This window comes from Lemur catta, chromosome 12, assembly GCF_020740605.2.
Source record: "Lemur catta isolate mLemCat1 chromosome 12, mLemCat1.pri, whole genome shotgun sequence".
Taxonomy (NCBI): domain Eukaryota; kingdom Metazoa; phylum Chordata; class Mammalia; order Primates; family Lemuridae; genus Lemur; species Lemur catta.
In genome coordinates this window covers 33,423,096-33,484,995 of record NC_059139.1, presented here as the reverse complement: position 1 = coordinate 33,484,995, position 61,900 = coordinate 33,423,096, and the positions used below count along the sequence as shown (strand labels likewise).

General features: G+C 40.8%; 1 protein-coding gene across 1 annotated transcript; it reads right to left on the bottom strand.

Moving 5' to 3' along the window:
• Window positions 1–35,927: 35,927 nt before the first annotated feature.
• Window positions 35,928–44,784, bottom strand: GZMK (granzyme K). Its single transcript, XM_045565643.1, has 5 exons — window positions 44,664–44,784; window positions 44,234–44,381; window positions 39,211–39,361; window positions 38,169–38,438; window positions 35,928–36,287 (listed from the first exon to the last, which is right to left on the bottom strand). The coding sequence occupies exons 1-5, from the start codon at window positions 44,725–44,727 to the stop codon at window positions 36,114–36,116; spliced, it is 807 nt and encodes a 268-aa protein (XP_045421599.1). The 5' UTR covers window positions 44,728–44,784; the 3' UTR covers window positions 35,928–36,113.
• Window positions 44,785–61,900: the final 17,116 nt, after the last annotated feature.

Here is a 61,900-nt window from a genome sequence, read left to right as displayed (position 1 = left end):
GTTCTTATTTGACAAATTCTTACTTTACACAATATAATATAAATCTGTTTGAATCTTCTTTGTGAAAAGCTAGGTTTTAAGCATCTTATTTTGTTCATGCAATTTATGCTAAGGGAACAGGGAAATAACAGGTACTGGTTATTAATAAAATGTACTGATTAAGTAAATATCATATCCATGGGGTAAACATTGTTCTGCCTTTCAAATAATGACTAGGGAAACCATTACTTTGAGCCATAGGAAATAGCTATTTTTTAAAGTTAAACAGTCAAATGGTAGTAATTTCCTATGGATCAACATGCTATGTAATAACATGAGACCATATCAATGATAGTAAGTAAAACAGCTGTAATCACAGGGGACATTCACATGATAGACTTTGTAAAATACGCTTATGAAAAAGGTCTGGAACAACATACACCAAACTACTAACAGTGATTATAGGGGCTAATAATATTATGAATGTTGTATTTTTTTTTTACTATTCCTATTTAAAAAAATGTCAATAATGTTGCTAATTATAGTGAAAAAATATTTTAAAATAATATTAGAAAATGGTCATTTTAATCTTATTCTGTAGGATCTGGGCTTTGCTTATAGAGGTGAATATTATAATAGAACATAACATTGAATATGATTGCCTGCTTTCTTTTCCATCCCTACCTAATTTTGATTTTGGACTTGATAGTCATTTTCACCTCCCTGAATCAACCTTGAGAATGAGAGAGGCTGAGAATTACTTACAAGTCCCAGTGAGCAGCTGTCAACACCCAGTTTTCTTTGATCAAAGCCCCTGCACAGATTTGCAGCTCTTTGATTAGAGCCATGTAGCATCTTGCATGAGGTAGCACTTCATTTCCTCCTACAATTTCTTCACGGGATTCTGGAAAAACTGAAAGAGTGATCCAGAGCGAAATCCAATCTTATCAAGTCACGCTTTGCCCCGAGAAAGTTTGGCTGTAATGAATAGATTCAGCAGGAGTTCATGCACGTGCACTCTGCACAAGGGAGCAGTCCAGATGGCGCAGGTTTGGCGCTTTCTTCTGCAGCATTCTCATCTATAATCGTGTTCCCTGCAACACTTATATGCTAGATAGTGTTTTCTCATGATAAGTTTAGTACACAGTTTTTGGTAAGTTTTATTATAAGTAAACATTCATATTATGTTAGACTTTTAAATTATTTTTTTCTGCTACATGTCTAAATTAATTTCTCCTCTCTCTCCAAATTGTTAGGGTAGAAATACTTCTCTTTTTGAACAATAGTTCTCAAACTTTTGTGTCATAAAAATAACCTGGATGCTTACTTGAAGTGCAGATTCCCTAGACTCATCCCCAGAGAATCTGGTTCAGAACCTGGAAACCTGCATTTGAAACAAGCACTTCAGGTGATTCTGATGCAGGTGGTCCCCAGAGAAGTTGTGGGATTTATAAGTTTGTGACCAAGCCTAGGAAAGCAGTGATTTATCCTATTTTTGCCCCTTTGTGCAGGTATTACTAGCAGAGGGTGAGTCATTTGTTACGGGATACGGATAGACAGGAGGACAAAGTGATCAAAGGCTAGGGGGCTGGAGTGGAGGTGGGTAGGTCAGGACTGCAGCATTCTTGGCAGGACACTCATGACTTAGTTTTGGTCCCCAAACTTAACCGTTCTGTTCCTCAGTTTACCTGGGGGCTAATTCTCTACCCTCTGATTCAGAGGACAAGATATTGAGAGCCTCCTTGGACTATCGTAGATGAAAAAATTCCTTATTAATGAAATATGTACTGTGTAAGTAAAGGCACCCTTGCCTCTTAACACCTGAAAAAGAAAAAAATGTCCTTTGGTCAATCGGTCTATAAACCAATAGTCTTGGTTTTATGAGCCCCACATTAGTCCCGCTCCCTGAGCCATCTGGATCTGCATTGAATACAATGGTCCACCTTATAAATATTTCAGTTGTAGGTTTTTAATGGCTTTTACTTATTTTCATAATTTTTCCTTTTTTGTCATTATTTATGCAGAAAGTGAGGCAAGGCAGGTTTGCTAAAAAAAAAGGGATGAGGCCATAAAATATATGTTGCAGCTAAAGAACAAATATTGATGAATATCCCCAACAGGGAAAAACAAATAGTAAATTCATTACCTGCCCTTCAACTTCCACTTCTAATTCCAGGCTGAAATCACAACAGGATCTCTTTCCTAAGCAATTTATATATTCATTTAATTTTCATGCAGTTATTCCACAACTATTTTTGAGTAACTACTGTTAAAATGGATGCAAAGATAAATGAAACCCTGTTCTTGCCATGGAAGAGCTTTAGTAGTAGAAAAATCTCAAGAACAAAGCTGAGGACAGATACACAAATGATAACAATGGTCAACAGTGTGCTAAGTGCCTTGTGAGGGTATAACGAGAAGCTGTAGGAGTTCAGAGACACGAACTCCTACAACTTTCACGAAAGTGAAAAAGTTGTCAAAGAACAGCAATTTTCTTTTTAATGTTCTTAAATTACCACAATCTCACAACTTCACATTTACCCTTTAACGCAGGAGATATCTTGATCACGAATATTTGCATACCGTTTGGGGAGATTCACAGACTTCTTGATGCTTACCCATGACCTTGAATGAACTCGTGGATCCCATGTTAAGAACCCAGCTCTGAAGGTATGATTGAACTACATCACAGAGTGTGGTTAAGAACATGAACATGAACTCTGGGCTCAGATGCCAACTCTGCTACTTACTTACCTACTAGCTGGTAAACCCTAGTACATTTACTTAAACTCTTGGTGTCTTGGTTTCCTCATATGTAAAATGGGGCTGTTAATGATGATACTTAAGAAGATTAAATGAATTAATATATGTAAAGCACTTAGAATACTGCTGTTTTTAATGTTAAAATTTCCTGTGTTGGCAAATATATATAGGTATATAGTTTATTGGCTTATTTTACACTGATGTTACTGTTTTCTTCACCACTCCCACACCTGGAAACAGATATACAAACAATTTCTGAAACCAAAAGTTTTAAGATCTGAGAACTCTGACCATTCAGTTATATTTCTATGACTGGGAGGTCTGGTTAATAATTAATCTATACACCCCCAATTTAATGGTGTTGTCTGTTTTTCACTTAAAGCTTTTGCTCTGTAGATCTGGCCTGAATTTATGAGAGCCACCAGATATAGATGATGCTTTTGTATTTTTGTTGTAGACACATAGGGTACATTTTCTCCTTAAAAAGACAATGAATCTTTTAGGTAGCAAAGACAGACAATAATATTAAAAATGATTGGAAATTAAGTTATGATTCCATTTCATAACTTAATGTTAAATATAAATTACATGGTGTTAAATGTAAATTAAACCAATATAGAATTCTACTTTCTCATGAGCAAAACTGAAAAGCATATGAAAATGTGTCTTATCTCTAGGAACTAGAAGGAGGAATATGCAGTAGGGAGAGAGAAAGGAAAAAAAATATGTCTTCTGTTATCCACATATGGAGACCTTTTAGTTTCAGGTGTTGATGTTAGTAATATATAATGAAACACAAAGGGTGTGGGTTTTTCTTTCTCTGCTGTGCTGCTGAAGATTTTGGTGTTTTATTACTGGGAAACATACGTTATTTTATCCATGGTGTGGTTACTTGTTTCACAAGTGAGATCATTTCCTTAGGGGTTAGATAACTCCTGCATTAAAGGGTAAATGTGAAGTTGTGAGATTGTGGTAATTTAAGAACACTAAAAAGACAATTGCTGTTCTTTGACAACTTTTTCACTTTCAAATAAGAGTTTATTTAAAAGCTGAGAATTCAAGTGTATATCAGAATTTGTTTTGAAATATCATCTTTAAACCTATTCTATTGGAGAAAGGATAGATGTTTGATGCATTTATTATTGAAACTGGTAGTCACCAAGGAAAACTGGAGTTAAATTCTTAAATCACAACATTCAACTATGAAAGCACTAAATGGGGATACAGATGCATATTTATCAGATGTAGAAATGAGAAAGGTACTTTGAAATATGACATCAAAAGCAGAAATTATAAAGGAAAAAGACTGATAGATTTGATTATAAAAATGTTAAAACCTCTGTACCTTAAAACAGCAAACATAAAATTGCAACATTTTCAGTATAGGTGACACAAATGGATATTTTTACAAAGCAGTAAGAAAAGATGAACACCCAAAAAGAAAAATGATCAGAAGATTTCAATAAGTAATTTACAAAAGAAGAAATTAAAATGGCTGCTATATTTCTAGTCTATGGAGGAATGCTTAAGCACATAGCACAAGCTTGTCATAATAAAAATACTATTTAAAATATTTAGATACTATTTTTGCCTGTCAAATTACTAGTGGTTAAAAACCGAAATAATACACTGTTGTTGGAAATTCTCATGTGTTAATAGTATTTCAAACTGCTACTGCTATTGTCTTTCTGGAAGGCAATACATTTAAAGGGTTATTAAATTTTGCAGAGTCTTTGACCCAACAAGTCATGTCTATGAATTTTAAAAAATTGTGGGGATGCAGAAAAATGTAGCTATGAGAACTTCGATTACATTATTGTTCTTAATGAGATAAAAATTGAAAATAATCCAAATGCCCCCAAACAAGGAATTAGCTAAGTGTATTAGTTTCCTATCACTGCTATAACAAATCACTACAAACTTCATGGTTTAAAATGATAAAATTTATTATTTTACAGTTCAGTAGGTCAGGAGTCTGACACGGGTCTCACTGGGCTAAAATAAAGGTGTTGGCGTTCCTTTCTGGGGCTCTACGGGAATCCATTTCCTTGCCTTTTCTAGCTTCCAGAGGCTGCCCTCTTTCCTTGGCTTGGGGACATGCGATGAACTCATCTGTAAAAGGTGCCTCACAAGATGAGTTTCCTTTTTGAAAGGATCTGCCCCTGCCACCCCTCACTGACTCTAGACTGCTGACCTGAGTCAGATCTCAGCATAGCCTGAGTGGAGAACTATGGTCATTGCTCTGGGAGAAAGTAGCTATGGGCCAAAGGAATCGCAGGACTTAGTGTGCTTGTACCAGCCCAGACTGAGAGAACACATGTGGGGCTGCATCTTGAAGGTGCTAGACTTGGGGACCAGGGTGCTCCCACCTCCTTCAGCCACTCATTCCTGTGGTCATAGCCCGGACCTTGATGCTGCCAGTATTTGCATCCTGAATCGCAATTGCATGTATCCTTCCATATCACGTCTTATGATCTCCAGCTCACTCTCTTTACTCATCGTTTCACTCTCAACTACTGATCGTTTGATCCCACCAGGACTTCCAAACCAATTATCTTACCTCCTTTTCACTCTTTCTCACCCTCTTTCCTATTTACACAGCTTGAACTTCACTGTCCAATGTGTGGAGAGGGAATCTCATAGTGTGGCTGTCATTCAGGCTGTCCTTGCCATTCTGGTGCTGACACAATGGGCCATGACAAAGTGGCCATGCAGCAGGGATGGAGGCTTTGAGGGAGGGATTGATCTATTGTCATGATATTTACACAGTGCAGCCTCAGACCAAGGGGCCTATCCGCATGGGCACCTCCTCACCAAAGCAATCCAGCAGACTGGTGCTCACCTCTCAGTAAGGTACGATGTCAGTTAGACTCTACAGGGGCAACAGTTCATAAGGTTCACCTTTCCTGCCAGCAGCACATCTAGCAGCACAATGATCGATCTATTGACATAGCCTCAGACTAAGGGACATATTTTATCACCAAGGAAGTGAAACAAGGGATGTATGACAATTGGTTCCCATACAATCCATTATCCAAAAATAGCCAGCCTAATGGAAAGGCCGAATGGGCTAACAAAGGCTCAAAAAAGGTGGCAGCTGAGGAAAAACTTCTGGTGGGTTTAAGATACTAAAGCAATGGCCAATATTTTGTGTTGTGTCTCCCAAAACTAGCATACACGATTCTACAGGGATCAAGAAACAGGAATGGTCCCTTTCACTAAAATACCCTGTGACTCTTTTGTACAATTTGTCCTTTCCATCTCAGTAAGAGATTCTGACAGGTTCAGAGGTTCTGGTTCAAGATGGGAGAACGTGGGGAACTGCTTCTCCCTGGGACAAAGTAAGACAGCAGCAACTCTATTGAACGGGAAGCCGGGCGTAATGTGGGCAATTTAGGTTCCTCATGTCAGTGGACCAGCAGGCAGAGAGCAGACTGTACAGGGATGGGGTGATTATAATTGACCCTGTTTACCAAAAGGAAAGCAAAGGATAGCTAGGGTTGCCACACAATGTGAACGGGAAGGAGTGTGTATGGAACTCAAGGGATTCACTGGGTGTTACCTGGAGGTTTGTGCCCAAGGAGAATGGTGAATGAGCAGTTGCAGCAATCGTGACCTGACAAAGGCAAGGCAATGAAAGGCTTAGATTACTTCGGGGTGACAGTCTAGGTCACTGTACCAGGAGAGAAACCAAGAGCAGCCAAACTGCTAGTTAAAGTTGAGAAGATTCTGGAATGGGAGTGGAGAAGGGAGATGACATAGTTTAATGTGGGACTGACTGCAGTAGAAGAAACTGTAGCTTTTTTTGGTCTTTTGCCTTAAACTTTTCAAAGAGATTGTGGCTGGCCACCAACCTGGAGGGGACTCTGACTGCATGTGTAATGTCACCCCTGTGGGGAAGAAGTGAGGGAATCTTATTGTCACAAAAATGGAGGCACCATATTATATTACAGAGGCCAGTTGTAATGGGTGGGCACTAACAAACCTGTGTCACATACTTTTTAAGTATACTTCAGACGAGCCCTGCCTCACCTGTCCTAGGCCACTGATTCCTTCCCAGCACTACTGCAGCAGCCAACTGCATGGGCTACAACCAACATCACATGGACACCACCCAAAGTTACCTTAACTTATGCCTGAACTTCCCTATGGCCACTGGGATGTGAGGTGCCAAAAGTCTTCCTAATTCCCACACACAACTCAGAAATGGAGATGGAGCAGTAAATGCCCTGTGGGGTCGACCAGTAAGAGACAGAAGCCAGTGCCTGCCGCGGGTGGGCTCACCTGAGATATGGTAGCTCCACTAGAACTCAGAAGGTGGTCACAGGAGATTAAGCATCCGCTGCACCACACACCAGAGGTGGCCATCACGGCAGTGCACCTGTAGAGACTTCTTCCCTGCCCCTCCCCTCTTTCCCCCCCTGATTCTCTGGGATCACACTACTTAATAAAATACTAGCATCTGAGCTTACACCTCAGGCTCTGCTTTTTGGAGACAATCGCTAAATAAAAATGGTTACACAACATTCTTATTTTGTTTATGTTATACACATGCACATATACACGTAAACATGCAGAAAGAAGAATACTAGAGTCTTCTTTAGTAGAAGAGACAGAGTCTTGCTCTGTTGCCCCTGACAGAGTGCAGTGGTGTCATCATAGCTCACTGAAACCTCAAACTCTTGGGCTCAAGTGATCCTCCTGCCTCAGCCTCCCGAGTAGCTGGGACTACAGGAATGTGCCACTACATCCAGCTAATTTTTTCTATTTTTAGGTAGAGATGGGGTCTTGCTCTTGCTCAGGCTGGTCTTGAACTCCTGAGCTCAAGCAATCCTCCGGCCTCCGCCTCCCAGAGTGCTAGGATTATAGGTGTGAGCCACTATGCTCGGCCTACTAGAACATATTTGAGTACCAAATGTTAACAAGTTATCTTTAGTTGGTGATTGTAGATGATGGTTTATTTTCTTCCTTTTCTTTAATTATAACTTTAACATTTTTATAGTGAATATAAGGGACAAAAGTTATTAATAAAATAATAGAAGTTATTTTTAAGAAATATAACAGTATGATCTATAATATAATTTATTTTGCCATTCTTTCTTTTAGAATGTATGTACCCCAGATTACATTAACAAATATAATTTTTACATGTTGTTTTGGTTACTGAGCATTCCTTTTAATGACTAAAACTTTTTTTCTAGCTAGTAGAACTTTCTATATCTGAACTTTTTAGTATCTGAAACATTTCACATAAGATATTTAATCTGAACACTTTATGTACCTGTTAAGCCAAGGTTTATAATGGAGATAATATTTATATAATTCCTGCAATTGCACATTCATTTATTCTTCCCATATTTCTTGAAAACTTTCTGTGTTAGACCATGTTTTGAGCACCGAAAATGCAAAGAAGAAGTTTAGACATGTACTCAAGAACTCACCATCCAGAGGAAGAGCTCTCCTGATGTTACTTATCTTCTCTCATAGTTCACCTGTCCCTTTGCCTATTCATCCATCCATTGGTCCATTGAGCCATCCACCCTGACTCCCTCAGTCTTTGGGGAAGGTCTTTGTGTTCCAGGCACTGCAGTAGGTATGAAAAGTGGATGTTGCCTTATCAAAGTGGTAGGATAAATATGCCGCTTCTTGGACACCTGAAGCTGATGTGGAATAATTTTCCTAACATATGGAGTTGATATAGAATATGATTTTAATAACTGCATTCACTCAATATGTATTCGATTAGGTTCTTCCTCTATGCTGGGGACTGTGCTAGATGAATAGGTTGAGCCAGGGCCTCAGGACCTGGATTATACAGGGAACTATAACTAGGTCAGTGTTTCAGGCCCTCAGTGTGGGAAGAAGTGGGAAATGAGTTACAGAGGTAGGAACACTGTGGAGAACTTTCAGCCCATGATAAGCAACGTTTATAGATTATCACGGGACAATGGGAGCCAGTTTTAAGCAGGCACAGGATTCTGTCTTCCTTCAAGAGAGGCCACCCTGGCACCAACGTGAAGGCATTGGTGGTGCCTGAGTGTCTGTAAATAAGAGGACGAAGGGGCAGCAATCTGTTGGAAGGAGGGAATTTGAAAATTGTCTTAGAGCAGTGTTTTCATAACAACACCCAGTTTTAACCTAGAGTGAATGCTTATTAAGGATGAGGTGCTTAAGGGGAGGGGATGGCAGAAACTCATGTTCAGCGGTGAGGCTGAAAGCTTCCAGTGATGGCAGAGGGAGTAGTAGGCTAAAGACAGGGAGGTTAGTTAGGAAATTATTGTCCAGGTCTGAATTAACAGAGGCCGCTGGGATGGAAGGGAAGGGACAGATAAGAGAGGTTACAATTAGTTTATTCCGGCATAATGAGTTTCCACAAAGAGACCAGAGGGATTTAGAGGCAGGGCGTCCAGGGCCCAGGAAGAGCGGGACTGGCCTGGAGCTGGCGATGGGCTCCTGTTCTTCTCCTGCCCTGTGGCGCGGCATGGGGACAGCCCCACCTCTGCCTTTGGTGAAGAAGGACAAGTGTGGGGACAGGATTTCCCCAAAGTGGGGTGGGTGGGAGAAGGGTAATTGCAACTTGTTTGACATTCTGACCTGTGTGTGAACTTAGAATGGACTTTGTCATGAGAACAGACTTTATGGCGTTCCCACCCCATCTTTCTGGTTGCAGTTCGGTCAGTTAGATGTGGTGTAGGGCTCGCGGTTTCTGTGTGGTGGGTTTTTGAGGTAATGAAGCTGCCAGATCATTCTGCCTCCCCCTGCTCCCCAGATCATACCTCCATCTCTCATGTCACCCGAATAGACCACTCACCACTTCTCATTGTTTCTGCATCTGCTGCGACCGCTGGGACCGTCCCCTCATTTCTTTTCATTTTTAAAAAAACACTGTATTGAGATATAATTCTCATACCATACAATTCACCCACTTATAATGTACAGTTCAATGACTTTGGGTATATTACAGTATTAATTTTTAAAAATTGTTGTAAATATATATAACATTAAATTTCCATTTTAACCATTTTAATTGTACAATTCAGTGACATTAATTATGCTCACAATACTGTGCAACCATTACTATTATGTATTTCTAAAACTTTTTCATCACCTTAAACAGAAACTTTGTAACCCATTCCTCTCTCCCCTCCAGTCCCTGGTAACCTCTAATCTACTCCTGTCTCGTATGAATTTGCTTATTCTAGATATTTCATATAAGTGGAATCATACAATATTTGTCCTTTCATCTGGCTTATTTCACTTAGCACAATGTCTTCATTGTTGTAGCTATCAGAACTTCATTGTTTCTCAGAGCTAAATGATATTCATTGTTTATTCATTTATCTGTTCATGGACATTTGGGTTGTTTCCACCTTTCGCTGTAGTGAATAATGCCGTGTAAGAATCTGTTCAAGTCCCAGCTTCCAATTCCTTTGGGTGTGAGTGAAAGAGCTGAGTCATATGGTAATTCTGTTTAGCTGTTTGATGAAACTCCTCATTTCTTGACAATTTTTGACCTAGCTTATTGGTACTTTCTCCACAACTACTTCTGTTTTAATTCTTGGTGATTTCAATTTCCTTGCAGCACCCTGGCCTCCCAATTCCTTGACCTATTCTCCTTCATTTCACCATTTGCCCCTCACACTACCTCATCCATCTCCTAGTCCCTCCTGTGGTCATCGCTGAGACATGTCATCGGCATTAGCTGCATCTTCTTCATCATCTCATTTCAGTCCTCTCTCTAGTACCCTGTAGTACAAATCCTTCAACCCTACTGGGGCCTCCAATCTGTCCATCCTTCCATCTTTTCACTCTCCTTCATGCTCTTCATGTCTTCACTTCCTCGCATTCACCAAGCTTAAATTCCATAGTCACTTAGTTTTAATCACCTCTGTGCATTCACTTTCTCCTCTAGTGTCCCTTTAACACTTGGTCATATTTGCTTGGTGAAACTACCACTCCAGTTAAAATGAACTCTTCACCCTGTTACTCATTGTAGACATATAAGCAAAGCCATGCAAGTCATTGGTCTTATCTGAGTTCATGACCATGAACCTCAAATGGGCCTTTAATGCTTCCTAGCAGTCAGTATTACCTTTCATTAGTTCTTTCACTTTCCTGTTCTCCCAAATGACTATTTCATGCTTTCTCCTCTCTCCACAAGCCTCCCATCCCCACTCCCTACTCTCACTTTGAGCTAATGACCTTGATTCTGTCACACTGAGGAAACTGGCATAATCAGAAGGGGACTTCCACAGAGTCCCCCCAGCACATCCACCTGCTGACCAGCATCTACAAATGCACACTCCACTTCCTTTCTAAAACTGTAGACAGACTCTCACCCTCAGGACGTAGGTGAAGATACCTTGTGGCTGGGGTAGGAGAAGAAGAAAAAAACTCACAACTTTTGATTCCTGGGGGAAAGGTAGAAAAAGGTCCTCTGCTGCTAGGGGTGGGATAGGATCACTGAGATGGCCCCACACCTGAGACCAAAGCACATGATACAGGCCTAAGACTGAGGCTGAACCAGGATTAAAGAAAATGTTTCCTCAGCATTCACCCTAGGCTAGCAGGAACTACACAACAAGTAACAGTAGTTTACTAGTAGTGGAGGGCACAACAACATGGAGAGAGACTCTCTTTGATGTGCAGGCTCATAGGGAAAGCCTAAGGCTGAAGTGGAACAGGGAAGTGAGAAAAATTCTCTGGTAACCCAAACCCAACCATAAGTACAAGGTCATGCTAGACAAATTGAAAGCCTGTGGTATACTGAGGATAACTGCAGCAACAATAAATGCAAGCTGAGATTAACTCTTGACTAGATTGACTCAATTCCTCACAGTAGAGGCCTAGAGAAAGAAGAGTTATTCATATATCCAGACATGAAACTATTTACCTCAGTGACTGTTGGTCTGCAGATTATAAGATATACAAAGAGACAAAGAAGAACAGTACACAGTCAAGAGACCAACAATCAACAGAATCAGACTCAGATATGACTCAGATGTTAGAATTCTCAGAAAAAGAATTTAAGTAGTTTTGATTAATATGTTAAAGTCTCTAGTGGAGAAGCTAGACAGCATATGTGAACATATGAATGGTATTGGCAGAAAGATGGAAACTGTAAGAGACCAAATGGAAATATTGGAGATGAAATACGTGGTGGAAGACTAGTAACTTTGATATGCTCATTAGTAGACTTGACTCAGCTGAGGAAATAGGGTACTTGAAGACAGATCAGTACAAATTGACCAAACTAAAGCATGAAGAGAAAAAAGAATGAAAACCAAACCAACCAACCAACCAACCAACCAACCAAACAAACAAACAAAAACAAACTCAGAGCAGACCATCCAACAGCTGTGGGACAAAATCAAACTAATAGTCATGTAATTGAAATCCCAACAAGAAAACAGAGACAAGGGGGCTGAAAAAATATTTGAAGAGATGATTAATAGAGTGAACCTTTTATCCCTAGTGAAGAAATAATAAAAGGCTTTGCACTTTTCTTTATTAGCCTGATTCTTTGTTTCACTAATCTGAACTACTTGGACAAACTTAGCTCTCTAATTCAGTTTCTAGAACAGAGTATATTCATTCATTCAATTTAAAATACCTATGAAGTATCTACTATGGGCTGTATCTGGGAGTTACTTCCCTAATGGATGTTATGGTCTAAATAGAGACCAGAGTCATTAGTTTCTAGAGCTATGGTCAATGAAAAGACCAGGACTTTGGAAATAAGATAGCCCTGGCTCTGAATTCTGGCCCCATCATTTCACATCTTTGTCATATCTGAGCACAGTAGTACCTAGTTTATGGAGCTGTTGGGAGGATTACAGTAAAGTAGTTCTGACTGTGAAATACTTGGCCTGAGATGATCCCAGCCATTTCCACCCAAGTTTCTCAGGTGATTATGAAGGAGTTATCAGGGTACATAAGTGATGCCTGGCACATAGTTGGCACTCAGCAAATATCAGTGCACCTCCTGTACCCTAACTCAACCTGGAATCACCCCCAAGTCACAATCTTTTCCAGATGTATCCCAGAGTGTGAAGCTCTGATTTCCTCTTTATTATGACTGGAGTGGGGAATGAATGGAGTCAGAAGAGAAAAGGTCTCTTCCAATTGGGTCAGAGCCTGGGGGCTATGGCTGCCTGAGTCTTGTTTCCCAGGGATTACAGGGCACTATGGCTTCCTCCCCAGCTTCTCCCAGCACCTGGAGACCAGGGGTTTAGCCCAAGGCAACACATATGGCAGTCCCCACTCAGCCAGAGGGGATAGTGCTCGCTTTTCATTTCTCTGAGACTTGTCTTTATTCTGCCCCCAAACAACCAGAACTAGGCATCTGTTTCATTTTTTGTGAAAATACATACTTTAGATTATGGTGTAAAACAGTGGTCCCCAACCTTCTTGGCACCAGAGACTGTTTTCATGGAAGACAATTTTTCCATGGACTGGGGTTGGGGGATGGTTTGGGGATGATTCAAGTGCATTACATTTACTGGGCACTTTATTTCTATTATTATTACATTATAATATATAATTAAATAACTATACAACTCACTATAGGTTGGGGACCCCTGGTGTAAGACTTTTATAAATCTACCTTTCAAAAAAGTTCTTGACAATTAACTGGTGATGGTGGCTGGGTAATGGATATGTAGAAGTTCCTGTATTATTCTGTATACTTTTGAACGTTAAAAAACAGAGTCCTGATGGCTTACCTGCTGTCTATATTAATTGTACCACTGTCAGGAGAGTGATCTTGTAATATATTCTTGCGATTCACATGGAGAAAGATTATTGGATCTTGACCGGTTTACCAGATATTCCACTGTAAAAAAATTTGACTAATTACTATGAGTTACAATGTAAAAAGATCTTTAAAGTCCAGTTTAATGTATTTTAAATGTTTATTCTCTTTTTATTTGGAATTTTTTGGGTTATTTTATTGATAGTCTGTGGAATAGCTGATTTTGGGGGGCTGAATGAATTTGAATAACTATATAGGTACATTTGACTTTTTATGGTGTTTACAGAAAGTAATTTATAGGCAGTGTCTGCGGTTATGCCCTGAACCACTTGAAAGCACAGCTGTTGGGCAGGGAGCAGTGTCTCCCCAGCTATTTGAGTTAGACACCCCACATCTCACTACAACAAATATTCAGAGGCTGGAAACCACATCTTCTGTTCTGAGAAAAGAGAATATAGAGCTAATTACTGGGGGGATCCCGTGAGCATCTGGCAATTTGGGTTATAGGTTTTCTTTGTCCACCAGACCACTTTATTAGATTAGATTTAATTACTTCTCAAGGAAGGTATTTAAGGACAAATGGATAATGAGGACTATTTATTTTCTTAATTGACGTCTATAGAGGGATATAGTGGAGCCCCAGGGTGCCCTTGGCAGCAGGATGTCGGGTGCAGTGCAGGTGAAAGAGTGTGTGTGCATGAGTGCTGTAAGCTGACTGCCTGTGAAAGCGAAGGCTTGATTAAGATGTCTTTAGTTAAAATAAAAACTGTAAACTGAGAAAATAATAATGAGGTAGTCCATGAGAAGATATTAATGTAGGAAAATCTCCAGAGTGGCAGCATTTTTTTAAGAGTAAAGATGGAACAGCATTTATCCTACAGCCTGGCTGTAGGGAAGAACTTCTCTTCTTTAATAATAACTAATATATACATGGAAGCCTGCCACTGTGATTACCTCTTATAATTTTCCAATTGTCCATTTTATATACGGGGAAACTGGTTATTAGGGAAGTTGTGTAATTTGAGACAGTTAATGAATTGTGACCTGGAATGCAAATCCGGGCTGACTCCAGAGCCCATGCTCTTAACCACTGTGCAACAGTGAAGTCTGTGCAGTGATGAGGTCCGTGCAAGAGTATCTATGCAATAGATAGTGGTGCCTGTGCAAGAGTTTCTGTATAATAATGACATCTTTGCAACAGTGATGTCTGTGCAAAGTATGCATAATAGTGAGGTCTGTGCAACAGTGGTGTATGTGCAATAATGTCCGTGCAGCAGCAATATCTGAAACCATCCCCCTAAAATGAGGGAGCTTGTCAACTTGTCAGCTTGTTTTTACAGTGGATAGAGAGTCACATTCTAGCTGTGACTCTTGTGGTGCCCTGTGGACTGCCCCACTCTAATCCATTTATTTTCCTTTGCATGTTCAGTTTCTGCCTCTCAGGTAGGAGGATGTTTAGACATGAAGTAACTCTGGGGAATGCCTTGCAAAAGTAACTTGCAGAACGTAGTTTTGGGCAAATGTATATTGAGCTACATTTTCTTTTCTAAGTCTTCTTATTTTTTGTTTTAAAATATTAATTAAGGGGGTACAAGTGTTTTTGTTACATGGATACCTTGTCTGATCTACATTTTCTTAGTGACTTTGTTTTGGGCAAAATGTGGAATCTTTGAGGAAGTGTAGAGGGGATGCTGGAGCCCAGGGGAGATCCTTGGACTCAGGGGATGGCGGAAAACTATTTGAGGTGACTGGCCGGGCAGCTGCCTGGGGTCTGTGAGCTGCTTGACTTTCTGCCACTTGGAAAAACTGCCCAGTAGTCTGGCATTTAGGGGAGTTTCCCATAGAGTGACTGAAATCTAGGGTCTAGTTACAGTTGAGAGTCAGCACACTGGCCAGGCCAACCATGAAGCTACTGGCTGTAGCTTCAGACGTGACTGCAACAGTAGACGTCTGATGTAATGGAGACACCTAGTGTTTATTTTGAGGATGACGGCTAACTTTAGTCCTTTGAATTCCAATGTCAGGTGTGTGGATGTGTGGTGTGCTGGTGAGGATAGCAAGGGTGGGGAGATGTAATTTCAATGGCCTGGTGGTGGGAGCAGTGAGGCTGAGGCAGGGCTGTTCTAGAATGTCATAGCTGGAAGGGTACCTAGAGATCACGTTCTAGACGTACGCTGGTTCATGTTAGAACTGGGATGAGGACCCAGGTGATTGGACTGTCTTGCCTGGCGCTGCCAGGACACTTCCTGATTAAGTTCATGGCATCGTCCCAGGTGTTAGGGGATGGGGTGCAATTCCAATGTCTTGCCCTCCAGGAGACCATGGTCACGTAACATGGCTAGACTAGTGTTTTTCAAATGTCTGTTTTTAGAGTGGAAACTTTTTTCCCCTTGTGAAATCTTCTGTGGGAAAACTAAAATATAAATGAGAGGAAAACCAGAGCTGCTCTGACTGAGTCAGTGTGCGTGTGTGGATGTGTGTGTGGGTCCCATGGCCATGCCACCCCAGTCTCCTCATGGCTCCGTCACCTTCTTGGACTCCAGGGAGCAGGTGGAAAATTTGTGGTCTATCCTCAGGCTTCTTAATTGATGGAGTCTGGGCTCCCATGTGGGAAGGGACTTCAAGGCACAGGGACGGGAGTGTGCAGAGCGAGGGGCCGATGGCATGCCTGGCATTTCCCAGGCTCGCGGGGTAGAGCCGGGTTTGGTGGTGATGACATGTCCTCCCAGCACAACATCTGTTTCTTCAGAGACAGGGAGCAGGGCATGACAAGAAGTGGGGGTGTTTGAGTAACTAATGGTTGGTGGCACAGCTTTTTCCAGGCTTGCTGGGCTTTTCTTATAGGATTTCATTTATTCATTCATTTTTGAGATATTTAGTAAGTTCCTATTATGAGAAAGACGCTGAACTAACATTCTGTGGGGGGTGGGGTTCTAAGGTAAATCGGACAGAGACCTTGTGTTAAAGGAAGTTAGAGGCTAATGAAGGAGATGAGGTAGAAATGTCAATATCTAAGGACAAGGTAGAAAGTGGTCAATGCTAAAGTTGGGTATTGCGAAAGCACTATGGAAACCTGGAGGAGGAAGAAGCTACTTCTAGCCATGGGGATTAGGTAAGGGGCATGGAGGAGAGGCTTTGATGTGCGGATTGAATGACTGTGGACTTGAACATGCAGAGACTGGAGAGAGAGGGCAGAGGCCCTCCTGATGGAGGGAGGCGCGTGCACAGATGCGGGAGGTGGGGACGTGTGGGGCTGTTAACTGAAGAAATAACGAGGTTCATAATTTGGAAAGGAGAGCTTTATTTCTCATAAAGGGTTGTGGTCTGTGGGTGGCCATTCCAACAGGCTGGAAAGCCAAGCCCTGGTCAGAAGCCAGTAACACGTGCTTTGAGGCAGGGACAACGGACTAGGAATTTATGCTAAGTAGGATGGCCAAATATACGCATTTAACAGGCTATAGGAGAAGTCATGAATATTTATGAAAGGAGAAACATGTGCTTGCATAATCAAGCTTTATGCCCTTTTATGGGGTCCATGTTCAGAAATGGCCGCCCTCTTATGTCAAAGAAGTGAAGCAAGGACATGAAAATCCTCTCTGTGCATGCTCTGTAGGCTGGTTAAAACCGCTTCGTGGGCTGGCGGGGTCGCTCACAGCTGTAATACTATCCCTCTGGGAAGCTGAGGCAGGAGGATCGCTTGAGGTCAGGAGTTGGTGATCAACCTGAGCAAGAGTGAGACCCCATCTCTACCAAATATAGAAAAAATTGGCCAAGCATGGTGGTGCGCACCTGTAGTCCCAGCTACTCAGGAGGCTGAGGCATGAGAATCGCTTGAGCCCAGGAGTTTGAGGTTGCTGTGAGCTATGATGATGCCACTGCACTCTAGCCCAAGAGACAGAGTGAGACCCTGTATCAAAAAAAAAAAAAAATTGATCATGAACCATATTAACATAAATAGTGGTAACCACAGTTTACACTTTTATAGAGCTTACTATATACCAAGTTCTGTTCCTAGCATTGCATATATTAGCTCAATTTAATCCTTATAACAATCCTGTAGGGTGGGTACTATTATCATCCCAGTTTTAGAGGATGAAATTGAGATACAGAGAGGGTAGGTAAATGGTCTAAAGTCAAACATGGACAAAGGGGTGCATCCAGATTCAAAAGCAGACTCTAGAAGGCCTGTGATGCACAGGTGTGTGCATGTGTGTGTGTGTTTGTGTGTGGGAGTGCATGCATACATGCGTGTGCATGTGTGTGCAACTGTGTATTTATGTGCACGTGAATATGTATGTATGCATGTGCCTATGCATGTGTGTTAACATTAATCTGTGCCCTGGATGGAGAACATCCACACTCAAGGGGAAGTTAACATTTGAAGGATTCTGGAGTTCTCACACTCAGAAGTGGCTGCGATGAGTGCTTCAAACATCATTACCTAAATCTGTACCAGAGTGCTGGTTAGGTAACGTAAAGGATGATAGGAATATGTTTTCACTGATGAAACAGGTCATGTTGAGATATAGCTACACATCACTTAACCATGGGTATACATTCTGAGAAATGCATCCTTAGGTGATTTCATTGTTGTGTGAATATCATAGAATGTACTTACACAAACCAAGATGCTATAGCCCACTATATACCTAGGTTATATGGTATAGCCTGTTCCTCTGAGGCTACAAACCTGTACAGCATGTTACATACTGAATACTGTAGGCAATTGTAACACAACATAAGTGTTTGTGTATATAAACATGTCTAACATAGAAAAGTATAGTAAAACTATGGTACTACAGGATAATCTTATGGGACCACCATTATATATATGCCGTTTGTTGTAGGTCAAAACATCATTATGTGTTGCATGACTGTATATGATTGTTTAGAAGGATTGTACAGATATCTCAACCCTTGCCTGAACAGGATATAAGAGTCAGGGGAGCCTATCACCTTTAGGATAGAGCTGTAGGGTAGCAAATGTGTGGTCCTATGTTGTACCACTTAACGGCATGAGTTTGTCCTAATATTGCTGTCAGAAAAAAAAATTGTTGTATTTGCCTAAGAGGGAAGCTTTCATGCAATATGCTTGTTTGAGTTTCTAAAGGACAGCTAGGGATTTCCTGAGCCTCTAGAAAACACTGATTATTTTTGTTCCTGTTTGATGAAAAAGATTTGTCATAGTAGCAGAATTCTGTTTGGCAGAAAGTGTGGGGAAGAAGACATGCGGCTCCCACACACCTCAAAACTAGAGGTTGAAGCTTTTTACCAGTTGGAAGCTGATGTATGTGGAATGGATTTATTGGCTCAGGTCAGCCTGCAACATTTTCCCATCTTCAGTCTAGGGCTCATCCTCCAATTTCCCTCTTCTTTTTATGGGCTCCTCCATTCCCAGGACGGTTGACAGTGGGAATGTCCACTCCTTTCAGGGAAAACCCCGCCCCCTAGCCATTGTGGGTGGTCTTACCTTTAGACCCCAAAGAGCACTCCTATTAGCTTATAAGAGTCCTTTATCAGTTCATTTTTCCAAGGCTGGATAATTTGTTCTTAAATAACACCACAAATAAGGCAACAGTGCCGAGTTTCCTCCAGACTGGTCCAGTTCCAGTTCCAGCTATGATGAGGATTCACATCTTGACTCTTGGTTTCCTGTGAGCGACTCACATGAGAACATATATCTCTTTCTAAAACAAAGAAATGAATTTCAGGCACTAAATCCTTGCTTAGAAAAATATACTTTTCTAAAGTAGAGGCTGGCAACTGGCTACACATAGATTACATTCTGATCACTGTTGTGTTTAGTTTAGTCTTCATGGTATGGACTAATATATTGTTTTAAATAATCTAAATTTGTTTTCATCATTTTAAAATAGAGAAATTACATATAAAAATCTTGATGTTTACCTTTTCCTAAAAAATAAGAATATCTGACATTAGGCCTGCAATCCCATTCATCAACAATCATTAGGAGCTAAGTAGCAGCTGCTACCTTTAGATGGAACAATTTACCCTCCAGTTTACCACAGTCCCCACCACTCCCTGTTGTCCCTTAATAAGAAGATCAAGCTCTAATTACCATTTATTATTGTGCTTGTACTATTGTTTTCCTTATAGTAGAATTAAAAGTATCGTGAAATGTATATTGTACTCATGTCTCTACTACAAATGAAATCTTGAGACAAGTTGGAACCAAACAAAATCTTGAGAAATCCATCTATACTCAAAATATCCAGGTTTCAATCCAAATCACTCATTATACCAATAACTAGAAAGATCTCAAACTGAATGAAAAAAGACAAAAATGCCAATGCTGAGATGATAGAGATGTTAGAATTATCTGACAAAAATTTTAAAATAGCCATCATAAAATGCTTTTAAGCAATTACAAAAATGCTTGAAACCAATGAATAAATAGAAAGTCTCACCAAAGAAATAGAAGATATAAAGAAGAACCAAGTGGAAAATTTCAGCTGAGAGACACAATAAACAAAATAAATATGTCAATGGATGGGGTTACCAGAAGAATGGAGGAGACAGGAAGAATTGGTGAACTGGAATATAAAACAACAGAAATTCCATAATCTGAAAAACAGAAAATAAGTGAAAAGAAAAAATGAACAGAGCTTCAGGAACCTGTGAAACTATAACAAGATCTAATATTTATGTTACCAGAGTCTTGGAAGGAGAGTAGAAAGAGGGTGGGCCTGAAAAACTACTCAAAGAAATAATGGCTGAAAAGTTCCTAAATTTGGCAAAAGACATAAATCTATATATTCAAGAAGCTTAGAAATTCTCAAACAGGGTAAAACTGAGAAATTCCCAAACAGGATAAACCCAGAGAAATCCACACTAAGATACATTATAGTCAAACTTCTAAAACTGAAGACAAAGGAATATCTTGAAAACAGTGAGAGAGAAATAATACCTTATCTTTAGGGGAGAAATAATTCAGATTACAGATGGTTTCTCATCAGAAACCATGGAGGCCAGAAGGAAGGATGCAACATATTTCAAGTGCCGAAAGGAAAAACTATTAGCCCAGACTCCTTTATTCGTAAAAATCTGTTTCAGAAATGAAGAGAAAATCAAGACATTTTCATTTTCAGATGAAGGAAAACTAAGAGTGTTTGCTGTCAGCAGACCTACCCTATAAGATTGACTAACGGAAGTTCTCTAAACGGAAAGGAAATGATAAAAGAAGGAATCTTGGAACATCAGGAAGAAAGAATGAACATAGTGAGTCAAAATATGGATAAATACAATAGACTTTGCTTCTCTTGGTCTTCTAAATTGTGAGCTTGGATACTCAACAAATATTACATGGCTATTGTCATAAGTTAGAGCTATAGCCGGTAGATCTGGGAAAACAATCTATAGGTCCTGTTGTTATTCCCCTGCTCCCTAAAAACATGGGGGGTAAAGCAGATCGATTAATAATACGACTGGAGTTTGTGGTCCTGTTTAGGGTCAAGACGTCATCAAACTGCCCACGGTAGAGGGATAGCCAGTCTGGGAGAGTTCGCCACCACTATGCTGGTTGGCACCAGAGCCAAATCCTCCCCTTGGTTATAGCTGCTGCTTCTGTGGCCTGTCACATGAATGTGCTATTTCAGCCAAAGCCCATCAATTTCAGGCCCACATCCTTTATATGTGGGTCTCCCACTTGTGATAAGATTAAATTTAGAGCCTTAGTTTAAGGCTTTCCTTCCAGCCTTAATACCTCTATTTTCTTATTTTTCAGTCTCTTATTCTATCATCTTCATTTTCAGAGCAGCAGTAACATAAATAAACTTCATAGCAAACTGTTTCTGGAGCTTTCAATTGCTGACAGGTCCAAATGGACCACTAATTGACTGAGAGAAATGTAGTAGTCCTTTCTTTTTGGGGATATGATTGCAGCAGTGCCTGGGGAAACTGGAATTGACAAGCTGTTGACTGAAATGTGCTTTGGCTGGATAAAAAGAGTAATTATTATTTTTTAAAATTTTACTGTGGTAAGAACAGTTAACATGAAATCTACCCTTTTAACAAATTGTTTGGTGCACAATACATTGTCGTTAACTATAGGTATGTGTTGTACAGCAGATCTTTAGAGCTTATTCATTTTGCTTGACTGAAACTTTTATGCTTGTTGATTAGTAAATATCCATTTAGCCCTCCCCCTGGCCCCTGGCAACTACCATTCCACTTTTTGATTCTATGACTTTGACTATTTTAGATACCTCGATAAAGACAGTAATTCTTAACAACCAAGTACAAGAGAAGATTCATTTCTGAGGCAACCCAGGGGGAAGTGTGCAGTAGTTTGCCATTGATGCTGTCTAGTCTGCGTGAGTTTTATCTAGGGAAAACTGTGACTCTGGCCTTTTGGAACAGAGATCTTACACGATCTGTCTTATACCAACTTTACACTCTCCTCTCTCATCACTTTGTTCTCCCACCATGTGCTCCAGTCACATGGAATTACTGAGTGTTCCCTTCTCTTTCGTGCCTCTGTGCCTTCATTCATGCTATTCATGACTTCCCCTCTTATCTACCTGGAAAACTCCTGCTTATTTTTTAAACTAGTTCAAATATCTCTTCCTCTCTGGAGGCTTCCTTAAATCCACCCCACCCTCATCTCCACCACATCCCAGTGACATGCTTTCTCCTCGGTCTTCTAGAGCTCTTTGTACAGATCTCTGTTACAGTGTGTTTCACTTTGTATCATCTCTTCCACTGGACTGTGAAAGTGTGATCTTGGTACCTTCAGGGACTGATTCAGTGTTGGGCATGTGGTAGGATCTGAATAAATTCTCATTGAGTTCACAAATAAGTGAATGAGGATACACCCCATGTCATAGTGATAAAACATTGCTTGACATATGATGCTAGAAAAGAGGGATTAAACTAGTGCAATGCCAGGCTTCTACTTCTCGGAAGTTGGGGAAGATATACTTTTCCCTATTCCTTCTGGAGTACATATACTTTTCCCTATTCTTTCACGGGATATTACATAAAAAACAAACATAAAAAAGACTCCGAAAGTTGGAGAGAAGAAGGCAGACTGGATAGGATCTTGGGACCTGAGGAACTCAGTGGTGAGTCTTTCAGGTTTTCTTTCTGCCTCCTATAGCCCAGACTTACTGCAGCAGAAACTGGCAACTTGGAAACAGGAATGTGTACTGACAAAAAAAAAAAAAAAAAAAGCCCCAACAAAAGCCTGCTCTCTTTAAATCAAAGGGCTGGGAAAGGAGTAGCCCAGCAAGACAGAAAACTTTTAGACACGAACCACTCTATTCCAGGCAAACACCACAAAAAAACTGTGCACCTCACTCCCATCAATGCCATCAAAACCCAAGTGGGGATCCTTGACTTCCATCCAGTCTGTAATGAGTCTTCCCAAGCCGCCTTCTAGGGGCTGGGATCTTCATTCCCACTGAGTGGTAGTGAGCTGCCTGCCCCCGCTTGGTGTCAGTGGAGCAGCGATGAGGCACTCCTAACCCTCCCAGTCTGGAGGTACCTGTGGAGGCTGAGTGGGAGCCAGACTTGCCCTCTGCCCAGCAGGAATGAAGAACCTCCTCCCCATGGGTTTCGAGGGAGGCTTAGCGAGAAACCTGGACTTCAGCTTCCACCTGGCAGTAATGAGGTGGCGGAGCAGTGTCAGAGAAAGGCAGCTAAAACAGAGGTTGAAAGCAGATTTGCTACACAGCAACTTTTTGGTTTGCATTGGAAAGAGGTGCTTCCTGTTAAAAGCCTGGATTCATCTGTTTATTCAGTAAATGTTTATTGAGTGTCTACCGTGTCCCAGGGCAGTGTGGGGTGTTGAGGATAGAGCAAAGAGCAGGACAGACACAGACATGGTCTCTGCCCATGAAGAACTTACATCCCAGCAGGCAAGACAGACTTCACAGAAATGAATATATTATAGCACAATGAGACAATTAAAGTGATACAGAGTTCAGTGAGAGAACCACATTGTCATTAAACCTTTGGTGATGTCTACCACATTCATATGGAGAAACACATACTTAGGAGACAGATTCTATTCTGTCTTCCATGCTGGTTACCACCACTAACCCCTTGGTCAAAAAATTGTCCAAGAAAGGGAACCCAAGATTCTATGTTTCACTGAGAGTATCCTTTAAAAAATGCATTTTCATAATGGATTAAGCAAGAAGAAGGTTTGGGATTCATAGTACATTAGGCCACTTTCTTTATAGATAAATGAGTCTCTGAGTGTACAAAATATTCACCAACTTATAGGATTTGCACTAGTCTTCTCAGCATTTTCCAATTTTCATTCATGTAACTAACTCGTCTGCTTATAGATGTTACACATGAATGATTGAGTTCGTTACTCAGCAAACGTGATTGAGCATCTGCTGTTTTCTCTGACTCTGTACCAGGCTTTAGGGACACAAAGGTGAGAAAGACACAAAGCATTGAAAATTGAGGCAGGAAGAATTTTTCCTCAACTCTCTATGCTCTCTATGTGTGAAATAAACCAAAAAAAAAAAAAAAAAACCCACAAAAAACAAAAAACACCAAAAAACCAGAAAAGTCACCCTATCTATTGCAGCATTATTTGGGATTGAAAATGACTGGAAATAACCTGATGTCCATCAGTAGCAGACTGGTTGAATAAATTATTGATACATCCATAAAATATGAACGTCTCTGTATACAGTCATCCCCTGGTATCCTCAGGGGATCGGTTCCAGGCCCCCCAAACCCCCCCCGTAATCAGCCCTGCAGAACCTGCATATACAAAAAGTTGGGGTTCACATCCTCAAATGCTATATCTTTGATCCATGTTTGCTTGGAAAAAAGTCCACATATAAGTGGGCCCACACAGTTCAAACCTGTGTTGTTCAAGGGTCAACTGTACTGGTGTGGAATTATCTTTAGAATATAGTGTTAACAAAAGAGAAAAGAAAAAAGTAAGATGGTAAAGTACGAGGGCTATCCGGAAAGTCTCCAGCCATGAAAACATTCTTGTTATATTAACAATGGTTGGATACTTTCTGGACAGCCCTTGTATGCTAGCATATAAGAGAGAAATAGAAGGATAAATGAAAGCAAATGTTAAAATTTTTAAAAAGAAAGATAAATTAAAAATGTTTTAAGATAATAAAATATAGTTACCTAGTAGAAATGGAGGGAACAAGACCATGATCAAAGCTATACTTCTCTGAATATTTCTTATTTGTAGATTTGATTTGAAACTTAAGTGACACAGGAATTTGTCTATAAATCCTTAGTGGGATATACCCTAAATGAAAATCAATCCTTGCAAAACAAACAAACAAATAAACCTCCACCAAACAATAAAACATCCTTAAACTCTTTTCAGTATTCATGTTTTTTGCTGGTAGTTGGTATTGTCATTATGAGATCATTATGTGTGTATTTTGTGAAAAAACAATGAATAATTATGCTTTTGTCCTTAAGAAATGGGATTTCGGCCTGGCACAGTGGCTCACACCTGTAATCCTAGCACTCTGGGAGGCTGAGGAAGGAGGACTGCTTGAGGTCAGGAGTTCGAGACCACTCTGAGCAAGAGTGAGACCCCATCTCTACTAAAAACAGAAAAATTAGCCAAGCATGTTAGTGCACACCTGTAGTCCCAGCTACTTGGGAGGCTGAGGCAGGAGGATCACTTGAGCCCAAACAAACAAACCAACCAACAAAAAAACTCCTGTGATTTCAACATAAGAGAAAGGAGATATAAATGCAAGAATAAAATTAAGTAAATAGTCTGTGGACCTGATTTCAAAAAGGAATGATCACTATGAACTTATGTGTTTTTTTTAAATACAAACGACTCCTTCAAATGAAAGCAAATAAATAAAAAACCAGAACTCTTTTCTAGCTGTGCCCACTGAAAAGTCTTAGAAACAATGACTGCTCCAACAACAAGGAGCGCTCTGATGAATTAGTGAATGGATCTAGGCAGTGATCAATAGTTGCTAATGTTGTACCAAGAAAGATGGATAGTTATTATGTGCTTCTAACAGAAATACAAACCACACCTGCCCCAAAATTGAACCTTAATCTGATCAAGCCTCTAGAACTCACTACCAATTTTTAGAAGATGGAATGGAGGGAATAACATTTTAATTGACACCATGGAGTTACAATAATCAAAATCCGCTCTGAGAAATTCTGCAGGAAAAATGGTCCCATTTCTTCAACAACTAAATTACAAGGACAAAAAAGTGATGGCAGAAAAACCTATATATTAGAAGAGATTTAAGGGGCATATTAATCAATTTCAATATGTGGGCTATATTTTGATACTAAATTGAATAAATTACTTGCTTAAAAAATGAGACAATTGGGGAAATTTGGATGTTGAATATTGTTTGCTATAAAAGAATTAATGTTAATTAAGAAGATTTTAAAAATCTACAATAATGCTATCATGGGTATGCTTTCAAAAAGAGTCCTTGTCTTTTAGAGCTACATAATGAAATATTTATAGGTGACATAGTAGGATGGTGGAGATCTGGTTCAAAATAATCCAGAGCTGGGGGTACTGACTAGGGTAGAGATGAAACGAGATTGGCCATGAATTGAAAATTGTTGAAGCTAGGTGATGGGTTCCTGGGGACTTATTAGGGTTGTCTCTCTACTTTTGCATCTGTTTAAAAATTTTCATAATAAAATGTTAATTCCCAAAACAGGAATTCCTAAAAGAGGCAGGCTATTTAATATAAGGTTTACACTCTGATTTCACTTAGGCTTGGCCTGACTATGTTTAGGACCTGTCATCTGGTTCCCGTTTCCTTAGACACCAACAAATATTATTACAAAAAGAAAAATGACTTTGCTGAGATACTTTTTCCATATGCTCCCCTAATGTAAGAAAAACGGGGGGCTGCCAAACCTGTGAAACCGAGACTGGGGTGAGAAGCCTCGTGTGGTTGCTGACTTGCTCTTTAGGGTTCTGCATCTTCCATTTGGTCTCTGATACCGATACGCAGCAGCCGTCTGTGGCTGTGGCTTGGAAGTGATGTGGCGGATGAAAAGGAGGGACCTCCCCAGAGGGCAGGGCTATGTCAATTGCTCAGAAACGAGGAGCAGAAAATATTGCCTCCATCTAGCAGCATGATAATTGAGAAACACTTTTGAGTCCAGGATCGTGGGTGTTGAGGGCTATTAGGAACCTTATATCTTGTCTAGTGCAAATCACTTATGTGCAGATGAAGAAATGGGAGCCTGGAGAAATAAAGTGACTTGGTCAAGGATGCACAGCTAATGGCAGAATGAGGACGAAAACCCATATTTCACTGATTTCCAGAGTTCAGTGCTCTTTCTTCCATGTTGCATCTGGGGTGGTGGTACCTTGATTTGTTTCTTTAGTTTCAGTGTGAACTCTCTATAATCTATGCTATGAATTCTCTGGAACAAAGCGCTACTGAAATGTGGAGTTTTCTGTTCTTGCGGTACACCAGGAGAGGGGCTGTTGAGGCGTGTGTTGGTGGGCGGGGTGTGGGTTGGCATAATTGGCTGAAAGAATCTTCTTGGGGAAATTGTGATTCATGCTTGATAGTGAAGAAAGGTGCGAGAGTGTGTGCTTGCCAGACACCAGAAAGGAGACTGTAGGACAAGCAGGCTCTAGGGTCAGATTACCTGAGTTTGAATCCATGCCCCACCGCTGTGTGACCTCAGATAAGTGATCAATCTCTCTGCACCTCATCTATAAAATGAGGATAATAACAGCACCTGCAACCTGGTCTCATTGTGAAGATTTCATGGGTTAACATAATTAAAATTCTTATGCCAATATCTGACACAGTGCAGCAGATGTGGTCTGTGACTTCAGAGGCAAAACTGGATGCAAGTGGCAGTCACAGGGCATGACCGACTGGACTTACATATGATGCCACTAAATATCTTGGAAATTTCAAATAGGCTGTCCTTGCTGAATCTGCTTGTAGGGGATGATTTCAGGATATTAAAAATCTCCTTCTTTACAGAGCTGATTAGGTGCCTGAAAGTCTCAACCCCAGATCGACTATGTTACAATCAAATGTGTTATCTAGAAGCAGCAAATGTAATCACGTAAGTCATTACATCTCATTGCCAATTCACTTATCATCTGAAAGAGCTAGTCATGTTGCCAAGCCCTTCTGGTAGGAAGGAAACACAGTCAAGGGCTGGTTAGTGACTTCAAAGCAGTTGTAGCAGACATCATTGGTGCCCATATATCCCCTTGACATTCACCTCTACACGGCGAAAGCTGCCTATTAAAAAATCCTATAACTTTGTCTGAGGGGGCTTTCCCACCAGCTGTGGGAGTACATTCTGCCATGAGCGAGGCAAGCTGGAAGTGCTGGAAAGCTAATGCCCCTGGAGTTGGTCTCACACAATAGTGTTGGGGTGTTGGTGGGTAAATATCCCAGCTTCTCAGTCCCTTGGTTGGAATAGCTCTGAGATGTGTCCACACTGTCCCAGAGTTCCCAGTGTTCCCAGTGGGACTGAGCTCCAGTTGCCCACAGAGGTAAATGGCGTGGAAATGTACCCATTATTGCCTTTCTGTTCTCTGTCTCCTCACTTCCCTATTCTTCTATCAGTGTCCTGGTGTTGCCTTGTAGCTAGACTACTTGCACTCAAACCTGTGCCTCAGGATCTGCTTTTGGGGGAGCCCAAACCAAGATAGCAGCCTTCAAGTGTTCGGTTGGGGTCTCCCCTGAATCTTGTTCTTTCTGCCTCTCTCTCTTCCCACATCTCCAACCACAGTTCCAACCCCCTAAACTTAGGGATTTGTTTTCTGGTATTATTTTTCTGTTTAGGGGACTATTTAGAATACTACTGCAGTACGGGGCAGACATCCTCTTGGCCTCAAATATTTCGATGGCATTCTTCCTGGGGCAAGCAAGGAATTGGGTATGCAGAACTAATTATTACCAGTGTCATATAGTATGACACTTGGGAAAGGGAAAAATTGTCAAAATACCATTTCTCTGCATAGCTCAAGCATTCAATCCCCTTCGACAAGCAATTTCTAAACAAAATCAGGGAACTCAAGTTGGGGCTAGAGGGGACTTGTCCGACATCTCTTGTATGAATACCACCATCAACAGGATTTGAGGTTACAGCCATCCTCAGACTTACTGATCCTCATGGTATTATGACCACTTCAAGTTCATTAAACTCCTTTGAAAGTACAGTTTTATGTGGAATTGAAAAAATATTAACATTTTTAAGTCCTTTACATATAAATGAACTGAACAGAGCAATAATTTTATGAAAATTAATGAGATAATTTACAGCTTAAAGTTCAATATTGCTATAAGCTAACTAAGCTACTATAATATTTTGACAATGAGGATAAGGCTAAAACAAGTAACTCTGAAAGTAACCTCTTTTGGACCAGTCATACTAATTATTTTTATAACTTTTTTTTTCTCCTTAGAAAGCAATGGCAATGCTTACCAAGTCTTACGTAAAGGATGACTCAGTGAAACTTTCAAATAAATAATAATCCTTAATGTTTTCATAGTGCTTTTTTTTCACCATGGGCTCCAAGCATTATCAAAGAATCATGGGACTTTCTAGGTCACCTACTTTATGCCCAAGATGATCCCCTTACCCATTGCTTTTATGAAGTAGTTTTAAAGGTGATTTCAAGTTTATTATATATATTCTTAAATGGTTCCAGAAGTAGAGATTTATTAATTCTTTATGCATTTATTCAATCATTCATCAATATAATAAGTTCCTCCATCCATCCATCCATCTTTCTACTCACCCATTTATCCATTTACAAATATTTATTAAGCAGTCACTGCATGTGAGGTCCTGTGCTAAACTGTGGCTATACAGTGGTGATCAAAGCAGATACAGGTCCCTGCTCCTGTGGAGCTAACAGTCTAGTGAATTCTACAGCATAAATTCTACTAACATTTCTGTAATTATGCCATTTTTATCTAAAATGTTTTTCAAAATATGCTTTTCCTAATCAAGACTCAGACAGTTAACTTGAAGTATAATACTTCTAGCTACACAGATTTGAAAGTGAGAGCTCTTGGAAAGAGAACAGAAGCCTTGTTCAAATACAGCTGAGTCCAAAAAACCCAAACCTGTGTACATGCCTGTGGTTAGATCACGCCATGAGGTGGGAGGCTCCACAGCACCGGCCCCCTGTTTGGCAAGGCTGGTTGACGGCCCAGGGAAACCAACACATTGGCTCGCTTCTGGGCTAATGTTGATGTTGAGTTGCGAGAACAGAGGCTGCAGGTAAGGCAGAGTTTGGAGTGGGTATATCCTAGAGTCTCCATGTCAAGTTATAGGGGTCACGAACTCTTCTTCTGATCCCCCAGTCCCCAAATCTTCTCAAAGATAAAATGAATAACCATTCTTGATTCGTGGAAAAAGCTGAATCACCTATTGTTGAGGGAAACAGTTCCTCCTGAGACATTTCTGCTGCTCACATTGCTTAGCCTTGGATGTCTTTAGGGAAGACCCCTTCTATGGAGGTGGGAGGGAGAGCTGAGCTCTTAAAAGAGTAAATATGCTCACCTTTACCGATATGGTTTTACTATAGCAATTGCTGTAGCTCTTGTATTCTTTTATCTGGTCAGAGGTGGGTAGCACAAATCTGGATTTCCAGATCTTTCCTTTCCTTTTGGAAATTGTTGAATCAAGTCTCTTCTGTATAGACCCAGCTTGTAGAGCAAATTATTTGTCCTCTAGGAATTCTAAATGACTCTTGCTTGAATGAGCTTTCTGTCCCATGTATATGTCTCCATTATAATAATTTTTGTGCATGTCTCCATTGTAACCAATTTTGGAGCATAGTACATTGTTTTTCTGCATGTCTGTGTTTATTTGCATGTAAACATGGATATGGCTAGACTATGAGTTCCTACAGGGCAGGAATTATGTCTTTTCTTCTTGGTCCTTCCAGTGACCAGACCAGCTCAGTGCCTGGCAAATAAAAGTGCTTGACAAGTGTTTCTTGAGTGAGGGAGTGAATGAAAGAATGAATGAATCTATATGTCTGGATGCTAAATAGTGGGGATTCTGCAGTCTATTGGGATTGGTTGTTAACGTGTTCACCCTTTGTGCTGTTGACTGTTCTGACCACATGTGGGACTGCTTTGATTTTCTACAACATCGCTAATATTCATGATATTACTGTATCCAACTGTCTTCCAATGGAGTTGCTTTTGTAGTTTGAATGGAAAAACTACTATATTATTTCAAATGATTGTGAAATAATAAAACAAATAATAACCTCAAATGCCAGAAAATATTATTTTCATGAAACTTTTCAAAAAACAGTTCTACAAGATCCACTTACAAAATACACACAAAAGGAGAAAATAGTGTTACAGGCTACTGAGTGCCATATATTATTTTTAGAATAGGAACAAAAATGTTTGCCATACAGCAGAATGTGGTTAAGATAAAAATATCTTCTCAGGTAGGCCAGGGCATTTTCTCCATGTTAAGCCATAAATGGAGCCATGAGGGGGAGACGGTTTATTAATTATAACATTTAAATGTTACTTTTTCTCAATTCTTGCATGAATAAGGCAAATTGGAAAGCTAAAGCCATTTAGGATTTGGGAGGGTCTGGGCATAATGGCATAAAATTACATGATTGTTCATTGTTTGGAGCATGCATCAGGGGCAGAAATTTTAGATTTCCAATTTTACTATTAGGATTAGGTGGGGATGTGTATAACAGTAAGCTCCAAATAAAAGTGGATTAAATATTTTTGTTTTATTTTTATTTTTACTTTATATAAAAGAAGTCCTCAAGTAAAGAGTGCAGGATTGGCATGGACGCTTGTTTGTCATCACCTCCTTCTTTCTGGTTCACTGTCACTAGCACTTGGCTTCTATTTGAGTTTGACTCGTGGTTCAGCATTGTTGCTGGAGCTCTAGCCATCACATCTCAATCCAGGCAGTAGGAAGAAGGAAGAGGCAAAGGGCACCTCTTCCTGCTGAATCAGCTCTCTTAAAGGAACTCCCTAGAAACCCCCAGCCTTTGACTTTCACTTGCTTCTCACTGACCACTACTTGCAGTGAGAGAGGGAAGAAGATGCCATCTTTTGGCTGTGTACATTTGTGGCCCCAAATAAAATCAGAGTTTTGTTACCAAGGAAAAAGAGGAGATGGCTGTTGAGTAGCAAACCAATAGTCTCAGCTACTGAGCAAACCAAATAAAATACAGCTAAAAAACCATAATATTTCTTGGAGTTGTTAGCTAATCAGAGCACAAATAAGCATATGTATGTATAGATGCTCCAAATACAAGCGCGTTTCATGTCTGTGGCCAAAGCAGGGATGTCAGGAGTCCTCTAGGGGAAAATAAGGCTCTTAAAAAGCCTCATGGGGTTAATATTCATTATGTTGGTGAACTTACCAACATAATGAAGTTCAAGGTTTGATCTTCATTACTACAGGGATTGAAACTTGAGTTTGTTTCATTACATCAAAAGTGGATTTGTCTCTCAAAAAATAAATTGAATGATCACAACATAGAGGTAAAATATCATAGATGTAGAAAAGCAAAATGTTTATTAATTTGCAATGAGAAATAACTGTTACATGGAGCAAAATTTTCACAGAAGGTTGCTTGAGGAACACGGAATCAGAAAAAGACCAGATGAGTCAGCTGAGCATTTAATGGAATCAGGCTAAAATAAAGACGAGCTTGCCCTGGGACAAGAACGCAGGTCTGGGGCTAGCCCGCCTCCCTTCTCTGCAGTACTTGCTGGTCCATGGCCTGTGTTGACTCCCTTTTCCTAGATCCGTGGTTGTTAGACATTTATGGTTACAAGTAAAAAAAGCACTTGATCCTTTCATGCTAGAGCACAAGAAGTGACTAGAGTTTCAGTTGATTGATATGAATCAGCAGAAAGAGTGAAGAAATCACTGTTTGTCAACAGGAAGTCAGTATGTGAAAGCAGGGTTGAGTCATTCAAGACACATCCAACTGTTCAGCTGGGATGTGCTTGGTACTCAAATTACTACTAAGACAGCGTAGGAATGACTTTTCAGGTGTGTCTCAGTCATCTTGTGAAATCGTAGGCCTTTCGAGACATCTAGGTGCATTGCCCTTGGGCAGGTCGAGCACGCTGTTCCTTCTCCCTCACCACACGTGTGTCTGTCTTAGCCAGCCTGCGCTGCTATAATAAAATACTGCAGTCTGGGTGGCCTAAACAATAGAGATGTATTTCTCACAATTCTGGAGGCTGGGAAGTCCAAAATCAAGGTGCTGCCAAATTGTTTTCTGGAGCAGGCCCACTTTCTGGCTTGTAGATGGTTGCCTTCTCACTGTGTCCTCACATGGCAGAAAGAGAGATAGAACTCTCTGGTGTCTCTCCTTATAAGGACACTGATATTATTGGATCAGGGCCCTGCCTTTTATGACCGTATTTAACTTGAATTACCTTCCTTATAGGACCCACCTCCAGATATCGTCACACTGATGGGTAGGGATACAACAAATGAATTTGGAGCAGACACAGTTCAGTCCACAGCAGTGTTCTTTCCCAAAATGAGAGTTTAGTCAAAGAGGAAGCGTTTCCTTGATTGACCAAGAGTGTCCTCCTTTAACCAGTAGCTTTCTAGAACAATTAAACTCAAGGCACCATTCTGCATATCACTTTAGAGTGAGTTGGGATTTATTATGTGCAAAAGGTCAGAAGGTAGGACTGATTCTGCTACCTGGTCCTAAGGCTGGTTTAATCGCCTGTCTGAATCAATATTGATTTATTTCATTCCTTAAATTTAGACTTAATTGTTCTTAGTGCTGTCACTTTCTATTAAAACAGGGTGAACATAAAATAAAGCATGAAGCCTTCTTTTACATGCACAGAGAAGGCAAATGTTCTCTGTCTACAGCCACAAAGAAGGGAGAAAATGGGATGTTTCAGGATGCCAACAGCAAATCATTTTCCCCTAAAACCTTTGAGCAGTTTTAAAACCTGGGTATTTGCTTCTATTTGACTCTCAACTTTATTTTGAGGCCACAGATAGAATCAAATAAGCTCTGAAGGACAAAACTTCCCAAATCAAAATACTATATTCTGTTAGCCTATGTTTGAGAGATATTGGTATATTTAACGAAATACTACTTCCCTGAAAGGGTGAGGGATGCGTTTCGACTGTGGGCTTCATCATCAGCTGCTTGTCAAAATAAACTGTTTATCTTCCAATTTTAAAGCTGCCAGCTCTGCCGTAGTTGTTGAAAGAAGCTTCCTCTCTGGCAATCCGAGCTGGTCTGACTGTTGGGTGTTAACAGCATGGACTCTAAAATAAAAACACAACCTCAGGTTTCAGTGACAACTTTTCAGGCTAACTCATTGACTGGAATCAAGGGCAATCTCAATAGTCCTTTTGGTTAAAGAGACTTAATAAAGATGTGTTTCATGGATTTGAAATTTAGGAAAAATAGACACAGAGTTATTTTTTAAATGGTGAGTGCAGAGAATCTACAATTTTCCCCTTTCTTTTCTTATAAAATATAGTCTGGTACATAATCAGTACATTTTTAATGAATCAAAACGACATAAAATGGAATATTTAAAGAACCTTCTTTTACTACCTTTTACTACTTTACTCTCAATAATTTTAGTTTTTTTTTTTTTTTTTTTGAGACAGGGTCTCCTTCTTTCGCCTGGGCTACACTGCAGTGGTGTCAGCATAGCTCACTGAAACCTCAAACTCTTGAGCTCAAGAGATCTTCCTGCCTCAGCCTCCCAAGTAGCTGGGACTACAGGCACTCACCATCACATCTGGCTAATTTTACTACTGTTTTTGTAGAGTCAGGGTCTCACTCTGCCTCAGGCTGGTCTCAAACTCCTGGCCTCAAGCGATCCTCCCACGTAGGCTTCCCAAAGCACTAGGATTACAGGTGTGAGCGATCGTGCCCAGCCTACTTTCCTTTTTTAATCCAGTGCTGTCATCTCTCTAAGTATTCATAGTGCAGGATAGTGCTGGTTAATGGTTTATAAGAACCATGACAAAAAATAAACAAATAAACATACAAACAAAAGCATCTATTTCTATATGTGTGTAAGAGAACTTGATGATGTCACCTGGAAACAAGCACTATTTATCTCCAGAAATCCAAATTAAATATAGAGGCTGAGATTAATCTTTCGGCTTCTGACAGTGGGAGGAGGAGAAGCCGCCTCATTCCCCACCACGCTTCTCCACCCAAATTAGAAATTGTTACTAATCGCTGGATGACTACAGTTCAAGATAGCTGAGATCCCCCAGTGATCTTATGAAACTACACTTTGGTCTTAAGTCATCAGTTCACACCGAAAGATTTATACAAAACAATCCGTTAACACTCATTGTTGTCTTTCTTGTAAGATGTTATTAAGGATGCTCATTATGAATGGCTTTCAGATTTGCTCCTTTATTATTTAAAAGATTGCTTTTAGACACTGCAGATTTTCAGGCCCACCTTGGGCCTATTCTACCTGCATTTCTGGGCAAGAGGTCAAGGCAATCTGCATTACAAATAATCTCAGGCGATCCTGGTGCAGTTGGATCCTGGTGCAGATGGTGGGGATATGGGAAACATGGCACGGCGTCCTTCTCAGGAGGACTGTGTAAGAAAATTCTCTTTAGTTTCCGTTCCAGCACCAGCGGTCCTACGTATGGGCAAACAACTTCTTTGTATTTCCTGGATACCATAATTCATATAACTGACTGTGCTGATTTTTTTTTTTTTCATCAGCCAAAGCATACAGCCAAATGTGAATCCTCCTAGCAAATGTACGGAAAGAACCTTACGGCACTATGAGTGTCATGTGAACACTCCTGCCTTCATCGTCTCTTCCTTACTCTCATTTCCCCTTTGCCCCAATACCTTCACCAATTTATTTTTAATTCTGTATTTTGTTTTATTGCAGGTATTTTTTTGTATGTTGCTCTAAATCCTTTCTGGAATAAAATGTGACATGAATAATAAATACTGTCCAAATATTTGTATAAATCTTGAAGATTCTTGAGTTGGGGTGTTTATATTTACTGTTTATTATTTTAAAAATACAACTTAGGATAGCCAAACTCACAGATGCTTAGAGTAGAATGGTGGTTGCCAGGGGCTGAGGTGGGGAAAATGGGGAGTTGCTATTCAACTGGTATAAAGTTTCAATTATACAAGATGAAAAAGTTCTAGAGATCTGCTGTACATGATCGTGCCTGTAGATAACATATTGTACACTTAAAAATTAAAAGGGCAGATCTCATGTTCAATGTTCTTACAACAATTGAAAAAATCCCTGACAACTTAGGATGATCCAGCAGAAGTCACAACATAGACCTGGTTGAAGGTGGTACTATTACTGTCTTGTTCCATGACCTTCTTGCCCTTTGGTAGTGTGGGCAGAATGGGGGCAGATATTACTTCACGTCCATAAAAAACAAACACATAGTCTTCTAAATTTTATTTAGAATGAAATCAGCATGGTAAAAATACATCAGTGATACATGTGACAGAGAACTTGACTCCTTAGCAGAATGAGTCTCGAGGGAGCAGAAATGGAGCCCAGCCATGCTCTGCTTTACCTGCATCAAGCTACATCTGAAGATAAAGTTGACCTATGAGCATATTAGGAAAAAAAGAAGCAAGTAACTGGTAGAACCAGGAAAATCATTCGTAATCTGAATTTGCATGAGATGGGGCAAGCTTGCTTTTGATCCAAGTCTGGTACTTCTTGGTTAACAGGGTGTAGATTCCAGGCTTCCTGGCAATAGCACATGGAGGACCTCCAGAAACTATGGCGTGGAAGACACCTTTACAGATCAAGGGGCCCCCTGAGTCACCCTGGAAAGAAGAAAATGGGCAGATACTTGATGAGAAGCTGTTGAGATTTTTCTACCACCAACTGTTTGTTGCTCTAAGGATTATTATCTGGGTCTTTGGCTTCTTTGTGTCCTGAAGAATGCCCAACACTGCCTCTATGTTTCTGTCGCTGTCTGGGACTATGTATCTGTCTGTCTATTTTTCTCTCTGCTTAATGTCTCTGTCTACAACTTTGACTATGATTATGCCTCTGTCTCTATGTCCATGCCTATGTCTCTGTGCTGTCTCTATGTCTAGAGTCCTTTTGTAATTCATGACCGTCGAACTTTATTCATTAAGTGGGTGGACATAAAGTTTTAAATGATCCACTGAAATAAAAGAAATTTTTTAAGTTGTGGATTTCATTTTGGTGCTCACAGACCTGAAATCAAGTTGCTATTGACACCAGTAGAAAACAGCAATGTATTGTAGTAAATGTCTTGATAGCAGGGATTATAGCTTCTCTGTAATTCTTTTCCTTTTTTATTTTGCATCCTCATATGGTTAAACAGAATGCTATGTACACGAGGGCTGTCTGGAAAGTATCCAGCCATTGTTAATACATTTTTCATATTACATGGCTGGATACTTTCTGGACAGCTGTTGTGTACACCACACTTAGTAAATATTGTTGAATGAAATACTTTTTGAAGACTCACTCTAACAACAAAACATGCAACTGTCAAAGGAAGTGAAAGAGTTATAGAGGGGATGGCATGGCCTTTCAGATAAAGAGCTGTCTTTTAAATTTGAAGACCAGCCTTTGCCTCTGCCGCTGGTCACATTGCAAACTGCAGTGCCTTGTACTCTGGATAGCCATGAAAACAGATGTTCAGGAGGGCGAGAGTCTTGGGGCACTGCAGATATACAGCACATTTGAAGTCATCATGCCCTTTCCTCCAATAGTGCTTGATGTAGTATGATATGAACATTGTATTCTAATTTTTAAAATATTAGTAATCCATCTGTGCTACATATTAGTCACCTATAAACATGCACACCCATTTTTTTTCTTACTATTTCAGTAAAGAAAATATTTTGACAAATATAATGACTGTTATTCCTTTTTATTAATTGGTGGTATAGTATGAATGTTTGCATCCCTTCCAAATTCATATGTTGTAATTCTTACTCCCAAGATGATGGTATTAGGAGATTGGTGAGGTAATTAGGTCATGGAGGTAGAGTCCTCATGAATGGGATTAATGTCCTTATTAAAGAGGCCTGAGAGAGACCCCTCATCCCCTCATCCTGTCCACCATGTGAGGGTAGGGTGAAAAGAGGCCGTCTATGAACCAGAAAGTGGGCCCTCACCAGACACCAAATCTGCCAGTGCCTTGATCTTGAACTTCCCAGCCTCCAGAACTGTGAGAAATAAATTTCTGTTATTTGTAAGCCACCCAGTTTATTTTGTTATAGCAGCCCAAACAAACAGACTAAGATAGTCAACATTATTTTAGAAATACATACTGTATATTTGAAATTTTTGATTTGAGTTTTATGAGACCTCTTTATTAATTAATTTGAAAGGTGGTTCTTTGGCTAAGTTATGTTCTAATCACCACTGGTAACTTCAGGGTAGACTTTCTAAGGATGATAAACACCCCTCACAGGAAGCCTGTAAAAGTTGTCAAAAACAGTCTATTGTCCTGATTAACAGACATTTAATGAGTGCTAATTAAGCACTGTGGAAGGTTTTATGACCCATTCACATGGGTAGATGAAAAAGAACAGAGAATTCTGTGCAGGAATGGAGAGAAAATTTTTATTCTCCATGCCCTTCCTCCGCAGAGTTAGTGAGCAAATGGAGCCGTGGCCGCAGTATAGTCCTCTGATTTGCCGGTGTGAATGAGAGACTCTTACCTTGCAGGAATCCTTCTGGCCTCTGGCATCTCCTGCACATACCATGTCTTTGGTTATGACAGGGTTGTGGTTGTAGTAATTTTGGCTGTTGCAAACTTCTCGACTTATGACAGTAACAGTGACTTCTTGCAGAGTATCAGAGGGGCTTAAAGTATCTGGGTTGGTGGCTCCCCAGCCAGTAACCTGGCATTTGGTTCCAGCTCTAAGATAGTTTTTGGATCTTGGTTGGAGCAGCTGAACACGCTTGCCGAGTTTTGCAGCCTTATGAAGCTGACAGATTGAAAAAAGAATAAATTATCATCCTTTCCTGGTAGTACTCTGCTGTTAGCCAGTGCATTGTATGTGTGGTCCTTCTGTTTTAGGAGGGCGTCCCTTTTCTGGAATCTACTTTGGTGGTAGCCTGCAGCTGCAGTTGTGGTTGTTGCTTTTTTGAACACAGTCTCCATTCCCTGTGGAGTTCACTGATACTTGGGGAGTGAGCTTATACAGAGCAGGAATTTTGCCGTCTCGAACAAACTGGCCTTTGCCCTGTGTTGGATGGTTTTCTGTGGAATAACATCAATAGGTCATGACTTTCAGGGCTGGGCTGCTTTCTGTTGGATAGGACCCTTGAGTACGGTCTAGACTAAGTTCGGACTAGTCTATGTATGGTCTAGACTAAGTTGTAACTCACTTCTGAGTCCCTGAAATCACTTGGTTGGCTCTGTTGTACATATGACTGTTGTATTTTTCACTTGCTAATGAGAAAAGCATTTGAGAAAAAAGCTTTCAGCGTGGATGCTTGAGCCTGTGAGATGTTCCTCACCTACATATGTGAGCATCAGAGCTGTTTTTCCTTGTATAAACATAGCCCTGATGCATTTGTGATAAATTCTTGTTTCTTTCAAGGCAGTGTATGAAGTAACGTGGGCCCTTATAGAATATGTTACATCACTTCAAACATGGGAGGGTGCTAACAAAATGCTTTTGTTTAGATGATTTAACTAATTGAGCCATGCTGATAAGAATGTTGACAAAATTGAAGGAAGGCAATGCTACATACCTTAACCAGCATGATATCATTCGAATTAGGATCTAATATAAATCTTGAGAATGGTATGAATTTTTTAATCTCAAATGTTTGTTTGGAGGCCTCATTCTTTGAGAGAGAGTGTGCTCCTAAAACCACTGTGGGAGACCGGCTTTTGTCAAACCTGAAAAAGCAAAGAGAATGAAAGTAACAGAATCACTTCCAAATCCCCCAGTGGGGAGTGGAGATGGTGGAGAGGGTCATATATATACAGAAACAAGGACTATCTCCAAGGTAACCTGCTTAAGATTAGACGGAGTGACGGAGGTCTCAGTGGACCCCAGCTTGAATTGATATCAAGGGCCAAATGTCTTGCCCTTAATCCTACCGTAGCACAATTCCCTGGCATTGCAAAAGAATATCAAAACTTGTATCCAAATGTGGGAAAAAAGGAGTGAAATCTTAATTGACTTGGATCAAGTTTACAACAGAATTATGTTCATTTATGTAAAAATAAAGGAAATTATATTTCTTGAGTTTGTAGTTTGAGATTTATACCAACTACCCATTAAGGTTTTTTTTTATTGCAGTAAAATATACCTCATACCAAATTTTGTTATGATAAAATTTATAATTTTAACCATTTTTAAATGTACAGTTTGGTGGGCATGAAGTACATTTATATTGTTGTTCATCCTCCACCATCACCCATCTCCAGAACTTTTTGATCTTCCCAGTGTTAAGTGTTTTCACGTTTAAGGTAAAGATCCCACCCTATGCGTGCTCATCTGTATGTTCAGACCTTGTCTCAGGGGGACAGGGGAAGCAAGGCCCATTACGTGCCTGTCAGATATGCTCACACATCCCCACCCCTCTTTTAGAAAGATGATTTGGACGAGGAAGGAAAACTGTCCTCAAGGTGAAAAAACATTCCTAACTGGAAATGAAGATACTTTAAGGTTAGTAGCCATTTCATTGTGGACATTTATACAGCACAAACTGGTGAGTCAGGTGAAGAAACACAGGTATGTTTGTTTTGTTTTATTTTGTTTTTTAATCCTTGGTCATACACAATTCTAGCGTATATATAATACATAGTTCTAGTGTTTCAATAATGCCACAATTGATCTGATTTACTGTACATTGGATAAAATTACATTTATGGCCAGTGTTGAAAGTAGAAATGATTCTTTTGAGATCTTGGCAACACCTTGGAGCCATTTGTATACTATGGGATGAGGTAATATCCCATTGCAATGTGTCTTCGTTGCATTTGAGGTGAGGAAGCCGCCTCATATCTTTTTGTGGAAAAAGAAAAGCTATAAAAATAACTGTATTTATTTGTATACATATAACTATTTCTTTGCTACTTAAAAAAGGGAGCAAGGTAGATTACAGTGAAAACATATGTACTCATGCATACAGATAACGAAAGATGAATAAAAATTAAAAAGAGCACAGAAACATACAGAAATCAGGAAGACATGATTATTTCGGGTTTGGAGAATGAGCACATGCCTGCAGAGGAGTAGGTTTGCATATGGCGGAGCTGTGACTGTCTGGAATGACCACTTTTGGTTTCTACCAAAAGAGTTTATTTTGGTTTATTTTGGGAATTCCTGCTCTATTTGTTGAAATGTTTGCGTATTGCAAAATCAGGATGGGGTTGAAATTTCTCAGAGGATGTGGATTGTATTTCCTAGGATTGATTCAAATTCAAATTCAACATACTCACTAAACCCAAAGCATTAGAGGGGAAGGATGATACAAAATCCCTAGGATTAATGCCCTAACAAAAAGTGGATATGTGCATAAATAATTCATATGAAGAAGGTTCCAAATTTGGTACAAAGGCAAGGTGTGGAAGGTGGATTCTGACCAAGGGAGGAAGGTTGAGAAAATTTCTGATTTTCTTTCATCTTTTAACTAATTTCTTTGACTAGTTATTGTCTTTGAAACGTTTTGGTTATTTTCATCTCCACTGGGACATGTGAATACCAAAACAACCCAAGCAGACCATTATGCTTTCTGAACTTTCAATTTCTAGATACCTTTCAACTATAATCTGCACTACCAAGAGTGATTTTTCTGCCCACGGAACACCTGGAATTACTTGAGTTTTAGATCTCACCTCCTAAGCTAAACCTTGTCTGAATTTACACAGAGGAGAAGTCATAATACCAGTGTCTTTTATCTGCACAACACCGTGTTTCTCTAAGTGTGGTCTTCAGACCTGCTTCAGAATCACCTGGAGGCGTCTGTTTGAAACACGGCTTCATGAGTCCCACACTGGACTTGCCTAGAACAGAATTACATATGGAGCAGAACACAGGATTGCTGACAGTAAGTCTCTTCACTGTCTGCTGAAGACATCTGTAAACATTGCCTCAGTTAAGCCTAACAATAACCTTTCTCAGTTGTTAAAGCCGATGGGCTATATGTTCCTCATTAGTAAAAGGGTGTTCTCTGGCTGGTCCAAGGTGACTCACCTCATAAGTAAGGAAATCAGCACCCAAATTTAGCTTTTGTGACTCCAAGTCCAGTGCTCTTTCCCCAGCTCCTCTTTAAGCCCAGTGCCAAGCTCAGCTAGACTCTGAGCAATGTTTCTGCTTAGACCCACTCCCTGAGGTCTGGCAGCAAAGGCAGGGTCCCTATATCTTGGAGGTCTCTCTTGCCTAATAGAGAGAAAAGGACGTGGCGTGGCTGTCAGATAGGGAGGTTTGCCCCATCCTACCCCATCGACACAACTGGATCATCAGATTAGTTCCTTGGTTATCACCATGGAAGGCAGAGACAGTCATATAACAATACTGATAACATCTATTAAGTTTTTGGGTTCTGTGCTAAGCATTTTACGTATTTTCCCTTATTCAAACCTCGCAAGAGTGCTGTGAGGTAGGTACTATGATGGTCTCCATTTTATAGATGAGGAAATTGAGGTTCAGGTAAATTAACAAACTGGAGAACATTCCACATATACTAAGTAGAGGCTCCAGGATACAAACCCAGGCAGGATTAAAGCTCAGTTGGTTTGAATCCAGAGCCCAAATGGTTCACCATTTCACTCCGGGAGCCTTGCGTGAGATGGGGTGAGGTCGTGTGGAAGGGCCATGGCAGGTTCCATCTTATAACTTGCCAGGGAGGCGAGGGGGGTGGGGCATCGGGAGGACAGTGGACAACAGCTGGTGAGAGTTTTGCTTCTGGTAAGTTAAAATGCTGAAAAGATTACACAGGAAATTTTTTTTTTAGCAGTTTCCTTTTATATTTTACATGGCAACTAACAAACGGGCTAAGACACTACGGGGGAAGCCGTGTGGACGGGTGGTGAGAAGGGAGCCCCCCCAGATTTGGCCCACTTCACCATTTTGCTGAGCAAGAGGCCTGGGGTAAACTATTCATTCCAACAGGATACTTGGGAGTACATTTGTGGGAAGCCACCATTGAACTATTTCATAAACATTTTGAATTTCATAAAGCTTAATATTTTTCCAAGCACTGATCAGCCTACTTTTTGTACCCAAGTGTCCTGTAGAGGAAATCTGATCCACATATTTTGGAATTCTTTATACTCTAGCCATTTAAAATGATATTTAGCAATAGTTTTTTTTTTTTTCCTTTTCAAAACTCTGAGATCTATCTCCAGTCTTTTTATATAATCTCTTTTCCCCAATCTGGGAATCTACTTCTCCTGAGTTAAATCTACTTGACCAAATTTAAAATTCAACTTAATAATATTATTTGCCTTCCTATAGTACTTTATGGTTTGTGAAGGACTACTTCATATGCCATGTTTTAGGCTTAGCAAAAAATAAACAAACAAAAAATGAAAAAGAAAGAAAAAACCCCTCTAATTCATCCAGCATTTGTTGAACATTTATAAGTCAAGCTCTGGGGAGGTTATAGTCCATTTGAATGTGTACCAAAAAACATATTTGAACATGTGCATATTTTGCATTGAATGAACATTTATGAGTTACCCTCTGCCTCACTGGTCCCAAGGGGGTAAGTGCTCTGGAGAGGAGGACAAAAGTGACGGGGACGCCAGGGTGATTTCTATGAGGGCAAGAACCGCATTTAAATAAAGTAACCACTGGAAATCAGCAGCTTGCTATTTAGCAATAGAAGTTCTCCCTGTTTGCAGGCTTCGAAACATCTAATTTGTGATCAAACAGTTCCATTAAAATGGAGCAATCAGACAAAACCGCCAAAGCACGGAGAAGCAAGTCAGTTCAGTTGTTCTGTTTAGGGATAGCTGACGCCTAAAGAGCAAACCATTCTGGCAAAGATAGATTCTTAAGTGAAATGCTGTAATGTTTGTGGAAAAAAGAGAACGCTCCTTTTCAGCTTATTTAGGCAAGAAACATAACGGAAAAAATATACAAACAAAGAAACCCAAGCAAACAAACAAAATAACAAATACCAAATTAGTTTCCTGCTGCTTTTTCTTAGGGGGTGGTTGTAGCATCTCAAGATGGTTTTTGTGCTTTATTAGCTGAAATGAGAGGGCTGAGGAGTTGACAGAAGAGGTCTGGAGAGCCGCCGGCCAGGCAGGCTGCTCTCCCACATCACGCTCCTAATAATAGCTGCAACCTATTTGTGCTTCCTAAGTGTGCCGAGATGCTAAAATAGTTAAGTAGATACCATTTAATTCTCAAACCACATGAAGCAGGAACAATTATGATTATGGCCCATTTGTAAAATGGGGAAGTTAAAAAGCACAGAGTAAGCTCTGGTTGTCCAATTTCCTCACAAACACTGTGGCCTAACAGGGTCAGGAGAACTACTGCTTCAGGTACTGCTGTTGGTGTGTTCTCTGGCATCGTACAGAGGACTTGAGTTTGCCTAATGGGTTGCCGGGAGAAAGAAGCCCAGCTCTCCCTGAAAAAGGAAACCCAGGACAGAAAACATGGATGTGCAAAAGGGTCAATAAACGCCACCAGATGGTCAGTGATCACAGAAGCTAACAGTAGATAGAGTTCTCACCCAGCGGAGGCAAGCTTCTCTTCTAGCAACCTTGCAGGAAAAACACGTATGTGGAAAAGTCTGGAGGACTCACCGGAAGTGGCAGTGGGCTGCTGTGAGCACCCACTGTGGAGCGATCAGAACTCCTCCACAGACGTGCTTCCCGCCATACTGGATGGAAGCCATAAATGGCCTGGAATGAGGTGACACCTCTCTCCCTCCAATAATTTCCATATTGAAACCTACAAAAGCAAACCAAAGGATTTCACATAAAAGATCCAGGCAGATTGTTTCATGTAATTCTTCTGATGACAGTCACTACATTATTTTCAAAGCTAAAGGAAAAAAAAAAAACCCTAATAGTTATTATAATTTTATGGATGAAAAATTATATAACCCATATAACACATTACAGTTCAGAAGGATAGAAATCATTGTGAAAATCATTTTCATTCATAATATAACAACAGAATCACCAGACATTAATTTAGTGCTTATATGTGGTAGATATAAAAGATACTTACACTCTGGAGTCATGTAAGCCCCAGCTATTAGGAAAAACAGAGAGAAAGAAGAAAACTTAGTCATTTTAATGACTTAGATTTAAGAAGCCCAGATGAAATACTTGGATCCTATTGATGAAGGAAGAAGATTCTGAAGTCTGAGTTTTGTTCTTGCAAGTTTTGGCTTTCTCACCACAAGCTCTAGACAAGACTTTTCACACCCGAGCTTAAAAGTGTATATCAGTTGGGGAGTTTCATGTTTGTGCTTTTAGCACCTTTCCGGGAGAGATGTGCAATAAAAAAACTCATTTCTGGAGGTATCTGTCTCCAATATCTGTATAAGAGTACTCATGTTATAAATGGTGAAAGAATGAAAAATACCCACACCTTAAGAACTTAATGAAGTTGCAGAATTCAAAGATGTTCATTGCTCTAAAGTAATACTTACTATTTTTCCTGGCCTAAAATGGTGCCTATCATATTTCATTCCTCTCTATTTTTCATCTGGACATAGATTTATAATGAAGAGAGACATGGAACCTTGCACAGATCATGGTTACTTCACAATGTGGCTTAGCTAAAGCCTGAACTCATATGTTTTGCAGCAAACTTTGCAGCAAACTGATCATGCCATTTCTTCTAAATTCAACCAAATTTGGTTAAATTTTAGTTACATTTTTGGGAGATTTCATAATGTTATTAAAGGGGAACATTGGAAACATATTTTTGATTCAGAGTCTCCCTTTTACTCATTTTTAAATGAAATTGACCATGTGTTTATCCAGGACCTTAATAATAATATCTTTTAAAAATCAAGGACTGCATTTCATCTTTTCCCCAGAAACAGATGACAATACATTGCCAGGCTTTCTAAAGTATTTTCTCCTTCACTACACAGGATATTAGACTTAAAATTCTACAAGATTCTATTTGTGCGGGGTACTAACCAATAGCACAAACATTATAAAATGAGTATAAATAGATAAATCAGGCACCAGAACTCCAATTATTTTCTAAAAACGCCGATCAAAATTTGCATTAAATCAACAGAACTTATTTTCTCTTTTTTAAGATATATGCATTTTATCTTCCTTTTTTTTTGGAAAGGAGAATTAAAATCCAAAGCTATTATGCTTGGCAGATTGCAAGAGACTCCTACCAAACTGCTGTTTTCTAGGACAAGAAAGTAGGAATATAATCAATAATATTATAATTATATATTATACATTATAATTTAATAATATATAAGTAAAATGCCTTCAGTTATTTCTCTAATTCTCTTTACATGATCATTTACGTTATCACATTTATGTCTTTGAGGAAGGCAGGACAACTATTATAGTCATGTTCCAACTGAAGAAATAAGCTCAGAGAGGCTATGTGATTTGCCTAAGGCTACACAGCTTACAACCTGGACCAAATCACTTGCCTGACCTGAAGTAACTCGTATGTTACTAAATACACTGCCAGAACACAGGATTTGATAAGTATTAACAGCCTGCATTGATTATAGGCCGCTGCATATAATACGCTTTCTGCATATTAAATGGAATGAACAAAACCAAGGCAGAGCAGTGACTTCCTGCCAGAGAGAGTAGAAGGTGAGATAAGGAGGAGCTGGTTACGAAAAGCCGCAAAATTAATAAACCAAACTTGTTGCTCCACCCAAACGTTCCTGTGAATTCTCAAGTCATCTCTGTCACTGTTGACGTGCCTTAATGTCCCTCAGGTACCCGTTTTGAAGTCAGAAGGCAGACAGGATGATGTGAGTTCCCTACTGTACCCGGGTAGTGCTGGGAACAACAGGAAGACAGAGTGCGACGTGTAGAAGTGTTCTGACCTTGGAGGAAGAAATCAACTGTGTGAGACAAAGTTCATGAGGGGCATGGTTACAAACACCTCTCAGCTGCGTATTTCTGTGTAGTAAGGACTGACAGCCACATAACTTTGTATAAATTGCTAAACGTTTTCAGCTGCATTTCCAGGGAGGGGCTTGTCATTAGTCTTATTTTATGGATAAAGACACTGAAGCTCAGGGACTTGCTTGAGATTCCCGAGCTAGCAGGTGGCCCTTAAGCCCTTACGTGCTGGCTCCAGGCTCCATGTTCCTTTCAACCTGACCACAGGCCTGCCTTGCTTTGAGAAGTCCCCGGGGCTCCGATGCTCTAAGAGCAAAGCTGGCTGTGCGGAAGGGAAAAAGGATTTAGCCGCTGCGCACACTGCAATTAGACATGGGTGAGATTTAGTTCAGTGGGAAGACAGTCTCATAACTCTTTCTTGTAACTGACCTGGAAACTTCTGAGAATCACGTTGGTTCCTAATAATGAGTTATTTTGTTTTGGCTTTAGACCGATACGCTAGTTAATAGTAAGTATCATTTGTTATTATATTCAGGATTCTGGATTTCAGAACAGTGGGCTGTGTAACATGATGAGCTCGGCGATCTAATTTATTTCTGGATGTTGGTTTTTGTTCTGTTGAGTCTGCTGCGGGGAGGGCCGTATTGGCTTTGGATGGCTTTGCAGCAGCTGTGCCGCGCGGAGCAAGTGCAAGGCCGAGTTCAGCCCGGGACTGGCTTTACACGTTGGGGCCTTGCCGTTCTCCTTTGCTGGGCTGTGTTTAGCCGCCCTCGTTAGCTGCTCTTAGAGATGTTGTGTTTGATCCTCTTGTGTTTCAGGAGACCCTCATAGAGCAGCTGCCCTGATGCGCCGAAGGCCATGTGTGTGGCTCTGCCCGTGGACTGCCTTTCTTCAACAGCCCAGACACCTGCTTCCGCAGATTTGTGCCTCGCAGACCTGGGTCACTCTGTGACCTGTTTACTACTGATCCGGAACAAGATGGGGACAGAAATTGAGAGTCAGAATTTAGAAACTGTAACAGCTATTTAACATGGCTCTATATTTATTTATTTTATTAATGAAATGTAGTTTGTGCAATCTAATAAAAAACTGGGCATGTATTTTGTATGCCTTTGTTTTTTATTTAATTAGTTTTTCTATTTATTTGTGTCATATAAACATATCAGTTCACAATGGACTGAAACTAAAAGCAAACAAATTAACAAACTAAATCCCCCCACATACCTGGCCTTCCCCACAGGTAGTTTGAGAAGCACTGCTCTGTAGACACAGCTGCAGAGCAGATCTGTTTCAAGCCCTTCCCATTCATTCCTTTAGCTTCCTTGGAAAATTTTTCCCAACACCAAGGTTTCCGAGGTCCAACCCTCCCCAGCCCCCAGCACTTGAGATCCGGATTTGACAAAATTTCTCTGGGTCCCTTCCTGTAGCATACCATCCTCTGGGCCTTGATTTCTGTCCAGTAATGGCTTAGCTAATTAGATAAATGAATCTGCTAACAATTATGGTAAAAATATGACAGCTTTGAAAATTGGGGTGGGCAATGCTATAGGGATGCTATATGATGATATTATGTCCAAAGGTCGCCATAAAATGTAAATCCCACCTCAGATTACAGCCATCCCTTCTACGGGGTCCTTAAAATGGATGCGCTTAGGAAAAATTGCAAAGGAAAGCAAAGTACTCCTTGGCTTAGAGCTGGGGCTTTGGCCTTAACCTCAATTTAGAAACGCTGGGTCATCTGGGTTGGGGCACGTGGACACTGCCTTCTCCTACTTAAATCTCAATGCTTCAGAGCATGGCTCTATGGTCCCCCCTTGGTGGAAGGATGGCGGTGATGAAGGTAGGATTTGGAGGGAAATTTGTTTTATCTTCCCTCACCTCAATTTTTAATCGTAACATATTTTGCATATTGATTATCTTCCTTTATTAAATTCGAAGATATGTTTTCTAATTCTCCATTTTTGAGCTCAGTGATGCAATACCACTTTCACCTCCTCCTCTACGCCTCTCCAAGTCAGTTATGAAATGACTGCAATGGATGAGAATTGCCTGGAGTGCAGGATCTTGGCACAAGGAGCCACGGCCGCAGGAAAACAGCTTGAGAGTCTGGCAGGTGGGGATATCCCAGCACTCCTGGGGCTGGCTGCCTGTCACACATGTCCCTATCTCAGCTTTTTCTCCAGGCCTCATGCTGCTCTTTTGTGACACCTTTTCTTTTTCTTCTCTTCTTCACGGAGGCCTTTGATGTTCATTTTCACTGAGTTCATGTTATGGGAGGGATGAGGAAAGTCCCACATGGGGTGGTCCTCTCACTTCCTTACTATCAAGTAAGAATATTTTCTACTCACTGCCTCTGTGCCAGTCAAGTACTTACCCTGTTACTCAAGTCCTGCAGGAAATGCCACCTTCTTCACAGTGTTTCCTGATCATTCCCGATGGAAGGGCTTTCTCCTTTTTCTAAAAGCAGGAGGAACCCTTAGAAGTGACAGAGTCAAAATCTTGCCCAATATTATTATCAGTATTTATCATATTCTCCCTATTTATTCAGTCTATTTGTCTGCGAGATTGGTAGCTTCTTGAGGACTTTGTGCACTTTGTACCAAGGAATACCTTCAGCTGCAAGGAACAGAAAACCTAACACAGAAGGACTTAAACAATGAGGAAATTCATTGTATCATATAACAAGAAGCTCAGAGGTAAGGTGGCACCAGGGTTGATTAATTCAGTAGCTCAATGTTGCTATCAAGACTCAGTCCTCATACTCACTAACCTTGTGTCCTAGGTGTCACATCCGGCCACAATAAGTTAAAGGGAAGAAGGGACCAGCTGTTCCTGCAGGTGCTTTTTAGGATTGCACACCTTTCCAAGAAGCACACTGGCACCTCTCCCCTCTCACGTCTCACTGGAGTGAACAAGATCACATGCCTTCCTGAAATCAGTCACTGGCAAGGGACTGGGATTTTCCGTTGGACTGACTTAGACACATCTGCCAGGCTGGGGTTTGGGTTATCTTCAACGAGGAAGAGAGATGGGGTTCTGTTAGCAAGGTGGAAATGGCATACGCCGTGCTTTAATAGATTGTCTATAGACTTGCTAAGTAAGTGAAGGATGGAAAGAGGGTTGCGCCAAATGTGTTTAGTCAAGATTTTTTAACATGTTATCTGTCTACTATCTTTCCTGTGTTTCTATGAGGAAGATTAAAAATTTATATTACAATAGAAATATTGATAGGTGAATATTTACAGCTGTTAATTCTATATTTGAAATATTAGAGCCTTTCCCTCCAGTTATATCAGGAACTAGGGATATAATAGAGTCATTTTGAGTAAAGGTCTCCAAGAGAATTCACAATGATAAAATCAAAATAACATAAAATAGATTCTAAATTAAGATTTTCATTGTTTTCATCAACAAAATTATAATGTTGGGAAGCTTCTTTTCTTTTTCCTCGCGTTCAAGATAGCAACCATATTTCACTGTAAGTGATTTGATGCCAATAGTTGAATCAGTCTGTATTTTAATTTAGTATTTCCTCCAGACATTCTTTGAACATGTGTCAACAGGAAAGCACATGTTTCAAAATCTACTTCAGCTCATTTTTCTCTTAATGAACTAAATGAATTTTGAATGTATGTCTTTTAGTTTCCCCTATGCTTTCTGAAATTTGCCAAAAAACACAGAATGATCAGAAGTGATCAAGACCAGATTCTGAAGCAGGTGAAATTGTGCGTGGAAACGCCCCCAGCTCCGCTCTCAATGTTTCCTTTTCTCTTAGTAGTCCTCTTCTGCAAGGATTTATTGTCAGAAGATACCTACCAACATCTCATTGCTCGGAAGTATTTAAGGTGCTGCTTTTCAGTGTATTCTCATTTTATTTAGTGTTTCTTAAATACTAAAAAAAGTTTCTGAAGATTCAGAGGAAGCATGCCTAATGATGCGATATCCAGTATGATGACAGAGACGGAGATAGTTTGGGCAGAGAATATTCCTCGTTCCCCATCAAGTCTCGCCACACAGGCATCACCTGCTCTGCTGGGTAAGAGTCTGGCTCTGGTAATGATGCTTTGTATTTGCATATTGTCGGGTCATATCTGAGCCATAAGCCCTTGAACCTGGGGATGTTTAAAACTGTCACACTAGAAGTGCTAAGGCAGATATTTCTGCACAGTGTGTATGTATGATGTGTGGGAGGGGACTAGAGAAATATTTTAAAGTTTCAGTCAGTAAGTACTCTTCTTATTAAAATGAGTTTTCAATACCTCGCTGAAGAAGCAAAGAACACAAAGAGCGAGGGGCCCAGGAACAGAATGGGGCTTCCTGTACACAGACTGCACCCACATGCATGCCCGCCTGCCCGCCCGCCTGCCGTTTCCAGGGTACAGTAAGAATGTGGGCAGTCAGCCTGTGGGATAGTGTGATATTAGGGGAGGAGGTCTGTCCCTCAGGGACACTTCCCTTATGTTCCTTTAAGAACAAGTCTTATGGAGGCAAAAGTCTTAGAAATGTGTCCTTGTGACTCACTCCATAGGATCCAAGTCAGCAGGTTGCAGTACCAGCTGACATTATGTGAAAAAAATCAACCCAAATCAAAGCCATGGCTGCTTGTTGTGGGACCCAAATCAAAGTGCTCAAAGTGTTCTATAAAATGAGGAGATTTTAATAATTCATAATTCAGCGAAGAAGGAAAACTCTCCTAGCAGACCAGCCAACTTTCCATCCCAGACATCTAGAACACTCTTCATTATTTATTCTTAAGGCTCTTGTTCCCAGAATGTTGTTTGGTGAATGTGTCAGAGAGATCTAGAGACAGAAGAGACTGATGAAGAGGAAGATTAGGTGCATCCAAATGACCAATACTCTTGGAGAAAAGAGTGAGAAAATTTTGGGGAAATCTCTGGGTCAAGAACCAGCATTTGGTTTACCTATATTTTATTTTGAAAACAATTTTCTGGGGGAAATCTCTTGATTCTCAAATTCTAAAGTGGTAATAATAATCATTGGCAACCATTGCCATCTTGAATTATGTTTTCAATGTATTCAATAAAGATTACTCTTCTGATGGGAAAAAAGGAATAAAAGAAGCAGGCAGCTAGCATTTCTCTAAGTGAGTCAGAGCAAAGCGAAGACTCCACAGTCATTTAGCAATGAAGGCTCAATCCCTGCTGAAATCCATTGTATAGCCAGAGAATCAAGTCCTGGACCCAAAACAAGATACCTGGAGCATACACAGAAGGATCCTCAAAATGTGGACAGTGCAAGTAAGAGACAGGAGACAATTCAGACAGGTCTACAACAGGGATTATTCTGTTTTCTCCAATTCATTAGTGATCACAAAGTTTATACCTGGACCCTCACCAATAATATTACTTTAGTGTATGTATGTATACTCATATGCATATATTTATGTATGTGTTTTTCAGGGTAACTGTTTAGTAAACTTGATATAATTGGATTTAATTATTATTAACAGATCCTTTTATAGTCTAAAGTTCTGAGTAAAAGAAATAGCTCATGCAGGGTCACTCTCTGGGCAGAACAAAACCCACCTGAGTAAGGAAGTCGTGATTCTAGGGCCCATACTGCACTTCTCGCAGGATGTGGTTCCGACGAAGCATATGTACAGGTGTCTGCGTGGACCACAAGTGTCAGAATCACAAGATTTTAATGCTGAAAGATAGCTGTTTCAATCAGACCCTGTCAGGAAATTGAATATCACTCAGGTGGCTCAAATGAAGAAATTTAATAAGGGGACTATTCACAGAGATGTGGGCAGGGTTAAGGAACTCGAGACACCCGGGGACACGCAACAGCAGGACGCTACTGCAGCTCTGGACAGCCCATGGAGGGCTGAGCGGTGGAGGAGGGGCTGTTCCGCAGGAGGTGTCAGCCTGGAGGAATGCAGCCCCTGCCAGAAACACGGGCCAGAGCCAGGAAAGAGTGGGGAAGACATGCCATGGCCCCACTCTCCTCCTCTGATCCTCTGCTGCTGCCTTCCAAAGGCCGAACCCAACCAGGAGCTGGAGGGTAAGGGAGCCAGGGTGATGTAGTCCTAGAGAGCAGGGAGCAGGGCAGGAAAGGGCAGAGATTGGATTTGAAGTGGGTGGAGCAAATGGAGAAAAGCCACATGGTACCTTGGAAATCTGTCCTTTGTGCTCAGAGGGGAAACTCCAAATTCCTTCTCTCTCTGGCCATAGACACCAATGTAGGTGGCAAGTATGTGACTGTATGAAGCAGCTCACACCTGGTAGAGGTAACAGTTCTCTTGTTAAAGGTGAGCAGGATGGCCTCCCCAGAAAAGAGGTGGCCTTTCCACGGGAGACTGGATGCCCCAGGGCTTATGACAGTCCATCTTGGTCAGCCCTAGGATCGTGCCAGGAGAGGGGCTGGTGCTTCTTCAACCACAGATGCTGACATGGAGAATTCTGCAGCTAGCTTGGGACAACATGCAGCTGCAAGACCCAGTCCTCAGCTCGCATTGCGCCACAAAAGACCTGTCGCTCCCAAGCATGAATGCTGAGTGGGTGGCAAAGGGCTGCAGTTAGGTACTGACAGGTCATGATATTCTTGTGTCTAGTCTCTGATCACAGCAGGGAAAGAGCCGGAAAGCCATGTAGCCACAAGTCTAGCTCTGTTTGACTTCTGTGCACTGCTCCAGGTGAGTCACAGGGAAACCGATCCTGTCTCCTCAGCGAACTCGGCTTTGCCAGATCTGCTGTGTGTGGATTACTTTGCCATTTATCTGTGTTCACAAGATGCTGAGGCAGAAGCTCAGAGTAGTGTGGGTGACAGCAAGGCTCCCACAGCAGACATGGACACTTTTCCCATTCCCCAGACCTCTAGCTAACATCTCCTTTAATCAACTGCAGGCCAGTTCATGGACCCAAGATGACTGCACGTTACTCACCTGTTGCTTTGCAAAGTGAGATGATCAGTGGAATGAATATTAGATGTTGTGACCCAGCATGTTTGACATCAGCATGACACCTCACCTGTGGCTCGGTGGGCAGACATCATAATGGGATGAAGAATTAAACAGGAAAAGCAAAATAGATGTGTCCATGAAAAACATAGTTGTATAAGTACTCTTGAATTAGTAATATTTATTCGTGGTGCATTGCAAGTTGCTCAATTATGTCTGTATTTATTCCCGACTGCTTTCCAAGTTGCTCAGTTATGTCTTTCATCTCTCCATCATAAATAAGCCTTGGACTTTCATTCGTTTTGTTTGGGAGAAGGTATTGTGGAAAAATGTGGCTTTTCTATTCCACCGAAGCCCACTTTGTCAGGGATCCAAGTGGCTATAGCAACTAAGTCTCCTGTTGAATCTTCCTCTAGACTCAATCCCTGAAAATTAGTTGGAAGAGATTATAGAGAGCTCTGTGAAATGCGTCTTTGGGTTTCACCGAGGCAGTGAGCTGGAAGGCTCTTCTGTTCTTTGATCCTCTGTGACTTCTCTGATCCTGCGAGTTGGTGTGACTCATCTGACACAAGTTTTGTTATTTCGCTCCCTTGGAAACTGTTGGACTGTTATGAATAAAGCCCACTCCTGGCCGTCTTGACCTTCAACCTCTTGACTGGATTCTGCAGACCCCCAAGTGCCCAGAACCCTGGACCAGTGCTGAGGGCTTGTCCCACATGTGTAAAGCCGCATCTATAAAAATAAACCACTTTAACAGTTTGGGGTTAAATGGACTTTTTATTGTATGAATCAGCTTCATTCCTCCCCTCGCCCACCAAGAAAATTGAATCAAAGGATTTAGTGGGTGGAGATATGGTCTGAGCTTCTATCACTTCCTGGGGACCTTCTAGACCCTTCTTTTTCCATTGTGTACATCCACCAGGGTGCTCCAAGGAGACCAGGAATCAGTGGGTCTGGGGAGCCGGTGCAGCAGGGGCATCTCTTGGAGGCCGAGCCAAAGGCCATGTTGTCATCAGCATATTTTGAGTGCTCACTGCCTGCTAGGCACTGAAGCAGGCGTTCTCAGGTGTCCCTTTTTGCATCCGGGGAGATCAAGGCTCAGAGATTTAAGCATCATGCTCAGTTTGTGCTGCTAGTAAGTTACGTACTCACGATTCAAACTCAGGTGGTCCAACCAAAGTGTATGCTCCATATGGTGAAATAAATCTGCTGCTTCCACCTCCCTCAAATTCCTGACAGGGGGCCAGGGGTCACAAGGAGTGGTGGGCTTGGTGCAGGAGAGGGCGGCGGGGAGGGCTATCCTATTTGCTTTTACTAGGAGAACTGGGGTCTGTGAGGCTGGTCTCTGGAGTTTGCTTATTTCTTTCTAGAGGTTATGCCCTTGTTTGAGCCTCTTGGATGTGTAGGGCCTAAGCCGGGCCTTGTGAAAACCACAGCAGTGATTATAAAATGGATCTTGCTCAGTGGGAACTAGAGGGCCCCTGCATGTAGAGCACTGTGCAAGGGGAAATGCAAAATTGGGTAAAGGATTAATTCTGGCCTGGAGGAAGTTGGTGAGGGCATCACAGAGCCCCTGGCGTTCCAGCCTCAGAGGGTGAAGTATTCTGAAGGGTGGAGAAACGTTCAGCAGGTGGGTGGAGAGGAGCAGGCCGAGGCCCCGCCACATTTGCTGTCGATTGTGGACTGCAACAGATGGAATGTTTGTGTCCCCCGCACTCAAATCCGTATGTTGAAATCCTAAGCCTCAAAATGATGGTATTAGGAAGTGGGGCCTTTGGGAGGTGATTAGGTCGTGAAGTTGGAGTCCTCATGAATGGGATTAGTGCCCTTATGAAAGAGACGCAGGGAGCTCTCTCGCTGTTTTTCTGCCATGTGAGGGTACGAGGAGAAGTTGGCAGTCTGCAGCCTGGAAGACGGCTCTCACCGGGACCTGACCACACTGGTGCCCTGATCTCTGACTTCCAGCCTCCGGAACTGTGAGGTACAAATTTCCGGTGTTTATGAGCCACCCAGTCTACACACTTGATTACAGTAGTCCAGACTGACCGGGCATGGACACATTTGCCTAAGATCTGGTCTCTTTTGTTTTCTATGAAAATCTTTAATAAGTCATTAAACTGTAAACATTAATATTGTATAACTACTGTAGAACAAGATTTTAAAAACTCCAAAAGGCTCTTAAGAAATACTTAGCTAAAAAATAAATTATAAAATTCCAAGTTATCAAACATTTCTTAACTTTGATTTCTTTGGCAGTTTATGCTGCCTAAATCAGTTTTTCTAGCTCTAAGCTCAGAGCTTGGTGTAGTTAGGGCTTGAGAAGTTTGTGGGGCCACATTTATTGCTTTGGCCTGTTTTTCCTTCCCGTCTTCTCTTTTCAGGCACTAAAGGTTTTTGAGTACTTCCTTATTATAATTGCCCTAGCAGGGTGACTGTATGTGGAAGGAAATGTGGCTTTGTGTTTTGAAATCTTGAACACTTCTAATTAAATGTGAGGTGCTCTGACACGTACCCTGTCCCTCACAGGGGAAAGGTGTCCTCCAGCGGCAGGTGTGTGTGGCTTTCCAATTGCAAGTGAACAGTTTTGAAGGCTCACCTTGTAGGATTGTTTGACAGAGTGAAGCCCTCTAAGTTTTTCTGTTGTTGCTGCTGTTTTTATGGGTTTTGGTTGTGTGTGGGGGTGTGTGTCTGTGTGTGCTTAGCAATTAGGAAGAGGTTGTCACTGCAAGCATGCCATGTACATTATCCCCCTTTCCAACGGCATTTCTCTGTGGTTTCTGCTCAGGCCCCTTCAAAGTGTCCTTCAGATATTTCCTGGTAGGGTCAGATAACCCCCATTTTCTCATTTTAGGTATAGGTTCATGTCTGGATATGGGATGCTTGAAAGGTGATCCTTCATGGCGTCATTTAAAGTTTTATTATTTAAATTAGTGCAATGAAAGCATTCATACTTAAAAAACAGCCTGAGTCATCACATTATCCATTTGCAATAACTGTTGATCTTCCATAGACCAGTTTTCTAGACTAGGCCACACGGAGGTGGAAATTTTGATTTACTATCTTGAGAACACTTTGAATACAAAAAGCCAAAAGTATGCTGGATTCCTTTCATTCTCGGGGACATTGTTTGGTGTTTTATTCAGCGAGTACTTCCTAAATATATTTATAAAGGAAGACAGGCTCAGCGTGGTGTATACGCAGGCTCACAATACACTGTCAGAAATGTAAGCTGGGGTGTACGTGTGTAATCTGGAATTGAGAATGGGATATTAAATTGGGGTTTTTACAGCACTTATATCTTACCCCAAAATAACTCCAGTCAGATCAAGTTAGGATGATGTTTGTCAGGCAGCTTGCAAGCGTAAGGTCTTGGATTTCATCATGTAAAGTCCTAGTAGGAGATTAAAGATTGATACAATCGAATACATTCTACTGCTGAGTAAACCGTTGATGGTGGGTCAACAAAAATAAAAGCAGATCTGTTTATTTAGACAACTACCGTATTTCCTTGAATCTAAGAGCTCATCACTGTAGTACATGCCATTGTTTTATGTGTATCATTAAGGAAGAAAAATATTCTTCCAATTAAACTCTGCTATAATGCTTTTATAGCACTAGAATTTTTGCTTACACTTATTGAAAGCACTCTTTTAGGCTTATTTGGACATAGATTTTTATCTTTTAGAACTTTTGTATATTCATAAAAAGGAAAATATAAATTCAATAATGACTCCATGTTCTCATCTGATCCTTCTGAATCACAACCATGTCTTTTTCACAGAGTATGTAGCATTTCTTAAAAGAGAGCTCCACTATTTTATTTGAGATTCTTTTCCAAGTGACTGGCGCCCATCCTGCAAGTTTTAATGTGCACATGTGGTCAATGACAACTACATCACGATGGGTATATCCCAACTTCACTGTTGTTAACGCGTGAAGATGAGTATCTTAGAATCAGTGAAATATGCTAAAAAATTTCGTAAGCATACTATAATTAAAACTCTTAGGCCACGCCCTCAAAGATAGGCTTTTTCTGTCAGAAGTCTTCAGAGTAATGATTAAGTACCAATTTTGCTAACATGAACAGATGTGACTGGGGAAAACCATTAGTTTAGAGGTTTCCCAACTTGTTGAGTTTGTCAGAATCATCACTTGACTTATTTGTTAAAAATGTTAATTCCCAGGCTCACTGCTGAACCATCACATTGGAACCCCTGGTTGTGGCATTCTGACAAGCTCCCAGGACATCTGATGCAGGGGGTCTGGGGAATTGTTTTGAGGCACTGAAAGTGTCAGAGGCACCCTCAGTTACAGTGTGCACTAAGTTCTCAGGTCATGGGCTCGGAGAATTCATGAAGTTCATGGCAGCCAAAAGAAAGCAAAGGCTCAGTTTTTTTAAAGAAGGTCACAATGTGGCCTTTCACTGGAAACATCCAAGGAAGAAAGGATCCAAGATATTTTGATATCAGATTGGAGAGTGAATCTGCAACTGCTAATTCCTTAAAAAGTCCTAAATAAAGGGCTTGTAAGTTATGCTTCTTATTTCTCTTAGTCTAGTGGTTAACTTTAACTTTTTTTTTCTTACATTCAATCATTTATTCAGCACACATGTCATATAAAAGTCCAAGGCCCTTTGTCACTAGACAAACTGATGAGTCTGTTGAGGGTGGTCCTGATTAATACTTTATTACACTATAAAAGGGGTCAGTTTAAGGTCAGGCAAAGGAAGTGCTATGTTATTAGAGAAGCAAAGTAGCAGAATCATTTCCTATGATTCTTGTGTTAATCAGAAATCCCAGTCTTTCCAAAATTCCTAGTGAATATTCTAAATATCTTAGCAATAACTTCTAATGTGACCTTTAAAATCTATGTTCTCTTGTGTCAGACAGTTCAAATATCTAAATGACTCCCAATGCCTAAGCTAATTCTTTAGTCATTTAGGAAATTGATTTTTTTGTTGTTGTTGTTGAGACAGAGTCATTCTGTTACCCAGGCTGGAGTGCAGCAGTGCTATCCTAGCTCACTGCAGCCTCAAACTCCTGGGCTCAAGTGATCCTCCTGCCTCAGACTTCCAAGTAGGTGGGACTACAGGCATGGACCACCATGCCTGGCTAATTTTATTTTTTGTAGAGATGGCTCTTGCTATGTTGCCTAGGCTGGTCTCAAATTCCTGGTCTCAAGTGATTTTCCTACCTTGGCCTCCCAAAGTGCTGGGATTAAAGGCAAGAACCACAGCACTGGCCTGTTAATGTTTTTAAAAGTTCTTTTAGCCTACAAGAGAAGTTAGTGAGCTGTTTAGTCATCCCACACTGGGATAGGGTGAGGCAGGCTACTAAGAGAGGTGGTGTAATCATCCTAAGGAAGAATGTTGAAATTTGGCCATTGTGGTTTTCTGTGAATTATGTGATTGAAAAACTGGATCATCTTGCAGAATGTGAGGGGAATAGATAAATGGGTAAGGTCTGAGATAGCTTGCCACTGCCTTATTTTCTTTTCATGATATAATTTGTAAGTAATAATATTTCACATCTGTATGGTAATTTAGGTGACATGATGTTTTACATCCATATTCTCCTTTGATCTTCTCAACATTCCTTTGAGAAAGGGAAGGCATTTCTCTTCCTTATATTTACTGAAAGAAATGACTTCATGTTAATCAGGAAGGCTGGTTGGTGCCTTGCCCCATGACTGACTGTGGAACTAGGACTCAGGTCTTCTTATCCTAAGTTGAGAGATACTTTTGCTACTCACATGGTTTCTCGTGTCAGGGCAGCCCATGGTGCCTCTGGGTGTGGGTTCGTATTTGGAGGCAGAAGGACACTGTGTGACTGGAATCTCCTACAGGTAGAGTCATAGATTCAGAACCCTGATTTGAGAAAGAGCTAGCGTTTAGAAAAGTTTGCCTTGACTCCTCACGTTAGAACCTGCCAGAACTGGGGGCAAAGAAGAGAAGGCGGCATCTGGGTAAGTCAGAGCTTCTCACATGTTCTCAAGTTTAGACTGCCTGGCTCTAAAAAATTTCTAGCAGTGTGAACCAAAAGTTGAGCTTTCTAGGTTTAACCAGGGTTAAAAAACAACCTGATTCTGTGGCTGCTTCCTCAGAGACTCTACTGGAATCAAAGATCTGAATATGGTGGCCAAGTTCTCTGAGGGGTGTCCAGAGATTCTGTGTTGAGGTTTGTAGCAGACACTGTGGGTGTCCTGTCCTCATCTTCTCACACTTACACACCCTCCTACTCACGGTTCCTGCAGGGCTGTTTGCCATGGCACCCCAGCTGCCTATGCTGTTGGCCTACTCACTAAGACAAATCAGAGCACCTCCTTCCAATAAGAGGTCCAATGAAAACAGGTGCACTTCACTTTACTCTCATAAGCCGATGTATTTCTTAAAAATTTCCTGTAAATCATATATTAGTACATTGAATCCCACTGTACCATTAAAATTGTCCTTATTAAAAATCAAAACTTAGAGAATTGGAGGGATATTTCTTTTGGGAAAATATTTTCTCTAAGACATAAGATCACTTTTAAAGAATGAAGCAAATCTTCAGAAATTAGACACTTGTTACTAATAGTCATGGTGCTTTCACTCCTGTTGCCCTGTTTGATCCTCTTAACTTATTACTAAGGGAGAAAGGAGAGATCTAAGGTGTGTGGCATGTGACTTGCCTAAGATCACATAGCTTGGTAGTGGCAGAGCTGTTTCCAGCAGCAAGCCAAGGGCAGGAGGCTCTGGGCTTTGACAGCTGACCTGGGACTGCCATGAATCTCAGCCTGTTAGGCAGATGTACTTCACCAGGTTCTGTTGGCCATGAGAGGCTCCCATGAACTTCCCAGGGTGCACCTGGTATTGCCAAATCCAAGGCTGGAAGGTCAAGAAGACAATGTTGGGTAGCTGTGCAGGAGCTGACTTGATAGGACTACAGTCTGCTCAGGCTTCGTCCAATCTTTAGTGGCTTCTGCTGGTTCTGGAAACCTCTACTTATTCCCACAAAGAAACACTCATATTCTGCAAATCAACCCAGCTTGCCCAAGAATCTGGCCTCACTTTTCTTCTTCCGGTGGAAAGAGAAAGAATTGGAACACATTAATACTCATTTTAACTGACTAGTCTCCGAAAGCGATTCTGGGAAACAGGTGGTTACATTTATGTATTTATTAAGTACTAAGTGCCTTCTATGGGCTAGACTTTGCAGCAAGCCATGTGAAATTGCCATCAGCTGGTGTCAAAGCAGGAAGACTTTTAGATGGTACTAAAAAAGCAAAACCAAAACTAATCTAAAAACCAGGTTTCATACACCTGAAATCTGCCTGTAAATGTCTCTACTTGCTCCTTGGAAATTTTGGCCTTCAAGTCTGCCTTTGTAATTCAATTTAAATCAAACTTACCTGGTAGAGATGGTTTGTTAGGAAGGCACAGTAAGCATGGTACAATTGGGCTTGACCATGAACCACCTCCTGAGGGCTTGGAAACTTCCCAGAGCCTTTCCCACTGGACTGCCTTTGCCTATCCAGAAAAAAAAATCCTTGGTTACAAGCAATAATAATGTGCAAAATAAAGCACAAAATAGCAATGCATATTACCAAGCCTTATTTTCCTGGTTGGTATAATACCAACTTAAAAAAAGAATCACAATGGCATTTTAAGTGTATAGGGTGTACTGGGTTGAATAGCTCTTTGGTTTTATTGTTTTTCTGCCCCCATTGCAGAAGATCCTTTGGATCCAGAGATAGTATGGTTTGGCCCACCATAGTTTGAACTTACATTTTTGGAGTTGTGAAAAGCTTCCGCAATTCCCCTTGCCCTTTCTCACTCTTTGATTTGACAGCAAATGCACTGGCAGAGCAAGGTTAGAGACGTGCCAGCCTCCAGCACAAAGCAAGCGAACCAGGGTGGACCTGCACTCAACGTCCACAGCTTTGCTGTCACCTTTTTTTTTTTTTTTTTTTGGCCACAGATTGACGTTGGCTACTTGGGTCCTGCCTTATCTTTGATATCTTACGTGAGCTGGATTTATAACTTGTGTAGGCTGCTTGAGATCATAAAAACCTATTTTTCTGTCTGAGGCTACTTTGTGCGTGTGCGACATTTATTTCGCTGTGTTCCTTATACTGAAGGATGTAGCCCCCGTTCCTCTGCACAGATCTTTTTCCTCCAGCCTTTGTGCTTTCTCAGCTGCGCCAACCTTGCTTTGCAAGGCTTGGCTAGTATTGCCTTGTTGACTTTCTTAGAGGAATAGGAGAGGTGGAAATCTGCGAAACAAGATACTTAGTTCTTTGGCAGGTTTACAGAAGCCCTTGTGTCTAATTAAGACGGGTACCCTTTTCATCAAGTTTGACTTCAGAGTCTCCTGGATGGGCTTCCCATAGGAGAGGAAAAGCAATCACACTGCAGGGACTTTTCTTTACCTTTTGATAACTGGCCTGAGAAACAGATTTTGTTTTGCTGGGTTGTTCCTATGTTGTCCTTGTTAGGTTTT

What these genes read in the sequence shown, in the direction of transcription:
- GZMK (XM_045565643.1), bottom strand. Translation starts at nt 44,727, where the DNA reads ATGACTAAGTTTTCTTCTTTCTCTCTGTTTTTCCTAATAGCTGGGGCT. An exon ending in GCAGCCCACTGCCACTTCCG is followed by an intron (nt 39,362 to 44,233) that starts GTGAGTCCTCCA and finishes TTGCTTTTTCAG; the next exon opens with GTTTGACAAAAGCCGGTCTC. An exon ending in GCCAGAAGGATTCCTGCAAG is followed by an intron (nt 36,288 to 38,168) that starts GTAAGAGTCTCT and finishes TCTTCTTTCCAG; the next exon opens with GGTGACTCAGGGGGCCCCTT.